We start from the raw sequence: 72089 nt of genomic DNA, 5'->3' as shown, positions 1-72089 counted from the left end.
TGCTAAAAGTGTTATTCCCACTGAAGTTGATTTTATGCATAAATAGATGCGTAAAGAATCTTTATATCAAAAATTAAAATTCTCTTAAATTCTATGTTTAAACAAATGTGATGAGAATAGATGTGATGAGATGTGATGAGAATCATATAGATGTGAATGAATGGATGGATGGATGTGACATGAATATAAGTGATGAGAATATGATGTGGATAGATGTGATGAGATGTGATGTAAATCAGATAGATGGGAATGAATGGATGGATGGATGTGATGTGAATAGAAGTGATGAGAATGTGATATGGATAGATGTGATGAGATGTGATGTAAATCAGATAGATGGGAATGAATGAATGGATGGATGTGATGTGAATAGAGGTGATGTGAATAGAGGTGATGAGAATGTGAGGTGGATAGATGTGATGAGATGTGATGTGAATCAGATAAATGTGACTGAATGGATGAGATGTGATGAATGGATGAGATGTGATGTCATGTGAATCAGAATGTAGATAAATGATATGGGATGTGAGTGAATGTATGTGATGAATGGATGAGATGTGATGTCATGTGAATCAGAATGTAGATGAATGATATGGGATGTGAGTGAATGTATGTGATGAAATGGAATGTGAATGTGTATGTGAGGAATGGATGTGAATGAGTATGTGAAAGAATGCATGTGGATGTATGTGAAAGAACGGATATAGATGTGTATGTGAAAGAATGTGATGTGATGTGACATGAATATATGTGGATGTGAAGTGATAGATATGAATGTATGGATAGATATGAGTAGTCGTACATGTGAACAGTTGGATGGATGTGCATGAATGAGATGAAATGTTTATGAATGAGATATGATGTGGATAGAAGTGATGTGATATAATGGTGATAAGAATGAATGTGATGGATATGAATGAGATGAAATGTTTATGAATGAGATATGATATGGATAGAAGTGATGTGATATAATGGTGATAAGAATGAATGTGATGGATATGAATGATGGATATGAATGAATGGGATGTGATGGGATGTGAATCGGGATAGATGTGAATGAATGATGAGATGTGAGGTAAAATGAATGGATGAGATGTGAGGTAAAATGAATGGATGAGTTGTGAGTGAATGTGATGTGGTCTGAATGGATGAGATATGAATGAATGCGATGTGGTCTGAATGGATGAGATGTGAATGAATGTGATGTGATGAGATGTGGATATGGGTAGATGTGAGTGGATGAGATCTGATGAGGATAAATTGAGGAAAGATGTGATGAGATGAAAATGATGTGATTGGATGAGAATAGGAATACTTGTTAAATTGTTGTGGAATTAAATAATGTGGTTGATGTGGAACAATGTGGAAAGACGAGAGTTCGTTATAGAAACTGTATTTATGACCTGTTTTTTATTTAATGAATGTTTTATGTCAAGAATGCTAGGGAAGCATTTTGATCGTCTTGTGAATGAGGTCGTGGGAGACCTAATCTATTAAGTTGCAAGGAGAGTCAATGGAGGACGTCTCGCGTAGCAAGGTCAACCAAGGTCTTGACCAGCCTCGGTTCGATTAAAATGGTGAGCTTCCGGTACGGTGGATGAGGGAACAAGGAAGCGGCAAAAGTGTGAAGCGCTAGGTCACCTGTGAAGGATCCTAGAGGGTGCTGACCATAAGGTGCTCGGGCTCTGGGTCCCCGACAATACCCACACGTTCGTCGTGGAAGATATTGGAACAAGGAGTAAGTGTTGTTTTTTGAATTCGGGAATGGATCTCATTGATTGACCTTGCTGGTCCTCAACGGATGAGTCCATGGCCCTTTTATATGGATCTGTTGGTTGATCTTGCTTATCTTCAATGGATTTTCCATTTTGATATGTGAATATATTGCCGGTTACTCTGAACTAGGAACTATCGAAAAGGCCCTTGAGTGGACAGGTGGTGAGCGTTCTGGTTGCCAATGATGCCATAGGTACACCGATGAAGGAATGATTAGAAATAAGGACTTAATCAGAGATTTTGAAGATTAGAATCAGTGAGTCAATGGTTTCATTAAATGATTGTTTTTAAAGATAGCTGATTCTGTAAAAAAGGCAATTTCATATTGGGTATGTAAGTGGTGTGACTAGTTTTAAGTTTGCATGAATATTCGGTTAGGGGGCCTGAGAACTCTTTCCCTTGTACTTAGGACAAGACCTAACCAAATTCCTAATTGGATCCCATCACTACAGTGATTGGGCGGTTGGCTAACCCATGGGACTGGGATGGGGTTAGGCTCGACTGATGGATCCCTCAATTGAGACTCAATTCTGTTATGGTACAATAGATGAAGTAAATCCCGGCCAAAAATTGTTCTATGGAAAAGAATCAACGGCTGTGCCTCTCAACAATGAGGAAAAAAGTGTTGGTCCCTATGATCCAAGTGCAATCTTTTCCCTGATCTGACTATGGGACTTACGGGTTCGGTCAGATCAGTTCTATTAGATAAGGCTTTTGACTACGTTAGAGAAAAGTTATCCAAGAGGAATTGCCCATGATTTTCGGGCAAGGGATGTATTTTCGGGCTCGATTTTGGAAGAACCCATGGATTAGTCTCTTGTCCAGATATCCGTGGGCGAGGCCCCAAGTGTGGGACCCTACCCCGTGAACCAAGAAGTGCTACTTTCGTTGTGCTAGCACCCCTGATTTTGTTGCGTGGTGGGGACATGGATTTTATAGCTGGTACTAAAAGCGAATTTGGCTAATGTGGATCAACCAAGAAGCCAAAAATGTCAAAAATTTATGAAGAAGTAGTAAAAGGTTGTAATCGTGTGATAAAATTTATACAAATTATTATTCAAACTGAAATTCATAAATTGATAATTAAGTCTTCAAATGGAAGTACTGTAATTATATGGAATTCCTGACTTGCTTGAGGCCTAGATACGATGGTGTTTACGTCATAGTTCGAAGGACCGTGACTACCCGTATATACCGAGGGTATAACTACAGCTCTTTACTGGCAGTAAATATGAGTAAATCTAAGATCTTGAAATTATAAGCTAAAATGCTATCCAGATGATGAATTCGAATGTGGTTGATATGATTTTAAAATTATGATTGAGAATTGATGAGTTGAATTGGATTCTAATTGAAAAATGATGATTCCTGAATTTGTGGTTGAAAAGCGATAAACTGAGCAAAACCACAATGAGGATGAATGGGACGAGTCCCTGTGTTGATGTTCGTAACTAGAATAACGATAATGACTTCAGTAAATCACTATGAGATTAGTGGATTGTGCTGACAGATTCTTACTGTTAACTCTTGACCCAGTGGATCAAGTAAGAGTTAACCCAGTGGATCAAGTAAAGGGATGACAAATTAAAAATCTATAAAATTGAAATCCCCCATGGAGTACTATTTAGATAGAAATTTTGGTCTAATAGACCATTATTGTGTTAAAGATATGAATTTTATGTTCTGTATGAATTGTTATCTGATAATGCGAATATGTTTATCCCACCATTCTGTGGGGAGCCAACCTATCTAAAGAACCGTAGAATCGGATGAATCAAAAATCGGATTTGAATCATGAATAAAGGGACTTAACAAGATTTTTCATATTGATAGGAACATGGATCGAGGTCATCGTGATAGAAATGATAACCCCAAACTCGATGAGAAAGAGCTTGACTTGGATTTTTGTAAAACTCTTCATAGTTCACAGCCGGGGCCTTTCAAGGGTGAAGCGGAAAGCTTGGGCGAGGCTGTGGAGAAGTGGATCGAAGCAATGGAAGAGTACACAGTACAATGAGAAGAGCAAAATGGCTCTTGCAAGGCTGAAGATATAGTAGAAACAACCACAGTGGCATGGAGAAACCACTGCGAGACAAATCGTCTGGATCGAAATACCCAAACATGGAATGATCTCAAAAGTTACCTAAGAACGAGGTTCTGTCCTCCCGGCTTTTTGGAAACAAAGATGAACGAATTCTTAGAGCTAACTGAGGGGAGCAAAACTTTTGAAGTAAATCACCAAGCGTTTGCTCTCCTCCTCAAATACTCGTCACACCACTGAATGAAGAATAGCTGATGGCCAGGTTCATTCGGGGACTGAACAAACCTTTGAATATTTTCGTGAAGAACGCCAAGCCAGCTTCCATGGCCGAAGTAATCCGGATGGCGAAGGATTTCTCCAAGGCCTTTGATGTCAAGGTCCCACTAAAGCCAGCACCATCACCTTTCAAAAGGTTTGTAGTTCCAGAAGGTGATTCCAACCTTCCACTGCCTAAGAGATATCAGGGTCAAGCCTAGGATATGGGAAGTTTCAGAATGGAAGAAATGTCCTTTTCTCGAAACTCAATCCCATGGAATTCAACTTCAGAAGTTCCACCCTTGAACAAGGGAGTGAAATCCTATAACTGTGAAGGATTTGGACATCGCAATATGGATTGTCCAACTCCTTTTGGATCAAGGTTTTCAAGGCTAGGAAATCAGGGATCAAGATTCCAGACTCCAGCTCCTTCCTTCTAAAGTAATCAGGTTTCTATCCGCCAAAATCAGGGAAATCTCAGAGGTAGTAGACCCTCTAACCAACCCGTAGTTTCAAACCAATGTAATGCAAGACCTCTGCCTCAAAATAGGGGAAGTCAAAGAGAGCTATTCCCAAATCGATCATCCACTTCCAAGGCAGTAACACTGGAAGTGATTGAAGAAGATGAAAGAGATCATACTCTACCTGCGAGATGAGGACATATCACATTTTTTAAGTGGGGTAAGATGTAAGATTCCTCCCCCATCCCCTCAAGATGTCCAGTTTCTCTCCCTGTAATCAATCCTCTTTTCAGAATAATAACAGATCTTATTTCTATCTGTTTTGGCCTAGAGAGAGAAAATGTTCTAGAGAGAGATAATTTAGTTTCTAGATATCTTTGAATGGAAAAATATCCCTTATTATTAAAATGATTTTTCGTGAAACAAAAACTCAAAACCAGTGTGCAATTGAAATGAATTGAAAATAGGTAAAAAGGACCTTAGCTTGAGGGTCCAGATTTTCTAAAAATTTTGGATTAAGGTTCCTATGGACCAATAAGATTAATCCAAATGTAGGGAGGAGGAGATATATTGAAGAATAAAAGAAAAAACCCCCAAAAATGAGTAAATACTTACATAAGATGAAGAGTTGACTAAGGACAAGGTTTATTAGTTAAAAAAGAAGAGATATTTAGAGGAAAAGATGCATTTTTGACACCTCATTGTGGGGAATTCCCCTCATGAAGGAGGCACCTATTTCACATGTTTGGATGAGTTTTAAACTCACAAATAATGAGATATTTTCATCTCTCCTCTTTCAACTAGATCCAAAAAGTAAGCTAAATTGATCTAAAAATGGTCAAAAAGTGACCAAACTGATCTGGAAAACTCTAGAATTAGTTTGCTTGGTTAGAGGCTCACTTTTTCCTATAAATAGAAGCCTTCCCCCTTGTAAAAGGTTAATAGTGTTTATGCACTGTTACTCTACTCCTCCGCAGAGTCAAATACATTGAATTCACTTGATAATTCAATTGTTTTTTACTAAATCCTCTCCAAAAGAACTAGTGGCCACTCTTGCTACAAACAAGAGTAGAACCCTCAATCCCTCAAGCCAAAGGAAAGCTTACAAACTCCATTTAAGCTTAATTCTTACTTATTGTGAATTTTAAATCTATGGTTTTCTTAAATTTTATGCTTTGAAAATGTTTGAATTAAAATGTGCTGCTATGCCTTGATGGAAAGGCCACTCCTTCTCTTCTTTACAATTCAGCGCTTCTTAATCCTAGAAAGTTTAATTAAATGATTGATTAAACTCTTTTCATTGTTTACTCTCTTAATTTTTAGAAAATAGAGTAGATTAGAGATATTAGAATTCAAATTGGATTAATTCAAGTCATAAATTGAATGTTAAAATTGAGAAATGGTCAGCCATACAAAGGAGGCTATGGCAAAATTTTCTTAAATTTTGTGGAACTAAATTTTATCATTAGGTTATTCTAAAAGAGTAATTCCTTACTTTTTTGCATTCTAAAAGAAATATTTTTATTTCAAAAGTGTTATTCCCATTAAACATGAATTCATGCATAGAAAGATGCATGAGAGAATTATTTTTATTTCAAAAGTGTTATTCCCATTAAACATGAATTCATGCATAGAAAGATGCAAGAGAGAGAATTATTTTTTTATTTTAAAAGTGTTATTCTCATTAAAATTGAATTTATGCATAGAAAGATACATAAAAGAATTATTTTTATTTCAAAAGTGTTGTTCCCATTAAAATTGAATATATGCATAGAAAGATACATAAAGGAATTTATTTTTATTTCAAAAGAGTTATTTTCATTAATTTTGATTTTATGTATAGAAAGATGCATAAAGGAATTTATTTTTATTTCAAAAGAGTTATTCTCATTAATTTTCATTTTATGCATAAAATGATGCATAAAGGAATTTATTTTTTATCAAAAGTTTTATTCTCATTAAAATTGAATTTATGCATATAGAAAGATGCATAAAAGATTTTTTTTATTCCAAAAGTGTTATTCTCATCAAATTTGATTTTATGCATAAAAGATTTGTTTTTATTCCAAAAAGTGTTATTTTCATTAAAATTGATTTTATGCATAGAAAGATGCATAAAGGATTTATTTTTATTCCAATAGTGTTTTTTCATTAAAATTGATTTTATGCCTAGAAAGATTCAGAAAGGATTTATTTTTATTACAAAAGTATTAATTTTGTTAAAATTGATTTTATGTATAAAAAGATGCATAAAGGATTTATTTTATTTTAAAAGTGTTATTTTCCTTAAAATTGAATTTATGCATAAATAGATGCATAAAAGGATTTTGTTAAAAGTGTTATTCCTAGTGAAGTTCATTTTATGTATAAATAGATGCGTAAAGAATCTTTATATCAAAAATTAGAATTCTCTTAATTTCTATGTTTAAACAAATGTGATGAGAATAGATGTGATGAGAATCAGATAGATGTGAATGAATGGATGGAAGGATGTCATATGAATAGAAGTGATGAGAATGTGATGTGGATAGATGTGATGAGATGTGCTGTGAATCAGATAGATGGGAATGAATGGATGGATGAATGTGATATGAATAGAAGTAATGAGAATGTGATGTGAATCAGATAGATGGGAATGAATGGATGGATGGATGTGATATGAATAGAAGTAATGAGAATGTGATATGGATAGATGTGATGAGATGTGATGTGAATCAAATAGATGGGAATGAATGGATGGATGGATGTGATGTGAATCAAATAGATGGGAATGAATGGATGGATGTGATGTGAATAGAGGTGATGAGAATGTGAGGTGGATAGATGTGATGAGATGCGATCAGATAAATTTGAATGAATAGATGAGATGTGATGTCATGTGAATCAGAATGTAAATGAATGATATGGGATGTGAGTGAATGGATGTGATGATAATGAATGTGAATAGAGGTGATGAGAATGTGAGGTGGATAGATGTGATGTGATGTGAATAGAGGTGATGAGAATGTGAGGTGGATAGATGTGATGAGATGCGATCAGATAAATTTGAATGAATAGATGAGATGTGATGTCATGTGAATCAGAATGTAAATGTATGATATGGGATGTGAGTAAATGGATGTGATGATAATGAATGTGAATTTGTATGTGAGGAATGGATGATGTGAATGAGTATGTGAAAGAATGGATGTGGATGTATGTGAAAGAACGGATGTGGATGTATGTGAAAGAACGGATATAGATGTGTATGTGAAAGAATGTGATGTGATGTGACATGAATATATGTGGATGTGAAGTGATAGATATGAATGTATGGATAGATATGAGTAGTCATACATGTGAACGATTGGATGGATGTGGATGAATGAGATGAGATGTGTATGAATGAGATAAGATGTGGATGAATGAGATGAGATGTGTACGAATGAGATAAGATGTGGATGAATGAGATGAGATAAGATGTGGATGAATGAGATGAGATGTGTATGAATGAGATATAATGTGGATAGAAGTGATGTGATATAATGGTGATGAGAATGAATGTGATATAATGGTGATGAGAATGAATGTGAATGTGATGGATATGAATGAATGTGATGTGATGGGATGTGAATCGGGATAAATGTGAATGAATGAGATGTGAGGTAAAATGAATGGATGAGTTGTGAGTGAATGTAAAGTGGTCTGAATGGATGAGATGTGGATATGGGTAGATGCGAGTGGATGAGATCTGATGTGAGGATAAATTAAGGAAAGATGTGATCAGATGAAAATGATGTGATTGGATGAGAATATGAATACTTGTGAAATGATTGGATGAGAATATGAATACTTGTGAAATGATTGGATGAGAATATGAATACTTGTGAAATTGTTGTGGAATTAAATAATGTGGTTGATGTGGAAGATTGTGGAAAGAGGAGAGTTTGTTATAGAAATTATATTTATGACCTATTTTTTTTTATGAATGTTTTATGTCAAGAATGCTGGGGAAGCATGACCGTCTTGTGAATGAGGTCGTGGAGACCTAATCTATTAAGTTGCAATAACTGACGGAGAGTCAATGGAGGACGTCTCACGTAGCAAGGTCGGTCCCAGCCTTGGTTTGATTAAAATGGTGAGCTTTCGGTACGGTGGATGAGGGACCAAGGAAGCGGCCTATGAGTGAAGCGCTAGGTCACCTGCGAAAGATCCTACAGGGTGCTGACCATACGGTGCTCGGGATCTCGGTGTCATGAGAATATATTTTAAGTCCTCTATAAAAATATTATTCATCCCCTCTTGAGTAATTTGGGGACGCCTAGATTACTCTTGCGTCATGCCGGCTAGGTTAATATCGTGGGTGACACCACTATAAATATTAATACGTGCGGTATATGACGTATGTTTGAGGCCACCTATGATTATTTCAGTTAGGTTTGTATGGCAGGGTGATTCCTGGGGTACTTACGCCTGGTAGTCATGAGTTGGTGATGATTTGTGCCTGTCTAATATTTGTGGGATTAATTTAATAATTAATTGGGCTTATATTTTCAGGTGATGAAGACTATGGAAATTGAAGAGTTTACTTTGGAAGAAATGTCTTGGATCATCACATTTCATTTTTGGCAAGCATAGTTTTACAATTCTGAAAATTTCTGGCAGAAAAGTGATTTACAGGTTTTAAAAAGCTTGGAAATTGCCTAGAAAAGGCTAGAAAATTCCGAAATCACTTCTGAAAAATTCTGAAAATTTCAGAAAAATATTACAGAGTTTGGGCAAGGTTTACAGGACTGTTTCACAGCAGGTTTCAAAGTGCAGAAAAATTATTTCATCAACAATTCGACTAGCCCAAGACTCTCGAATCACGCGGAATCGTTCGGGATTTGTTTGAGGCGACAAGAATTCAATTCAGCCATTGAACAACGTCTTGTTCAGCTTCAACCAAGATCGAATTGCGGGAGAAAAATAAGATAAGTACTCATTTATTTTTGCTTTATTTATTTACATCAAATAAAGTAAAATTTTATTTATCTACATCATTTGCACAAGCACTATGGCCGATTTGCCTATCTCGCCATCAATTCAAGAGCAACTCCTTTCTTTACAACATCAAATTGTAGAAGGAAGAGAGAAGCGTATTGAATTGGAGAGACAGCTCTCAAATCGTAGATGCAAGCATGACTCTTTGCTATCTTTTGATGACGAAGATGACACTATTCAAAGGGCTGTAAATGCTACATTGCAAGCACAAAGGTCACAAAAAGAATCCAAGATTAGTCGGAAAGCTTTCACATTTCAAAATTATGATGGAAAGAAGGATGCTAGAGTCATTTTAGCTTGGCTTAGTCAACTAGATGACTATTTTTCTGGAGAAAAATTTTCAGAGAAAGATAAGATTAAATGTGCAGTCAATCATATGGTAGACAGTGCAGCTTTATGGTGGAGTGTAGTTAAACAAGGTCGTGACAAGCCAGATTCTTGGAAAAGATTTCAACGGCTGGTTAAAAAGCACTTTTTACCCTCACAATTCAAGTCCAAAGTTAGGCACCAATGGGATACTCTGCATCAATTGGAAAAGGAAACTATGTCACAGTATGTAGAAAAGTTCTGGAATACTTTAGGTGCAGGTTGTGGATAGAGTTAGTGAGAAGGATCAAAAAAGGAAGTTCATATATCGGGCCTTAGATCTATTATTAGGGCCGATGTGAATATGTTTCGACCTCATTCACTATCTTCTGCAATATCCTTGGCAACTAATTCAGAACGTAAAAATGGTTTTCCTAAAGAGATTAAAGCACATGAGGGAACTTCTTCTAAACCATTTACTAAATCTTTTTATGCTTCAAAAAAGATGTATAAACCAGGTTATGACAAATGCAAGGACGAGGCTAAAGGCAACCTGAGTACCAATAAGAAAGTCAATGGTGGCAAACCGAAGACATCGCCTATCAAATGTTTCAAGTGCCACAAAGAAGGTCACATAGCACCGAATTGTCCGGAGCGTACCAAGAATTCAACACCAGCAGCTCGAGTCAACATGATTGAAGAAGACAACAATGAAGAAGAATCATTCGAGCAAGAGGGTAATTTCGATCCAGATTACTCAGAACAAGAAGGTAAACCTCATGTTCATTCTTTGCTTAAAATAAAAGGAACGATAAATGGACATGAAGTTCTTATTTTGCATGATGATGGTAGTACACATGATTTCATTTCTGAAAAGGTACTTAGAGCATTAAATCTTCATTCTTTACCTACGCACTATAAAGTCAAAGCAGCATTTACTGGAACAAAGTACAATTGCATGATGCAAGTAGTGAAAGATTTGGATTTATGCATCAAACCTTTAACAGAAAAGAGGGATTTCTTAGTTGCACCTTTACAAGGGGTAGATATAATTTTGGGTATGCCTTGGAGACACAAATATAATCCTCTAATAGACTATGATACTCATAGTATTTCTCTAAGGAAGGACAATGAAAATATTATCCTCCAGTGTCAAGTCAAAGGAGAAATGAGTCCTTTGTTGAGTCACACTCAAGCAAAGAGAGCTCTAAGAAAAAGAGACAAGACTTATATGGTATGGGTTAACCAGCTTGATGCTAAGTTGGACACATCCAAAAGACCAAAGTTTGATTCTTTTATCTCCAAATTTAGTGACTGTTTCATGGAAGATCTGCCTCCAGGATTACCTAAGTCTAGGCCTGAGGATCATAGCATTGACTTATTGCCTGGAAATTCCCCGCCTTGTAAAGCTCCCTATAGAGTCAACAATTTAGAACAAAGAGAAATCGAAAGCCAAATAGAAGACTTGCTAGAGAGAGGCCTTATTCAACCTAGTAGTTCACCTTTTGGAGCTCCAGTACTTCTTGTTAAGAAGAAGAACGGAACTTACCGAATGTGTGTAGACTATCGTGCATTGAATAAGATTACTGTCAAGAACAGATATCCTATTCCTAGGGTAGATGATCTTCTTGATAAGCTTAGAGGATCAAAGGTCTTTAGCAAGATTGACCTAAAGTCTGGGTATCATCAAGTCCGTATGACTCAATCTGACATTTTCAAGACAGCTTTTAGAACCCAAACTGGTCATTATGAGTTTTTGGTTATGCCATTTGGTTTGACCAATGCTCCAGCTACTTTCAGCCGTATGATGAATCGTATATTCCTTAAGTTTCAAAGTTTTGTTATAGTGTTCTTTGATGACATTCTTGTTTTTAGCAAGGATCGACAAGAGCATGAACAACACTTGGAACAAGTGTTCAATCTTTTGAGAGAAAATGAATTGTATGTCAATCCTGAAAAGAGTTCTTTCTTTCAAGAGGAGATTGAATACTTAGGACATATAGTATCGGCCGAAGGAATTCGTGTAGATCCTAAGAAAATTGAATGTATTGCTTCTTGGCCTACGCCTAGAAACATACATGATCTTAGATCTTTTCTTGGCTTATGTAGTTATTATAGGAAGTTCGTCAAGAATTTCGCTTGTATTGCCAATCCTTTGACTGAACTCCTTAAGAAAGCTACAAATTTCAATTGGACTGATAAGCAAGATAAATCTTTTGTAACACTCAAGAATGCTTTAACACAAGCATCAGTTCTTACACTACCTGATTTCCAAAGACCATTCTTTATAGTAGTGAGTGACTGATGCTAGTGGCAAAGGATTTGGAGCCGTTCTTATGCAAGACAACCATCCTATTGCATATCAAAGTAGAAAGCTTAAGCCTGCAGAGCAAAATTATAGCACTTATGATAAGGAATTAGCAGCAGTAGTGCATGCCTTGAAAATCTGGAAGCATTACCTAATGGGCTCTGAATTTCTTATCAAGACAGACCAACAGAGCATTAGGCATTTGCTTACGCAACCTCTTATTTCAGATAGACATATCAAATGGGCAGCTTTCATTCAAAGTTTCCAACCTATGATTCAATATCAACCTGGAAAAGAAAATGTTGTTGCCGATGCTTTGAGTCGAAGACCAAATATCAACAACATTTCTATAATTGAAAGTGAACCATTTGTCCTCATGAAAGAAACTTACGAAGTTGATCCAGATTTTTCTCAAATATGGATTAAATTGCATGAAAACAATTGGACACCTCAAGGAAGTTATTCTCATAATGATGGCTATCTTTTCTTTGAGAAGAGATTGTGTGTTACTCAACCTTACAGACAGCTTGTCTTGGAAGAGATGCACCAACCACCATTTGTGGGACATAGAGGAGTTTCCGCAACACTTCAAGTAGTTTCTCGAGAATTCTGTTGGCCCCATTTGAAGAATGACGTAGCTAAGTTTGTAGCTAAATGTAACATTTGCCAAACAATCAAAAGCTACAAAGGCAAAGCTTTAGGATTGCTTATGCCTCTACCTATTCCTGATAGACCATGGGAACAAGTGTCTATGGATTTCATTACTGGCTTCCCTACTACTTCTAGTCACCATGATATGATTTGGACAATAGTAGACAGATTTAGTAAGCAAGCCTATTTCATTCCATGTAAAAAGACACTAACTTCTCAGCAAGCCGCGAACATATTTGTTAAGCAAATTTTTGTTCATCATGGTCTACCCAAAGTGATAGTTTCTGATAGAGATTCTAAATTTTGTAGTCACTCTTGGGTTGCTCTTTTCTCAAACTTGGGCACTAAGTTAGATTTTTCTACGGCTTTCCATCCGGAATCGAATGGACAAACCGAAGTTACAAATAGCACTATCTTAGATATGCTTAGAGCCTATGTTTCCTAGCAACCTAGTGCATGGGATAAGTACATACACCTACTCCAATTTGCTTATAATAATACTCTTCATACTGCTACTGGTTGAGCACCATTTGAGATCATCTATGGAAGAGCATTGCCTATTCCGGCTACTAGACTCTCTCATAAGATTGAAGCAGCCGACCAATATGTTAGAGACTTTGATCGCATTCTATCTGAAGTGCGTGATTGTATTCAAAGAGCTCAAGAGAAGTATACATCTCAAGCAAATAGGAATCGCAAAGATTTTTCATTTCAAGAAGGTGATTATGTACTCTTGAGAATTGAAAAGCGTCGATTAAAGAGTGTGGAAAAATTCCCTGCAGTGAAGCTAGCGCCTAGATATTATGGGCCATTTAAAATCCTTCAAAAGATTACTGATGTGGCCTATAGACTAGAGCTTCCATCTAATTGGAATATCCACAATTCTTTTCATATCCATCTCTTGAAACCTTTTCGAGGAACACTTCCTACTCACCCAACATATGAGGAACCACCTCTTATTGAAGGAGAGGAAGAAGTATTAGTTCCTGATGCAATCATTGACCAAGAGATAACAACAACAAGAACAGGTAATCAATACTTTAAGTATCTTTTGACTTTTAAGAATCATCCACAAGAAGATGCTAAATGGATGCCTGAGAAATTTTTCCGACTTTACCCTGAAATTCTTCATTCTTTTCAAACCCAGCAAATCCGCAATTGAGGACAATTGCAAACTCAAGCAAGAGGGATGTCATGAGAATATATTTTAAGTCCTCTATAAAAATATTATTCATCCCCTCTTGAGTAATTTGGGGACGCCTAGATTACTCTTGCGTCATGCCGGCTAGGTTAATATCGTGGGTGACACCACTATAAATATTAATACGTGCGGTATATGACGTATGTTTGAGGCCACCTATGATTATTTCAGTTAGGTTTGTATGGCAGGGTGATTCCTGGGGTACTTACGCCTGGTAGTCATGAGTTGGTGATGATTTGTGCCTGTCTAATATTTGTGGGATTAATTTAATAATTAATTGGGCTTATATTTTCAGGTGATAAAGACTATGGAAATTGAAGAGTTTACTTTGGAAGAAATGTCTTGGATCATCACATTTCATTTTTGGCAAGCATAGTAGCTTGTAATCTTATTAAATGATTTTTCCATTTTGAACATTAGGAAAGATACATTTATTTTTGTGGAATTTATTAAAGCCTATGGCTTTACCCTAGTCCCAATTTGACACTCTATTTTTGTTAAAGAAGAGTGCCGTGCTCTCTAAAAAGCACATCTTGTATTTTGGGGGCTATGGCCTAATTTTGGTGAAAAGGAAAGCTAATAAAGAAATACTCTTGTGTGGGGAGAGGCCACGCACAAGAGGGGGGAAGATTGCACCCAATATGGTCTTTTTGGAGCTAAGTATTTTTGTTTAAGTGTTTAATTTTTCAATTGCTTTGATTTAGTTGAAGCTAACAAGCAATGGTTTTTATGATTGAATTAATTCTCTATCTTTCCACAATCAATTCCTAGAATAAGATTCCGGTTGCACTCGGTCATCGAGACAATACCCACACTGCATCGTGGAAGATATTAGAACAAGGAGTAAGAGTTGTTTTCTGAATTCGGGCATGGATCTCGTTGATTGACCTTGTTGGTCCTCAATGCTGATGAGTCCATGGGGGTGGCCCTTTTATATGGATCGGTTGGTTGATCTTGCTGATTTTCAATGGAGTTTCCATTTTGATATGTGAATATATTGCCAGTTACTATGAGCTAGGAACTATCAAAAAGGCCCCTGAGTGGACAGGTGGTGAGCGTTCTGGTTGCCAATGATGCCATAGGTACACCGATGAAGGAATGATTGGAAATAAGGATTTACCCAGAGATTTTGAGGATTAGGATCAGTGACTTAATGGTTTCATTACATGATTGTTTTTAAAGATAGCTGATTCTGTGAAAAAGGCAATTTCATATTGGGTGTGTAAGTGGATTAGGATCAGTGACTTAATGGTTTCATTACATGATTGTTTTTAAAGATAGCTGATTCTGTGAAAAAGGCAATTTCATATTGGGTGTGTAAGTGGAGTGACTAGTTTTAAGTTTGCATGAATATCTGGTTAGGGGGCCTGGGAACTCTTTTCCTTGGTACCCGGGAGGACAAGACCTAACCAAATTCCTAATTGGATCCCATCACTACCATGGTTGAGACGGTTTGCTAACCCATGGGACTGGATGGGGTTAGGCTCGACTGATGGATCCATAAATTGAGACTCAATTCTGTTATGGTACGATAGATGAAGTAAATCCCGGACAAAAGTTGTTCTATAGAAAAGAATCAATGGCTTTGCCTCTCAATGAGGAAAAAAGCGTTGGTCTCTATGATCTAAGTGCAATCTTTTCCCTGATCTGACTATGGGATTTACGGGTTTGGTTAGATCATTTCTATTAGATAAGGCTTTTGACTACGTTAGAGAAAAGTTATCCAGGAGGAATTGCCCGTGCTTTCCGGGCAAGGGAAGTTTTTTCGGGTTTGGTTTTGGAAGAACCGATGGATTAGTCTCTTGTCCGGATATCCGTGGGCAAGGCCCAGAGTGTGGGACCTTGCCCCACGGCGCAAGAAATGCTACTTCTGTTGCTAGCACCCCTAAATTTGTTGCGCGATGGGGACATGGATCTTACAACTACTATCATACCAAATTTGGCTAATGTGGATCAACCAAGAAGCCAAAAATGTCAAAAATTTATAAAGAAGTAGTAAAAGGTTGTAATGGTGTGAAAAAATTCATACAAATGGTTATTCAGACGACTAAAATTCATAAATTGATAATTAGGTCTTCAGATAGAAGTACTGCAATTATATGGAATTCCTGACTTGCTTGAGGCCTAGATAATATGTATTTACCTTATAATTCCAAGGACTGTGACTACGCGTATATACTGAGGATATAATTGCAGCTCTTTACTGGTAGTATATACGAGTAAATCTAAGACCTTGAAATTATATGCTAAAATGCTATCGAGATGATGATTTCGAATGTGGTTGATATGATTTTAAAATTCTGATTTAGAACTAATGAGTTGAATTGGATTCTGATTGAAAAATGATGATTCCTGAATTTTTGATTGAAAAGCGATAAACTGAGCAAAACCACAATGAGGATGAATTGGACGAGTCCCTATGTTGATGTTTGTAACTAGAATAACGATAATGACTTTAGCAAATCACTATAAGATTAGTGGATTGTGCTGACAGATTGCTACTGTTATCTCTTGACCCATTGGATCAAGTTAAGGGATGATAGATTAAAAATCTATAAAATTAAAACCCCCATGGAGAACTGTTCAGATGGAAATTTCGGTCTAATAGACCATTATTGTGTTAAAGATATGAATGTTATGTTCTGAATGAATTGTTATCTGATAATGCGGGTATCTTTATCCCACCATTCTGTGGGGAGCGGACCTATCTAAAGAACCCTAGAATCAGATGAATAAAAAATTGGATTTGAATCATAAATAAAGAGACTTAACAAGATTTTTTGAATTGATAGGAACATAGATCGAGGTCGTCGTGGTAGAAATGATAACCCCCAACTCCATGAGGAAGAGCTCGACTTGGATGTTCATAAAACTCTTCATAGTTTGCAGCCTGGGCCTTTCAAGGGTGAAGGGAAAAACTTGGGCGAGGCTGTGGAGAAGTGGATCGAAGCAATGGCAGAGTACTTTGATGTCACCAGGTACAATGAGAAGAGCAAAATGGCCCTTGCAAGGCTGAAGATAGTAGAAATAGCCAGAGTGGCATGGAGAAACCACTGCAAGACAAACGGTCTGGATCAAAATACCCAAACATGGAATGATCTCAAAATTTACCTAAGGACGAGGTTCTGTCCTCTCGGCTTTTTGGAAACAAAGATGAACGAATTCTTAGAGCTAACCCAAGGGAGCATAACTATTAAAGTATATCACCAAGCGTTTGCTCTCCTCCTCATATACTTGCCACCGTTGAATGAAGAACATCTGATGGCCAAGTTCATTCGGGGACTGAACGAGCCTTTGAATATTTTGGTGAAGAACGCCAAGCCAGCTTCCATGGCCAAAGCAGTGTGAATGGCGAAGGATTTCTCCAAGGCCTTTGATGTCAAGGTCCCACCAAAGCCAGCACCATCACCTTTCAAAAGGTTTTTAGTTCCAAAAGGTGATTCCAACCTTCCACCGCCGAAGAGATATCAGGGTCAAAGCCCAGGATATGGGAAGTTTCAGAATGGAAGAAATGTCCTTTTCCCAAAACTCAAATCCCTCAAATTCAACTTCCGAAGTTCCATCCTTGAACAACGGAGTGAAATGCTATAACTGTCAAGGATTTGGGAAGTTTCAAAATGGAAGAAATGTCCTTTTCCCGAAACTCAATCCCTTGGAATTCAACTTCAGAAGTTCCACCCTTGAACAAGGGAGAGAAATGCTATAACTATCAAGGATTTTGACATCGTAGTATGGATTGTCCAACTCCTTTTGGATCAAGGTTTTCAGGGCACGAAAATCAGGGATCAAGATTCCAGACTCCAACTCCTTCCTTCCGGAGTAATCAGGTTTCTATTCGCCAAAAAGAGGGAAATCCCAGAGATAGACCCTCTAACCAACCCACAGTTTCAAACCAAAGTAATGCAAGACCTTTGCCTTAGAAATAGGGGAAGTCAAAGAGAGTTATTGCCAAATCGATCGTCCACTTCCAAGGCAATAACGCTGGAAGTGATTGAAGAAGAAGAAGAAAAAGATGAAAGAGATCATACTCCACCTCCTGCGAGGTGCGGATATCTCGCGTTTTTTAAGTGGGGTAGGATGTAAGATTCCTCCCCCAACCCCTCAAGATGTCCAATTTCTCTCCCTGTAAATCAATCCCCTTTTCACAATAATAACAAATCTTGTTTCTATCTGTTTTGACCTAGAGAGAGAAAATATTCTAGAGAGAGGTAATTCAATTTCTAGATATCTTTGGATGGAAAAATATCCCTTCTTATTAAAATGATTTTCCCTGAAACAGAAATTCAAAAAGAACTTTCCAATGTGCAATTGGAATAAATTGAAAATAGGTAAAAAGGACCTTAGCCTGAGGGTCCAGATTTTCTGAAAATTTTGGATTAAGATTCCTATGGATCAATAAAAATAATCCAAATGTAGGGAGGAGATAAATTGAATAATAAAAGAAAAATCTCCCAAAAATGAGTAAATACTCACATAAGATGAAGAGTTGACTAAGGACAAGGTTTATTAGTTAAAAAAGAAGAGATATTTAAAGGAAACGATGCATTTTTAACACCTCAGTGTGGGGAATTCCCTTTATGAAGGAGGCACCTATTTCACATGCGTGGATGAGTTTTAAACTCACAAATAATGAGATACTTTCATCTCTCCTCTCTCCTATTTGAACTAGATCCAAAAAGTAAGGTAAACTGACCAAAAAATTGTCAAAACGTGACCAAACTGATCTGGAAAATTCTAGAATCGGTTTGCTTCATTAAAGGCTCACTTTTTCCTATAAATAGAAGCCTCCCTCCTTGTAAAAGGTTAACAGTGTTTATGCACTGTTACTCTACTCCTCCCTAGAGTCAAATACATTGAATTCACTAATTCAATTGTTTTTGACTAAATCCTCTCCAAAAGAACTGGTGGCCACTCTTGCTGCAAACAAGAGTAGAACCCTCAATCCCTCAAGCTAAAGGAAATCTTACAAACTCCATCTAAGCTTAATTCTTACTTATTGTGAGTTTTAAATCTATGGTTTTCTTAAATTTTATGCTTTGAAAATGTTTGAATTAAAATCTGATACTATGCCTTGATGGAAAGGCCACCCCCTTCTCTTCTTTACAATTCAGCCCTTCTTAAAGCTAGAAAGTTTAATTAAATGATTGATTAAACTCTTTTCATTGTTTACTCTCTTAAATTCTAGAAAATAGAGTAGATTAGAGATATTAGAATTCAAATTGGATTAATTCAAGTCATAAAGGATTTATTTTATTTTAAAAGTGTTATTTTTCTTAAAATGCATTTTATGCATAAATAGATGCATAAAAGGATTTTGTTAAAAGTGTTATTCCCACTGAAGTTGATTTTAAGCATAAATAGATGCGTAAAGAATCTTTATATCAAAAATTAGAATTCTCTTAAATTCTTTGTTTAAACGAATGTGATGAGAATAGATGTGATGAGATGTGATGAGAATCAGATAGATGTGAATGAAGGGATGGATGGATGGATGTGATGAGAATCAGATAGATGTGAATGAAGGGATGGATGGATGTGATATGAATAAAAGTGATGAGAATTTGATGTGGATAGATGTGATGAGATGTGATGTGAATCAGATAGATGGGAATGAATGGATGGATGGATGTGAAATGAATAGAAATTATGAGAATGTGATGTGGATAGATGTGATAAGATGTGATGTGAATCAAATAGAGGCGAATGAATGGATGGATGGATGCTCATTGAAAGATAGCTGATAATTGGGGACAATATCTCCAAAGTGTCATGTGGTGTATTCCGCAACCTCATGACGTCGCCCAAGTTTATGAAGTAGCAGTAAAAGGTTAGAACTGTGTGATGAAACTCATACAAATTGATATTCAAAATGAAATTCCTAAATTGATAATTGGGTCTTCACATGGAAGTACTGCAATTATATGGAATCCCTAACTTGCTTGAGGCCTAGACATGATTGTATTTATCTTATAGTTCCAAGGATCGTGACTACTCGTATATACCGAGGGTATAACTGCAGCTCTTTATTGCAGCTCTTTACTGGCAGTATATATGAGTAAATCTAAGATAAATTATAAGCTAAAATGCTATCCAAATGATGAATTCGAATGTGGTTGAATGATTTTAAAATTTTGATTGAGAACTGATGAGTTGAATTGGATTTTGATTGAAAAATGATGATTCTTGAATTTCTGGATGAAAAGCGATGAACTGAGCAAAACCACAATGAGGAGGATCTATGAATGAGGATGTGAATATGGATGTATGTATATAGATGTGGATGTATGGATGTGAATGTGAATAGAGGTGATGAGAATGTGAGGTGGATAGATGTGATGAGATGTGATGTGAATCAGATAAATGTAAAAATGGATGAGATCTGATGTCATGTGAATCAGAATGTAAATGAATGATATGGGATGTGAGTGAATGTATGTGATGATAATGAATGTGAATGTGTATGTGAGGAATGGATGTGAATGAGTATGGGATGTGAGTGAATGTATGTGATGATAATGAATGTGAATGTGTATGTGAGGAATGGATGTGAATGAGTATGTGAAAGACAGGATGTGGATGTATGTGAAAGAACGGATATAGATGTGTATGTGAAAGAATGTGATGTGATGTGACATGAATATATGTGGATGTGAAGTGATAGATATGAATGTATGAATAGATATGAGTAGTCGTACATGTGAACAATTGGATGGATGTGAAGTGTGATAGATATGAATGTATGAATAGATATGAGTAGTCGTACATGTGAACGATTGGATGGATGTGGATGAATGAGATGATGTGTATGAATGAGATATGATGTGGATAGAAGTGATGTGATATAATGGTGATGATGAGAATGAATGTGATGGATATGAATGAATGTGAATGTGATGGATATGAATGAATGTGAATGTGATGGATATAAATGAATGTGATGTGATGGGATGTGAATCAGGATAGATGTGAATGAATGAGATGTGAGGTAAAATGAATGGATGAGTTGTGAGTGAATGTGATGTGGTCTAAATGTGATGGATATGAATGGATGTGATGTGATGGGATGGGATGTGAATCGGGATAGATGTGATTGAATGAGAGGTAAAATGAATGGATGAGTTGTGAGTGAATGTGATGTGGTCTGAATGGATGAGATGTGAATGAATGTGATGTGGTCTGAATGGATGAGATGTGAATGAATGTGATGTGATGAGATGTGGATATGGGTAGATGTGGATATGGGTAGATGCGAGTGGATGAGATCTGATGAGGATAAATTGAGGAAAGATGTGATGAGATGAAAATGATGTGATTGGATGAGAATAGGAATACTTCTGAAATGGTTGTGGAATTAAATAATGTGGTTGATGTGGAACAATGTGGAAAGATGGGAGTTTGTTATAGAAATTTATTTATGTCTTGTTTTTTTTAATGAATCTTTTATGTCAACAATGCTAGGGAAGCATTTTGATCGTCTTGCGAATGAGGTCGTGGAGACCTAATCTATTAAGTTGCAACAGTTGTTTGACGGAGAGTCAATGGAGGATGTCTCGCGTAGCAAGGTTGGTCGAGGTCTTGATCAGCCTCGGTTCGATTAAAATGGTGAGCTTCTGGTACGGTGGATGAGGGACCAAGGAAGCGGCCTATAAGTCAAGTGCTAGGTCACCTGCAAAGGATCCTAGAAGGTGCTGACCATAGGGTGCTCAGGCTCTGGGTCATCGACGATACCCACACGTGCGTTGTGGAAGATATTGGAACAAGGAGTAAGAGTTGTTTTCTTAATTCGGGCATGGATATGGTTCATTGACCTTGTTGGTCCTCAACGCTGATGAGTCCATGCACGGGACAGGGATCTTACAACTAGTATGAGAGCAAATTTGGCTAATGTGGATGAACCAAGAAGCCAAAAATGTCAAAAATTTATGAAGAAGTAGTAAAAGGTTGTAATTGTGTGATAAAATTCATACAAATTGTTATTCAGACTGAAATTCATAAATTGATAATTGGGTCTTCAGATGGAAGTACTGCAATTATATGGAATCCCTGACTTGCTTGAGACCTAGATATAATGGTATTTAACTTATAGTTCCAAGGACCATCACTACCCGTATATACCGAGGGTATAACTGTAGCTCTTTACTGGCAGTATATACGAGTAAATCTAAGATCTTGAAATTATAAGCTAAAATGCTATGCTGATAATTCAAATGTAGTTGATATGATTTTAAAATTTTGATTCAGAACTAATGAGTTGAATTGGATTCTCATTGAAAAATGATGATTCTTGAATTTTTGGTTGAAAAGTGATAAATTGAGAAAAACCACAATGAGGATGAATGGGACGAGTCCCTGTGTTGATGTTCGTAACTAGAAAAACCACAATGAGGATGAATGGGACGAGTCCCTGTGTTGATGTTCGTAACTAGAATAACGATAATGACTTCAGCAAATCACTATGAGATTAGTGGATTATGCTGACAGATTGCTACTGTTAACTCTTGACCCAGTAGATCAAGTTAAGGGATGACAAATTAAAAATCTATAAAATTGAAATCCCCCATGGAGTACTGTTCAGATGGAAATTTTGGTCTAATAGACCATTATTGTGTTAAAGATATGAATGTTATGTTCTGAATGAATTGTTATCTGATAGTAAGAGTATCTTTATCCCACCATTCTATGGGGATCCGACCTATCTAAAGAACCCCAGAATCAGATGAATCGAAAATCGGATTTGAATCATGAATCAAGGGACTTAACAAGATTTTTCGTATTGATAGGAACATGGATCGAGGTCGTCATAGTAGAAATGATCACCCCCAACTCGATGAGGAAGAGCTCGACTTGGATGTTTGTAAACCTTTCAAGGGTGAAGGGGAAAACTTGGGCGAGGCTGTGGAGAAGTGGATCAAAGCAATGGAAGAGTACTTTGATGTCACCGGGTACAATGAGAAGAGCAAAATGGCTCTTGCAAGGCTGAAGATAGTAGAAACAGCCAGAGTGGCATGGAGAAACCACTGCAAGACAAACCATCTGGATCAGAATACCGAGACATGGAATGATCTCAAAATTTACCTAAGGATGAGGTTCTATCCTCTCGGCCTTTTGGAAACAAAGATGAACGAATTCTTAGAGCTAACCCAAGGGAGCAAAACTATTAAAGTATATCACCAAGCGTTCGCTCTCCTCCTCAAATACTCACCACCGCTGAATGAAGAACAGCTGATGGCCAGGTTCATTCGGGGACTGAACAAACCTTTAAATCTTTTGGTGAGTGAAGAACGCCAAGCCAGCTTCCATGGCCGAAGCAGTGCGGATGGCGAAGGATTTCTCCAAGGTCTTTGATGTCAAGATCCCACCAAAGCCAGCACCATCACCTTTCAAAAGGTTTTCAATTCGAAAAGGTGATTCTGACCTTCCACCGCCTAAGAGATATCAGGGTCAAGCCATTAGGAATTTTTTGAGGTCATTTTTGGGCCTTGTAAGGAAGTTTGACCGGAATATTCCCTCCAAAAAGTGACACCGGATAAAAAATTTTGCAAACGAGCTCCAAATTTGTCAGACCTCACATATTTAGATTCTACTCTTTAAAAGCTATCCATTGATATATAACACGATAGGGTTCGGAGAAGGGACAAGAGAGATACCTAGAATATTCCTTTTTGCCTAGGGAAGATGAAGTTATAAAACTTATTTCACAAAATTTAAGAAAATTTTGCCATAACCTCCCTTGTATCGTTGACCATCTTTTAAGTTTTCCTAACCTTAAATTACTTAAAAATTATCCCCAAATGGTTTAAAGCATTCTAAACTAATCAAATTCCACTTTTAAAAGAGAAACAATATGAAAAGTTTAATTCTAACAATTTGATTACTTAACTAGGATAAAGAAAGGCTGAATTAAAGAATGAAGAGAGGGGGAAAGCCTTTCCAACAAGGCATAGCATCAATTTATCATTTTAAAGATAACAAAAATTAGAAAACCATTAAAAGAATAAAGAAAAAGAAGGATTTCTAACAATCTTTCCTAGGCAAAAAGGAATATTCTAGGTATCTATCTTGTCCCTTCTCTGAACCCTATCGTGTTATATATCAATGGATAGCTTTTGAAGAGTAAAATCTAAATATGTGAGGTCCGACAAATTTGGAGTTCGTTTGCAAAAATTTTTATCCGATGCCCCTTTTTGGAGGGAATATTTCGATCAAACTTCCTTACAAGGCCCAAAAATGACCTCAAAAAATTCCTGATGACAAGATATGGGAAGTTTCAGAATGGAAGAAATGTCCTTTTCCCGAAACTCAATCCCCTAGAATTCAACTTCAGAAGTTCCACCCTTGAAAAAGGGAGTGAAATGCTATAAATGTCAAGGATTTGGACATCACAGTATGGATTCTCCAACTCCTTTTGGATCATGGTTTTCAGGACACGGAAATGAAGGATCAAGATTCCACACTCCAGCTCCTTCCCAGAGTAATCAGGTTTCTATCCGCCAAAATCAGGGAAATCCCAAAGGTAGACCCTCTAACCAACCCGCAGTTTCAAACCAAAGTAATGCAAGACCTCTGCCTCTCAGAGTAGGGGAAGTCAAAGAGAGTTGTTCCCAAATCGATTGTCCACTTCCAGGGCAGTAATGCTGGAAGTGATTGAAGAAGAAGAAGATGAAAGAGATCATACTCCACCTGCAACAACAAGATGAGGACATCTCGCATTTTTTAAGTGGGGTAGGATGTAAGATTCCTCCCCCAACCCCTCAAGATGTCCAGTTTCTCTCCCTATAATAATCAATCCCTTTTCAGAATAATAACAGATCTTGTTTCTATCTGTTTTGGCCTAGAGAGAGAAAATATTCTAGAGAGAGATAATTTGGTTTCTAGATATCTTTGGATGGAAAAATATCCCTTCTTATTAAAATGATTTTCCCTGAAACAAAAATTCAAAAAGAACTTTCGAGTGTGCAATTGGAATAAATTGAAAATAGGTAAAAAGGACCTTAGCCTGAGGGTCCAGATTTTTTGAAAATTTAGGATTAAGGTTCCTATGGACCAATAAAATTAATCCAAATGTAGGGAGGGGATAAATTGAAGAATAAAATAAAAACCTCCCAAAAATGAGTAAATACTCACATAAGATGAAGAGTTGACTAAGGACAAGGTTTAGTTAAAAAAGAAGAGATATTTAGAGAAAATGACGCATTTTTGATACCTTAGTGTGGGGAATTCCCCTCATGAAGGAGGCGCCTAGTTCACATGTGTGGATGAGTTTTAAATTCACAAAAAGTGAGATATTTTCATCTCTCCTCTCTCTTGTTTCAACTAGATCCAAAAAGTAAGCTAAACTGGCCTAAACATGGTCAAAAAGTGACCAAACTAATCTGGAAAATTCTAGAATCAGTTTGCTTGGTTAGAGACTCACTTTTTCCTATAAATAGAAGCCTCCCCCATTGTAAAAGAATAATATTATTTACGCACTATTACTCTACTCCTCCCCAGAGTCAAATACATTGAATTCACTTGATAATTCAATTGTTTTTGACTAAATCCTCTCCAAAAGAACTAGTGGCCACTCTTGTTGCAAACAAGAGTAGAACCCTCAATCCCTCAAGCCAAAGGAAAGCTTACAAACTCCATGTAAGCTTAATTCTTACTTATTGTGAATTTTAAATCTATGGTTTTCTTAAATTTTATGCTTTGAAAATGTTTGAATTAAAATCTGATGCTATGCCTTGATGGAAAGGCCACCCCCTTCTCTTCTTTACAATTTAGCCCTTCTTAATCCTAGAAAGTTTAATTAAATGATTGATTAAACTCTTTTCATTGTTTACTCCCTTAATTTTTAGAAAATGGAGTAGATTAGAGATATTAGAATTCAAATTGGATTAATTCCAGTCATAAATTGAATGTTAAAATTGAGAAATGGTCAACCATACAAAGGAGGTTATGGCAAACTTTTCTTAAATTTTGTGGAACTAAAGCTTATCATTAGGTTATTCTAAAAGAGTAATTCATTCCGTTTGTGCATTCTAAAAGAATTATTTTTATTTCAAAAGTGTTATTCCCATTGAAATTGAATTTTTGCATAGAAAGATGCATTAAAGAATTATTTTTTTATTTCAAAAGTTTTATTTCCATTAAAATTGAATTTATGCATTAAAAAATGCATAAAAGAATTATTTTTATTTCAAAAGTGTTATTCCCATTAAAATTGAATTTATGCATAGAAAGATGCATAAAGGAATTTATTTTTATTTCAAAAGAGTTATTCTCATTAATTTTGATTTTATGCACAGAAAGATGCATAAAGGAATTTTTTTTATTTCAAAAGAGTTATTCTCATTAATTTTGATTTTATGCATAGAAAGATGCATAAAAGAATTTATTTTTATTTCAAAAAAGTTATTCTCATTAATTTTGATTTTATGCATAGAAAGATGCATAAAGGAATTTATTTTGATATCAAAAGTTTTATTCTCATTAATATAAAAATTTAATTTTATGCATAAAAGATTTATTTTTATTCCAAAAGTGTTATTTTCATTAAAATTGATTTTATGCATAGAAGGATGCATAAAGGATTTATTTTTATTCCAAAAGTGTTATTTCCATAAAATTGATTTTATGCATAAAAAGATGCATAAAGGATTTTTTTTAATTCCAATAGTGTTAATTTCATTAAAATTGATTTTATCCATAGAAAGATGCATAAAGGATTTATTTTATTTTGAAAGTGTTATTTTCCTTAAAATTGAATTTATGCATAAATAGATGCATAAAAGGATTTTGTTGAAAGTGTTATTCCCACTGAAGTTGATTTTATGCATAAATAGATGCGTAAAGAATCTTTATATCAAAAATTAGAATTCTCTTAATGAAGAACAACTGATGGCCAGGTTCATTCGGGGACTGAACGAACCTTTGAATATTTTGGTGAAGAACGCCAAGCCATCTTCCATGGCCGAAGCAATGCGGATGGCGAAGGATTTCTTCAAGGCCTTTGATGTCAAGGTCCCACCAAAGCCAGCACCATCGCCTTTCAAAAAAATTTAAGTTCCAGAAGGTGATTCCAGCCTTCCACCGCCTAAGAGATATCAGGGTCAAGCCCAAGATATGGGAAGTTTCAGAATGGAAGAAATGTCCTTTTCTCGAAACTCAATCCCTTGGAATTAAACTTTAGAAGTTCCACCCTTGAACAAGGGAGTGAAATGCTATAACTATCAAGGATTTGGACATCGCAGTATAGATTGTCCAACTCCTTTTGGATCAAGGTTTAGGGCATGAAAATCAGGGATCAAGATTCCAAACTCCAACTCCTTCCTTCTAGAGGAATCAGGTTTCTATCCCGCCAAAATCAGGGAAATCCTAGAGGTAGACCCTCTAACCAACCCGCAGTTTCAAACCAAAGTAATGCAAGACCTCTGCCTCAGAATAGGGGAAGTGAAAGAGAGTTGTTCCCAAATCGATCGTCCACTTCCAAGGCAGTAACGCTGGAAGTGATTGAAGAAGAAGAAGAAGATGAAAGAGATCATACTCCACCTGCGAGATGAGGACATCTCGCATTTTTTAAGTGGGGTAGGATGTACGATTCCTCCCTCCAGCTTTTGAGGTGTACAGGTGTAAGAACCTCCCCTTCTGATCTTGTAATTATTCCCCTTTTTGAAATAAAAGAAAGATTCTGTTTTACCCTGTTTTAGCCTCGAGAGAGGTAATCCAAATTTGAGATATTTTTAGATATAAAAATCCTCCTAGTGTGTAAAATGGTTTCCCTTGAAATAGAAATTCAAAAAAAACTTTCCAATGTGTATTTGGAATTAATTGAAAAGAAGTATAAAGGACCTTAGCCTAAGGGTCTAGATTTTTAGAAATTTTTGGATTATGGTCCAATTAAGGTTCCTATGGGCCAATAGGATCAATCCAAGTGTGGGGAGGAGATAAATCCATTTTATAAAAGAAAAACCCCCAAAAATGAGTAAATGCTCACATAAGATGACGAGTTGACTAAGAACAAGGTTTTTTAGTAAAAAACTATGAGTATTACTAAAAAAATGAGATATTTTGTGTATAATGATTCAATTTTGACACCTTGGTAAGGAGAAGGGAGCTCTTCAAAAAGGCGTCTATTTCACTTGTATGGGGGAGTTTTAAACCCAAAAATATTGTGATATTTTTATCTCTCCTCTCTCCTAGATCAAACCAAATCAAAAGGGAGCCAAACTAGGTCCAAATCTTGTCCAAATTCAGCCAAACTGAACCTGGAAAATTTTAGAAACTAGTTGGACTTGGCTAGAGGCCTCCCTCACCTATAAATAGATCCTTAGCCCTTTGTAAAAAAATATGAGAACTATACCATGCCAGTATTATACTGACATAATGATATTTTCTATTATCCTCTACTAAAAATCCTCTACAAATTGAAGGGATTGGAGCTTTTCTCTCTCTTCAATCTTCCTTGGTGACTCCAACAACATACCAAACCAATTGATTGGTTGGGGGCCTCTACTGTGATCAAAAGAATCAAGTAATTTAGAAGATAAAGTGTGGATTATTGTCTTCTTTTTCTTAAATCTCCAAATGTTTCTCTTCTCAACCCCTCTCAAGCTTGAGAAGCATTAATTTGAATGGCTTTTGAATACTATTGAAGTTCTTTAATGTATTGTAATGAAGAAATACATAAATTTCCATTTATGCTTAATTTATAATGGTTTTTAAGCATTTCTCTCTCTCCCCCAAAGAATGGTCATTCCTATGACCTATTCTCAATTCAAATGAACCTTCTCATGAAGCATTTCTCTAATCTAAAAGTAGTTTCTATGCTTGTCTAATTGGAGGCCAAAATAATAGCTTTTGATACTTTTATGCTATTTAATTTATGGTAAAATTAAGAATCAATCCATAATTGGATAATGATCCAATTAGTGGTTATTTTAGTCACATGAAAAATACTAAACTTTATTCTTTCAAATTTATTGAGAATTATCAGTATAGCAGTAGAGCTATGGCAAAAATTTTGAAAAATAAACACATAAATCATTTTCATTTATATTATGAAAAGAGGACTTTCTACCATATTCTAGGATTAATCATCCTAGATTAATTGAATGATTCTCATTATAATCATGGAAATTTTGATTTTTATGTTTATGCATAAATAGTAATTAGCAAAAGAGGAAATTCTAGCAATTCATTTTAAATGTTAAAAGAGGAATTCCTATGACATTTGGAATTCCATCATTTAGATGGGAGAAGAGAAATTCCTAGCATATTGAATTTATGGGTATTTTATTTTAGATGAAATTACTTTATGAATAAAAGAGGAATACCCATGACATTGGAATGCAATTAGTTAAATGCAAAAAGAGAAATTCCCATGGTATTTAAGATCCAAGAAATTAAATGGGAAGAAGAGGAAATTTTAGTATAATTCAATTTTTTTGATTACTTATCAAAAGTGGAAATATGGGTAGAATTTATTTCTGTAAATCCCATGAATTCTTCTATTCCAAAAGAGGAATATTGAATATAGTTCATTTGAGAAATTGAGAATGAATATGGAACTAATCGTCGAGAAAAAGAACCTTTAATTAGGCCAAGCAATTGGCAAAAATTTAGAAAAAGTCCCATTATCGGGATCAACCTAGAAAAAGCTATTAAATGGGAATAGCATGTGATAGGATGTGATAAGATAAAAATAGGATATGATAAGATGTGATGTAATGAGAATGGATGTGGATGTGTATGTATGGATGTGGATGTGTATGTGGAAGATTGAATGTAGATGTGTATGTGTGGAAGAATGGATGTGGATGTGTATGTATGGATGTGGACGTGTATGTGAAAGAATCAATGTGGATGTGTATGTGGAAGTATGAATGGGGATGTGAATGTGGAAGAATGGATGTGGATGTGTATGTGGAAGAATGGATGTGGATGTGTATGTGTATGTGGAAGATTGGATGTGGATGTGTATGTGGAAGAATGGATGTGGATGTGTATATGGAAGTATGAATGCGGATGTGTATGTGGACGTATGAATGTGGATGTGTATGTGGAAGAATGGATGTGGATGTGTATGTATGGATGTGGATGTGTATGTGGAAGATTGAATGTGGATGTGTATGTGGAAGTATGAATGTGGATGTGTATGTGTATGTGAAAGAATGGATGTGGATGTGTATGTATGGATGTGGATGTGTATGTGGAAGAATGAATGTGGATGTGTATGTGGAAGAATGAATGTGGATGTGTATGTGGAAGTATGAATGTGGATGTGTATGTATATGTGTATGTGTATGTGGAAGTATGAATGTGAATATGTATGTGGAAGAATGGATGTGGATGTGTATGTATGGATGTGGATGTGTATGTGGAAGAATGGATGTGGATGTGTATGTATGGATGTGGATGTGTATGTGGAAGAATGAATGTGGATGTGTATGTGAAAGTATGAATGTGAATATGTATGTGGAAGAATGGATGTGGATGTGTATGTATGGATGTGGATGTGTATGTGTATGTGGAAGAATGGATATGGATGTGTATGTATGGATGTGTATGTGAAAGAATGGATGTGGATGTGTATGTGAAAGGATGTGATATCGATGTGAGTAAGTGAATGAGATGTGATGTGATGTGAATCGGGATGTGAATGAATGAGATGTGATGTCATGCGAATCGGATGTAAATGTATGATATGGGATGTGAATGGATGAGATGTGGTGATGTGAATCGGGATAAGAATGAATGAGATGAGATGTGATGTAAATTGAGACAGATGTAAAATAAGATAGAAAAATGAATGAGGTGTGATGGGATGTGAATATGGGTTGATGCGAGTGGATGAGATGTGATGAGAATGAGGAAAGATGTGATGAGATGGAAAATGATGTGGTTGGATGAGAATGGGTATACATATGAATTGGATATGGATTAAGTAATGTGATGAATGTGAAACAATGGGTATACAAATGAATTGGATATGGATTAAGTAATGTGGACGGATATGAAACAATGGGTATACATATAAATTGGATATAGATTAAGTATGGACGGATGTGAAACAATGTGAAAGACGAGAGTTCATTATAGGAACTGTATTTATGACCTGTTTTTTAATGATTGTTTTATGTCAAAAATGCTGGGAAGCATTTTAACCGTCTTGTGAATGAGGTCGTGGGTGGTGACCTAACTGATAAAGCTACAATAGCTGACGGAGAGTCAGCGGCGGCGGAGGACATGTCGCGTAGCAAGGTTGACCAGCCTTGGTTCGATTTAAATGGTGAGCTTCCGGTATAGTGGATGAGGGACCAAGGAAGCGGCCTATGAGTGAAGTGCTAGGTCACCTGCGAAGGATCCTAGAGGGTGCTGACCATACGGTGCTCGGGCTCTGGGTCGCCGAAGATACCCACACGTGCATCGGGAAAAGTTATTGGAACAAGGAGTAAGAGTTGTTTTTTGAAACCGGGCATGGATCTGGTTGATTGACCTTGCTGGTCCTCAACGGATGAGTCCATGGCTCTTTTATATGGATTTGTTGGTTGATCTTGCTAATCTTCAACGGAGATTCCATCTTGATTTTTATAAGTGATTATATTGTCGGGTACTATGAGCTAGGAACTATCGAAAAGGCCCCTGAGGGACAAGGCGTTGTGGTTGCCAATGATGCCATAGGTACACCGATGAAGGAATGATTGGAAATTAGGATTCAACCGGATATTTGGAGAATTATGATCAGTGACACTATGGTTTCATTAAATGATTATTTTAAAGATAACTGAATCTGTGAAAAAGGTAATTTCATATTAGGTGTGTAAGTGGTACGACTGGCGTTAAATTTGCATGAATATCCGGCTAGGGGGCCTGTGAACTCTTTTCCCTGGTACCCAGGACAAAACCTAACCAAATTCCTAATTCAATCCCATCACTACAGTGGTTGGGCGGTTGGCTAACCCATGGGACTGGATGGGGTTAGGCTGGACTGATGGATTCGTAAAATGAGACTCAATTCTGTTATAGTACAATAGATGAAGTAAATCCCGGATAGTAATTATTCTATGGAAAAAGAATCAACGGCTGTGCCTCTCGATGGGGAAAAAATCGTTGGTTTCTATGATTCAAGTGCAAGTTTCTTCCTTGATCTGACCAAGAGACTCACATGTTCGGTGGGATCAGGTTGGTGAGTAATGACCCTGACTGCGTTAGAGTAAAAATATCATGGAGGAATCGCCCGTGCTTTCTGGGCGAGGGAAGTTTTTTTGGGTTCAGTTTTTGAAGAACCAAGGGATTAGTCTCTTGTCCGGATATTCGTGAGCGAGGCCCCGAGTGAGGGTCCTGCCCCGTACAAGGAGTGCTACTTCCGCTGCTAGCACCCCCAAATCCGTTGTGCGGAGCGGGTAAGGATCTTTCATGCTGGATCAAAGGATGCGATTAGTTATGTTAGTTAGATTAAGTCCTGAAGACCTTGTTTTGTGGGAGGGGATTAGCGGCTCTGCCTCATTAAAGGAGGAAAAAAGCGGTGATTCTATGGACCAAGTGCAAGTCTCTTCTTGATCTGACCAACGTGACTTCAGGCTCGGTCAGATCAGTTTAAATAGTGATGACTTTGACTCGTTAGGATAATCCCCCCGTTTAGAAGATTTTCCCTGGAGGAATCGCCCGTGCCTTCCGAGCGAACATCCACGGGCGAGGCCCCCAGGGCGGATCCTCGCCCCGCCGCGCAGGAGGCTGACGCTGCTTCTGCCACCAACACCCTTGGAGGGGGCACCACGGAGGGGGCGGGGGGATCTCACAAGTACCCACGAACCAAAATAAATGGACCATCTTCAACTTTTTGATCCAACAAATCCGCTTTAAATCGGTGGTCAAGTTTCCAATTCGGTCTCCTCGGATGAAAAAGTACCTCGCCCACGATTCCAAACGTGATCCCTACCCCACCCTCTTTGGATATGAGAGGGATGAGGGAGGGACAACATCTCTAGTGTCTGCACCATCGTATCACGAAATTCATAATTTGAGAAGTGACAAGCCGTTTGGAAGATGCACTGAAAGACTAGGAATCTTGAGTAAGTGTATCTCTCTTCCTACACTCATTCAATCACTAATTTAAATTGTTCTAGTAAGGTATTTTATCAATCAGCATTATGTTAGGTAGAATAACCTCATATAACAAGTTCTATGAACTAAGATTGGCTCTGGTTTCCCCCTTCCTAAATAGGGGAAACCGTAAGATAGTCTACTAAGTCTAACTAGAGAGACATTTCCTACTCGTCAACACCTTGACCATGTAAAGATACAAGGATACGATTTGTAGGGAAGACCTAGTTCTATCTTGCAAGGGGAGCGTGGTCTTCTGAATGTCTCTAAAAATCACATCACTCATAGAGTGACTCACCTTAACTCGGGCAATCTCTATTCTGATTCTTAGAAACAACACTTTTTTCCTCATCTATGCAAGGTACAGCCGCTAGCCTAGTCCCCTAGAGTTGCCCAAGAACCTACATACCTAACGTAGAACTTCCAATTATTTTGTTGGAAAGCTACCTGACTAATCGGGTGCACCCATCCATGGAATGGTGCCATCAAGGCATTCCATCCTCCCACTTTCCATTCAACTCACGTATCAATTTTGTTTTCTAATTAGTCCATATAGACAAGTTCTTTAATTAATAACCTTACACATTTTTCATTTAAACAACCTTTAATAATGATACAACAATGCTTACAAACAAAAGATTTAATTAAAAAATAGATACAATGTTGAAAATTATCCATAGCCAAATCTACTCTCTCTTATTTCTTTACTTTATTCTGCCGATAATCTAGAATTCGGCCTTCCGACCTCTATAGACTGGGCAATCCCTACCATACACCTCATCGTCTCGAGACAGCTAGCATGTCGCCCTCTCAGGCTCCATCGTTTGATCCTCCCGCTCCTCAGAGGGATGTCTACGCAACACTAGGGAGGCCTTATTCATCGCACTAGCCTCAGCCCGTAGAATTATGCAACATCATATTACTCGCCTAAACCGGCGAACGTCATCTTCCTAATGGTAGGAAGGATCCCTCAGGCCAACTCCAAGCCTTGCTAATGTCGTTGCCCGGCTACACAAGCACAGAAACCAAGTGGAAATAGCTTGATTATTAAAATTGATTATTTTTACACCAAAAAAAGACCATAACTTCATCTATCAAATGGGCATATACTAATATATTATTGAAGATGGGCATGTTACAATGTGTGTGTGTGTGTGTGTGTGCGCGTGCAAGTTCTGCTTATGTAAACTAACCTCTATGTCTGTAGTACCTACATATGCATTTAGGTCATGGTAGGCATCGCACGCAATGTCAGACACTCTGCATGCATTTAGGTTCTGGCAAACAACATAGTGTAGTTCATGTTCTAGCAAAAGACAACACAGGTAGGCAACTAACCTCTCTTCTTGCTTTTTACGCATGTATATAGGCTCACAGCTTGCTTCTTACTTGTTATGCTCACTAGATCACACTCAGAGGTGCTCTTCATGCTCGCTCATCCACAGAGGTGTTGCCATGTGGCTAAGGTAGTAGGTGCCACATGGTAGGTCCTCCATAAGAAATTAATATAAGCTTAGTAATTCCATTTAGTAATGAGAGTCAGCCATTTACAATGCATACATGTCATCTAAGGCAGATGGATCTAAACTTTTTTAAAGGCAGATGAAAGCCCTTGTTTAGGTTTCTCTCCTTGTATTGGTGCTATGATGACAAGATGTAGATAGCATCAATGAAATTATTAAGGATCCACTTTCCATGTAGTATTTGTGAGTGGAGGATTCTTTCAAAATCTTAGTGATGTGACAAGCATAGTTGGATATGCAAGAGTGTAATGTTCTAGGTTAATATTTTTGTATTTACTTTTTCTATTTATTCAAGGCTAAAAATTCTCTTGAAACATACATCATATAACTTGGCTTTCTTTATAGCACCACTTTGGTGTGCACCTTTACCTCATACGTATATTGCTGCATCATGATTGACAACTATACATATGGGTAAGCAAACTTTAAATAAATCATTGGATTATATAAATGTTTTGCTACACATATTCATCATTTTCTATTTTATTTTGGGATTTTAACATTGGTTGATACCTATATGGTGAAAGTCATTGACTAGACCATTCAATTGTATGGGGTCATTTCTCCTAAGTTTGAGTATGATATCTACTTATTTAAAAAGGAGTTCATAGGACTATTGGTGAGTGATGACCATGAGACCTATGTCACCTCTTTTAGGGGGTACTTGATTCCAGATGGATCCTCCATAGTGTTGAGAGCTTTGATAGCCCAAGCTCATCTACATCTTCATCTATGGCAGTATATCATGAGCTTGAGAGGGGCTCTTGAGATTCAGGCTCCGATGTCAGCTTGTGCCAGTTGCACTATGTGCTAGCATGTTAGGTAGTAACATGTGTGAGACATAAATGACCGCGTCCAGCTGGTCATAGTGAGTGGACATTAGCTAGGGTTAGCTGTGTGTGGACACAACACATGTAGTGTGTTGTAGATTATGGATTATGGCTTTATGCATTGTGTGAGAAGGGAGATAGCTTCCCTATATGGTTAGGGTTTGCATAATACATTAGGGTTTGCTCCTCTGTGTGTGTCTCCTCTCCCTCTACCTATTTTTCATCATGGTATCAGAGCCTGGTGCTCTTTATTAGGTTTTATGTGAGTGAGAGAAGAGGGAGAAGAAGCTGTGAAGCTTGCCATTGATGCTATGAAGCTTGGAGCACATCAATTTACATCAAATCTGAGAGCTTGGCCTACCAGGTAAGTACTACTAAACATCCTTGAGTGGATTGCAGGTGCAAAAACACAAACAACACCAGATTTGAGCAAAGAGAAATTTCTGTTTTGCAAGCTCCACATTGAAGCTTGAGTGTGGTGAATGTATGAGGCAAATAGTTGCAAATTTGACAAAGAATCATGTATCTAGCAAATGGGAATGTATTGGCAACTCATGTGCAATCCCTACATTGAATTTGGAGCAAAGTTGATGCACATTAGTGAGTGGAAATTCACTGGTTTGAAGCCCTCACAAAAATAGAGAAGTGATGTCCATTGTGGATGAAATTAAAGCTTTTTTTTTGCAAAAATCACTACATTGATGGATTAGGCACATGCCTAGGTGTGTTGGGCATCTAATTATACCTTCAATTACCATTATAAACTTGTCAAATCACCTCAGGCGCAGGCCGCACAGCCTGTAGGGAAGAAACAGAGCAGTTTTCTCATCTTTTTGAAAAGTGGAGGCCAAATTCTACTTGGTTGATTGATTAAATTCAGAATTTGCTTAGCAATTATGTGATACACATACTTGAGGAGGTTGCTATATGATTTGTTGGAGAAATTATGCATTATGGAGCTGATTAAACAGGCTGTCTACAATGATTAGTGAAATAGAGGGTGATTAATCGGCTAATTACTCTCTCAACTTAAACAATTAGTCTAATTCCTTTTACATGGAGTTAGTAGACATCATTGCTAAGCTAATGAATGCTTGGTCTCTCAATTTAAACAATTAGTCTAATTCCTTTTACATGGAGTTAGTAGACATCATTGCTAAGCTAATGAATGCTTGGTCTCTCAATTTAGACATGGAATGATCTCAAAATTTACCTAAGGAAGAGATTCTATCCTCCTGGTTTTTTGGAAACCAAGATGAATGAATTCTTAGAGTTAACCCAGGGGAGCAGAACTATTGAAGAGTATCACCAAGCGTTCGCTCTCCTCCTCAAATACTCACCACCGCTGGATGAAGAACAGCTGATGGCCAAGTTCATTCGGGGACTGAACTAAGCTTTGAATATCCTAGTGAAGCATGCCAAGCCATTTTCCATGGCCAAAGCAGTGCGGATGGCAAAGGATTTTGCCAAGGCCTTTGATGTCAAGGTCCCGCCGAAGCCAGCACCATCATCTTTCAAAAGATTTCTAGCTCCGAAAGGTGATTCCAAGCTTCCACCGCCTAAGAGACAACAAAGTCAAGCTCAGTATATGGAAAGTTTCAGAATGGAAGAAAGGTCCTTTACCCGGAACTCAATTCCTTGGAATTCAACTTCAGACGATCCACCCTTGAACAAGGAAATGAAATGCTATAACTGTCAAGGATTTGGACATCGCAGTATGGATTGCCAAACTCCTTTTGGATCAAGGTTTTCAAGGCAAGGAAATCAAGGACCGAGATTCTAGACTCCAGCTCCTTCCTTCCAAAATAATCAAGTTCCTTTCTGTCTAAATCAGGGAAATCCCACAGGTACACCCTCTAAAACCAACCCGCAGTTTCAATCCAAAGTAACGCAAGACCTCTGCCTCAGAATAAGGGAAGTCAAAGAGAGATGTTTCCAAATGGGCCATCCACTTCCAAGGTAGTAACACTGGAAGCAATTGAAGAAGAAGAAGAAGATGAAAGAGATCATTCTCCACCTGCGAGATGAGGACATCTCACGTTTTTTAAGTGGGGTAGGATGTAAGATTCATCCTTCTTGCTTTTGAGGTGTAAAGGTGTAAGAACCTCCCCTTCTGTTCTTATAATTATTCCCCTCTGAAATAGAAGAAAGATCTTGTTTTACCCTGTTTTGGTTTGGAGAGAGAAAATATCTAGAGAGAGGTAATCCAAAATTGAGATATTTTGGATATTAAAATCCTCCTAGAATGGATTCCCCTGATATAGAAATTCAAAAAGAACTTTCCAATATGCAATTAGAATTAATTGAAAATGTGTATAAAGGACCTTAGCCGCCTAAGGGTCTAGATTTTTAAAAAAAAATTAGATTATGGTTCAATTAAGGTTCTTATGGAGACCAATAGGATAAATCCAAGTGTGGGGATGAGATAAATCTAAAGAATAAAAGAAAATACCCAAAAATGAGTAAATGCTCACATAAGATGAAGAGTTGATTGAGTACAAGGTTTATTAGTTAAAAAATGAGTAAATGTTCACATAAGATGAAGAGTTGATTGAGTACAAGGTTTATTAGTTAAAAACTATGAGATATTACTAAAAAAATGAGATATTTTGAAATAATGATACATTTTTGACACCTTAGTAAGGAGGGGGGAGACTTTGAGGTAGGCGCCTATTTCACACATGTGGTTGAGTTTTTAATTCAATAAAATTGTGATATTTTTATCTCTCCTAGATCAAACCAAATCAAAAGGGAGCCAAACCAGGTCCAAATCTTGTCCAAATTCAGTCGAACTAAACCTGGAAAATTCTAGAACCCAGTTAGACTTGGTTAGAGGCCTCCCTCACCTATAAATAGATCCTTAGTATTTTGTAAAAAAATATGTGAACTATACCATGCCAGTATTACATTAAAATAATGATATTTTCTATTATCCCTTAAAAATCCTCTACATTTTGGAGAGATTGGAGCTTCTCTCTCTCTTCAACCTTCCTTGGATCTTTCTTCTTAGCATACTAACCAATTGATTGGTTGGGGGCTTCTTCTAAGATAGAGAAGCAAGCAAAAACAAGAGGTAAACTGTAATTTTATGGTTTTTCTCTACTATTCTCAATGTTTTCACTTCTCAACCCCTCTCAAGGTTGAGAAGTTTCTAAATTAAGTGTTTATAATGCAAATTAATCTTTTCTTAAGTGTTGTAATGAATAATTAAGAAATGTTTACATTTATGCTTAATTAGGATTCTTTTTATGTTTATCTCTCTCCTCCAAAAGAATGGTCATTCCTATGACCAATTCTCTTAGATTCAAATGATGCTTCTCATTGATAAATTCTCAATTCACAAATCAAACTCTAGGCTTGTGAAGCTAGAGGTTAAGAAAGTGGCTTTTTATACTTTTATGCTTCTAAAATTATGATAATCTTATAATTTAAATCCATAAATTGGATTTAAGTTTAGAAGATAGTTATACTATCATAATTGTATTACTAAGTTTATTCTTTTCAAAAATATTAAAAATTATCAATAATAGCAGCGGAGCTATGGCAAAATTTTTAAGACATTGATACATAATTCATTCTTATGCATAACATGAAAAGAGGACTTCCTACCATATTCTAGGATTGAATATCCTAGGATAAAAGAATGATTTTCATCACATTCAATGGAAAACTAATTTTTAAGGTTTATGCATAATTAAATAATTAAGAAAAGAGAAAATTATGGTAATTTTCAAAGGTAACTTAGTCTCCTCAATCATGTTGATCTCACTCTTTGCATATGCCATTGCCTCATTCATAAGTGTGATACTCATTCGTTCTAACCTCTTGCCTTTCACAATTTAACACTCACAAAACTTACCTTGTCACCTTGCATGACAAACAAAAGTAGATAAGTTTTAGTACTTGAAAGATTTTTTTTTTAGCTTACAAAGAATGTAAAAAATTTACTTACATTATTTAGGCAGTCCGTAGAATAAGATCATATCTCTCTAAAGACGTTGTAGATCAACAAATGTATTGTTGAACTCATTGTAGGGATACATAATCTTACCATTTGTGCTTTGCTTTTTCTCCCAATCTCCAGTGGTTAATGTATCATTGATGTAGTAGTACTCTCCAATTTTGCGTTGCACATCATTATTGCATGTCCTCTTTGCTAATCTTATCTTTCTGGGGACAGGAAAAATATTCCTTGTGATGCCTTATTTGCGGAGTGTATCTTTTAGCAATTGATGGAGAGCTTGATATCCTTTTGTGCTAATGCCCACCTCATCGCATGAATTCTAAACCTCATCAATTCTTAGAAGATTAGTAATGTCATCCATTATCTCATTTGCGAGTACCTAACATATCTTCTTGTGGCATGGGTCTTGAACACTAGAAAGAATGTCACGCCTCCTCGCACAACTACGTAATATTTCTCTAAAATCTTGAGAACCATTATCACGACATGCTTTTTTCAAAAAGTTCCTATCACAAACCAATAAAGATTACCAAAAAAACCTTAATCTATTGCTTATAACAACCACAACAACCAAAAATACCTTAATCAAAATTACTTGTAAACAATAACAGCCAAAGAACAAAAAATAAACCTTGCTGCATGGATTCTTTGCTTGCCAACACCACCACCAACTACAAGTTTTTGAATGTTATTGATTGTCCTCTTTTGCTCTCTTGCTTCCACAATGGTGATCTTCATGCAAGAGATTGTGTCTTGCAGCTTCATAACACGAGCCTCTTTCTCTTTGTCTCTTTTCTCTAGCTCTACAATATTATTTTGTGCATCTTGTAGTGCATGTTGCGCACTACTCAAAGTGCTTTTAAAGCTCTCGGGGGGTCCACCTTAAAAAATCACGTGTATCACGTGCGTTCAAAGGCATATTTTAAAACCCCTCTGTAACCTCTTTTTCCCTATTTTATGCATACCTCCTGTTACTTTTGTGGTATATTATTATAACCCTCCTGTTTTTTTAAAATTTTAAGCTTATACATTTTTCTCCTCCATCCTGTAGATTTAAGATCTTCAAAACATAAAGATTGGTATTATGGACTGCGTCATAGGAAAAATTGATGACTTTGGTATCTTGCATAGGCCATTGCATTTCAAAGAATGCCCTCATGTTACGTGCATTCCAAAAAGTTTAGAGTTTGCTTATCTTGACCCTCTCATGCAGCGTACGGCTGCATGTTGGGTACGGCTGCGTACCCAACATTAGTGCATTCTAAGAGATATCTCCCTAAGAAGAGATATCATGCCTTTGAAAGAGTACCACACTTGGCATACATGTCCATGAGCAATGGGTTTATGTCCCCTTGTTTGCAGCTCCAATAGCCACATAGGCATTTCAGATGCAGATATACACATCATCACAGAAAGATGCGTTCAAAGCAGTTCCGTTCTTGCTTAACTTGACCATATCTCCAAAGTGCACTCTAGGAGACAACATCCCGAGAACGGAGCTTATCGAGTACACGTCAGAGCTAGCAGGACTCTGCTCCATTGCTGTTGACTTTCCTAAAATGGGAGTCGCTGCTGATTTACCAATGTATCTCAGACCATCTAAGTATCTGTTACATCCTAAGAATGGAGCTTATCAAGCATGTCTCGTGCCTTTGAAAGAGCACCACAACTGGCATACATGTCACCGAAGTTGGCTCGTCATCCCAAGTGTCTAGAACTAGCAAGACTCTGCTCCAATGTGCATGTTGTCTTTGCTGACATGTCACCGAAGATGGCTTGTCATTCCAATCTGCATGTCGTCTTTGCTGACATGTCACCAACGATGGGTATCATCCCAAGTGTCTAGAGCTTGCAAGATTTTGCTCCATTGCTGTTGACTTTCCTAAAACGGGAGTCGCTGCTGATTTACCGACGTATCTCAGACCATCTAAGTATCCAGATTTTATGGAAAAAACTGATACATCCTGAGAATGGAGCTTGTCAAGCATGTCTTGTGCCTTTGAAAGAGCACCACAGCTAGCATACTTGTGACCGAAGATGGCTAGTCATCCCAAGTGTCTAGAGCTAGCAAGACTCTGCTCCAATGTGCATGTCGTCTTTGCTGACATGTCACCGAAGATGGCTCGGCATAGGCAATCGACACCCAAGCCCCAACATAGAAAACACAACATTGTCCTCACACAAAGTTTTAGATAAAACTAGAAATTCATGCACATGCCAAAAAGCAATTAAGCAGCAAAGATTACGACAGAGGTGGTATGCATGCAAAAACTTGTAGGTTATCCATGACAAGAGACCGACAAAAGACGACATTTTTGAATCTTTGAAAATAGAGCTCATTACAATAATTATGTGCACATCTTGCATAATGTCTCTGATCAAGACCATTCTTTTGAGGAAAAGACAATGGCTGGAAATTACATGTTCTTCAGAAGATCTTGCTAGCGTTTGTCCTCCTGCATACTACACTTGCATATGGCGAGTTCGTACATAGTCTCCGTATACAGGCGGATGTAGCATTTGTCTTCCTGCATACTACACTTGCATATAGCGAGTTCATACGTAGTCTTTGCATAAGTTGTAGCCACCAAGTCTTGGAATCTCGACCAAAAAAACTTCAACCTTGCAAAAATTCAGCCCATGTCATTCAACTCCCAGCCTCTCTACAAGATCGAGGATGTGTTGCCTGCAAGTAGATCATAACCAAAAGACTTGTAGGTTATCCATGACAAGAGAGACAAAAGAAGACATTTTTGAGTTTTTGAAAATTGAGTTGATTACAATAATTATGATTACATCTTACATAATGTTTTTGATCAAAACCATTCTTCCAGGAAGAGACAATGGCTGGAAATTACTTGTCATCCGGATACTCTTGCTAGCATTTGTCTTCCTGCATACTACATTCGCATATAGCGAGTTCGTACATAGTCTTCGTATATAGGTGGATGTAGTATGGGTGCAAAAAGCATGAGCATGCATAAGTCGTAGCCACAAAGGCTTGGAATCTGGTCCAAAAAAACTGCAGCCTTGCAAAAATTCAGCCCATGTCACTCAACTCCCTGCCTCTCTCCAAGGTGGAGGATGTGTTGCCTGTAAGTAGATGACAACAAAACAAATGAGGCCACAAGTGTTATAACATGACAAATAAACAACCAAATAGTTCCCGAGATAGTTCCACACTTACATGAAGTATATGAACAACTAATCAGCAGACTTCACAAAATCGTTAAAAAGCCGGTAGTCATTTTGATCTAGTACATATCTATCACTAGCTTCATTGTATGTTAAATGTGCCAATACGATAACCGACTCAATACCAATCATGTTTAAGTCTGTCACATCATAAGAGTATGTCTGGCGCCCTTTCACCTTTTGATACCAACCGAGTTGAACCTCCACCCCTTGTGGGCGATCTACCAAGTCAAAACCCCGCTTGTAATCTACATATTTGCCACCCACCTTCTTTCGCATCTTCTGGACTCTTCCAAGGTACCAAGTGCTATGAAGAGTTTGCATCTTCTTCAACGTTGTGTCTTTTCCAATTCTCTTTGAAATTGTGCCTCCTTCTTCATGTGTTTCATCATGGAAGTAAACCGCACAATCTGACCCTATTCCAAAGAAATTCCCATTACTTCTTAATGTTGACTTTGTTTCGTTGTTGAAATACACTCCTTGTCTTACCCTAGTCAACCTATCCTTTGACAGTGTTGAGTTTCCATTGAGTTGACTCTCCAATGTAGACTTGAAGATGAATTTCTTATCAACCTCCACCACGGGTGAGATAGTCTTCTTCCCGGCCTCACTACTTGCCTCGTCTAGTATCCCATCCACCTCATGTCGAATCTCACTCAAAGCGATAATCTCGTCATCTCCATCGCTGACCTCACCAATGGGCCCGTCTTCGCCGCAAGGCTCCACAAAGTCATCATGTTCATCTGCCGCACCCATCTCAGCATCTATCCTTGACCACGTTGATTTTGTATCTATCCAAGGCTCTGTCCACCATTTAAGGCCTTCAATTGTGCTAGGTTTGAGGCCCAATGACTCACAAAGATCTTGTGCCTGCTTTAATCCCTCTTTTAATGCATCTATTACCTTTTCATCAGAGGAGACACTCTCATAGTTCCCAAGATCTATTTCCAAAACGCCTTCACGCTTGTTCAACTCCTTCCATATGTGTTCCTGTTTCTTATGTGCCCTTGAAAAAGTCACCCCATTTGAGTTACATTCATGCACGGCAATCTTGTTTAGACTTCCAACACAATGCAAAATATCTCCAAAATCAAATGCTCTTTCTTGCCCAACCATACCTCCGATCTTGCTGAAATAGATCTCTGCTGCATCAGATCCTGTGAGATGTAAAGGGCACTTGAGACTTGGGTAAAATTCTCGGAACATCTTTATAAGTAGAACCACAAAATGACAAGAAAGCTGGATATCTGTGTACGCCTCTTTGCTGATGAAGTTTTTCTTGAGAGTGTATGTAGGATGGTGATGAATCCACAATCTCCACAACTTGAAGAAGAAGACCACTTTAGCAGCAAGCACCACACGCTCTCCCAAGTCTAAATGTGGAGATAAAAAAATGTCTATGTAATCAGCAACAACCTGCAAATATGCCCCTGTCCCGTGCATGCTCCTCTCTTTCTTTTGCATTTCCCTCATACATTTTTGTACTTGTCTAGAGACAATCATTTGGGCCGCTCTCCAGTTCTGACGATCATTTCGTTGTATATCCCCTTCTCGTAACTTGTGTTGATCAACAGAGAAGGTATTATACACCATAGCAACATGATTGAGCGTAATCCATACTTGCCCAATTGCTAGTTGCCGAGTAGGACTATCAAGAGGGCTCACAAGCTTCTTTCCACAATGCACAAAATCTTGATCATGCAACCCATACACCTCGCCTCCTACCATTCTCCCTTTGAGCTTCCATCCACCCCATTTGATGTCAAATTGTCTATCACTCTTTTTTAGGTAGTCTTCAAGCATAAGCTTGCGACGTCTACTATCACCATCTGAAGCATGTCCAATTATTGGCCCTAGGCTGTCCTTCCACTTTGCATTCCACATTTGCTCCACAAGAGTCCATTGAGTTCTGATGAAATCACTATCAAAGCGGTTACAAGTGCAATGCACAACTATAGCCAACCGCGGAAGACTCTCGTGAAGAGGGTTGACAATGAGGAGTCTTGCATAGTGCCCCACCACGTGGTTTTGGAAGGCATCCACTATGGTATCATATCCTTGAGCTCCATCGCCAACGATGATAGCATCATTTGAGGAGCATTCATGATCCTCTCCCTTTCTTCCACAAAACCCAATCAAAGTGTCATCCTTTGCGTTCCACCTACATAACCATGAAGCTCCATTTTAACGTCTTTATTTCAACATAAATAAATTTCAGATTTGACACTAAAACAAAGAGAGAGAAAATCAACCCAGCTTTTACCTGATGCGGCGCTTGATGGTCGTTTCATCTTCAGCAATAATGAATGGCACCCGTGATGCTATTCCATGTTTGAACTTCGCATCTTTGTATATTTTACCGATCGCATCAACAATATACTCATGCTCCCCCGATTGAAATTGAGTTGCCTTTCTTCCGTGCCTCCTTGTGGTTGACATGGATGGCCCTCCAATGTTTACACTCAGGAAATCATGTAAGCGCGGCCCGCCCCATAGCTTTGCAACCTCAAAAATGGTCTTTGTGGATTCTGTAAATCTTTGCCCCTTTTTGGATCTTAATGCATTATTTGCAATGTCTTGAAGAAAATCCCATATAGCTGGCTTGCCTCCAAACTTTCCTTGCTTGTGAGCCTCAATAATGTTATTGCAAAAACGCCGCACATCCCTCCTATTAATAGCTTCATAGTTTGCTTCTTTTAAGGACCTGATTCTCACTGAAAGCACCACAATCTTTGCCTTCAACCACCATACCTTTCTCCCTACCTCTCGCATGTTTTTCTTTGTCTCAACTGCGACACTTTTTAGCTCCTCACCGGAAAGGAAATCCAATCGCCTTCCTTGACCTGTTTGTCTCTCTCCCCTCTTCTCAATTGCAATACTCTCTCGATACACCCTCATGCGAAAATCATTGCAAGTTGGAATTTTCTTGCAATACTCGCATGTGAAACTTTCAAAAGGCATTCCAATTCTCACGATACGAAGACAACACACATGCCTAAAGCACCCATCTATCGTGTATTCTTTTTTTCCATCATACAAAGTAGCTTTTGTATGCGGCTCACAAAACCACTCTTTTCCCATCTTTAGGTCTTGTAGAAGAGGTTTTATATAAACCGAACTACCATTAACATCAAGTGTACATTGCCATAAGCCCCAGCACAACAGATTTAGACTTGATGAAGGCAAGCTTGAATCACCTGTGGGGACGGAAGCCTCCGTACGCATGGTTGATGTGAGGAATGCACCCAAAGTTTGTTGACGTGGATCCTTTTCAAAATGCTTTTTAGGCCGCCCACTAGCTCCTGTCAAGAGGGGAGATGCTTGATTTGGTGTGGTCTTGCTCCATGCATTGATGTGAGATTTTGCGTTGATATGTTCTGTTAGGATGGTATGCAAATCTGAACCTCGAGGGCATAGGTGCAACCACTTTCCATCATACTTACACACCACTCTGACAACATTTTTATCTTTGTAATCATGCAAGGTTGCTTCAATCAGCTGAAAATCAGCCCCTACAGGAGGACAAAAAGAGCGTAAAAAATTAGCTGAAATTAAATCTAATATGCATAGGCAAAAGCCCTTAAAATAAGAACCAAAACAAGGGGCTGAAAATTCTGTCTTGCATGAATCTATCATAAAAGGAGAGAATGGTTTAATTGTAAAGCACGAAGCAAGAAGTTGATGCTTACGTTCATGAGTGCTATTGAACTTAGTCATCTCCTCGATAGCCGCCAAGATCGTCACTGCATGATCATAATCATCCTCGTTGCCTTTTGTACTACTTCCACGAGTACCATGAGTAGGAAATGCATCAAACTTCAACCCTCGGTTGGATAGGTATCGTTTTTGATGTGCTTGACCATCTAGAATGTGAAATCTCATGAAGTTTGACAAGCATGAGTATGCTGATTGCTTGCCACCAATCACTCCCGATCCATAAGCACTTCCACATTCGTTGCACCACACTCGAATCAAAGGATGGTCATTGACATCTTCCGTGATAAGTTGAAACTTATCATCTCTTGGTGGCTTTCTCTCACTCAACTTCTTGCGAGTCTTCTCACATTGGAGCTCCCAAAGGTCGAGAGCTACTTTTGATACGAAAACACTCTTGAGCATGTTGACTTTCCCACCTTCAAGATTATATATCCTTTTATCACCCTCTTCCCTCGTTTCATCACCCTCTCCCCTTGCATCCATATCACTAGCTTCTATTGCAACATTCGAGCTTCTACAAACACGCTTCAAGGGCCCACCACCATCGACCGCAGCTGATATCCTTTTTATGCCAACACTTTTATTGTTCTCAACTTGCCAACGCTCTTCTTGTAATGCATTCAATATGCAAACTTCATCATCTTCTTCATCTTCAAGAACAAACTCGAATGCTTCACTTATAATGCCATCTTGCATGATCTCTTTGCGTATAGCACTATAAAAGCAATCTCCCATCACTCTAACATAACCCAACAGCTTCTTCTCACTACTCCCATGATCGAGCACCTTGATACGAGCCTTAGATGCCATCAATGATCAACTCTCTATGAGCTCTCTATTCAAAATAAGCATACAAGAAAAAATATTACACGAATGTACATAACAAAACATGCATACAAATAGAAAAGTAAATGTGCAGAAGTAAATTATTCAATCAAAGGCTCAATAATATGGATGCTTAAGCAATGTGAAAATTCTTTTCTCTTAATCATATCAAATTTGGTTTGATTTCAGAGGCAGAAGAAGTCTTTGGCAAGATGCTGATTCGGGATGCTGTGTCATGGACTGCATTGATTGCTGGCTATTGCTTGCGGCCTTATTAACACACCCGAGAGGACCACTGTTCGGGTTGCTAAAAATCTCCGTGTTTGTGACTATTGCCACAGCATGGCAGCACTTATATCCAAGGCAGAGCAACGATGGGTCACTGTCTATGGTGATATGAGTTGGTGGTTTCTTACTTGCATGCATTTCTGCACAGTTAAGACTTCTAAACCAACCCATCTGGTCACAGATTACCATGAACATCAAGATTTTCTTCAAACATGCTATCTTCTATGCACAATTCTCAACAGCGTCAAGCCGGGATAACATCATTGATGAGGGCCATTGCTCACGCACAACTCTACCAGATGGTTTATGGGGAGAGGATCGTTTTGCTTACAAATCCTCAGCAGGTCTCTCATCCCTGTCAGGATTGAGCAGGATCAAGCAGCAGTATAGCGCTTATCCATGCGAAATGGTTGCACGCCGCCAAGTGCAGATCCTGCGATAGAGCTCTCAACTCTGCCAGGGGAGCTAGGAAAGGACGGAGCACGCCCGTAGGCAATATGAAGGACTGGATGTCTACCAACTCAACTACGAAGCCACGGACGATTGGGCGTATCACTTGTTCTTGAGAGATGAACGCATGTAGCCCATCTATGCCAGATGGGTACATCCATCTAAATATCTGCCGCAGCAAGTGTATAAACACCCATACACTCTCACAAGGGACCAGGAAAGACACTCCCGAACAACCCATGAGTCGGAAGGAAGAGGAGTTTTAAACTGTGTGCGTTTGACACCACCCACAAGCCTGTGAAAGAGAGAAATCAACAATCAGCTGTCTCTGTCCAGCACTGCCAATCCTCCCTGTTTCTCCTGCAACCTGTCACCCTCCACGAGAGAGAGAGAGAGAGAAACATAGTCGTGTTAGCCTGCAATCTTGGTCATGCGTAGTCCAAAACTGTCTTCTCTGTAGCCCAACCAGTCGCCTAGAGAGACAAGGAAAACGTGTAGCTAAAGCCCCTGTGCGCTGGCCTGTTGCAAGGAGGAAAAACACCTGCTGTGCAGACCCTATGCACCACCTGCCTAACCAATGTATAGGCCAGCCCTGTTCTCTGTCCACTGTGCGTTTTTGCTGCAGCCGCCTGTGCACAAGTAAAGACCCAGCAATCGTTGTTGCCCGACTGTGTGCTTAGAGAGAGAAAAACTAGCCAGCGTTGCTGCTCGACTAGCCCCCCTGCTTTTCCACAATCTCTAGCACCTGCAATGTCAGGAACAAGAATGCAAATCGTGGTATGACATCTACATCCATTGGAGATCTGAGCGACCTATGGAAGACAAAACAGTTCGATGAGGCTCTTGTGGTTGCCTGTTGCATGGACCAACAAGGCATTCCCATACCCAGGGACGCTATTTACAGGCTTCTGCAAGGGTGTGCCAACAAGGACTTGAGAACTGCCAAGCAAATCCATACTCTTATGGTGAGCAATAAACTTGATAGAATCTCTGCACTGGCTGACCATCTCATCCGATTCTTTGTTTCATGTGGTAGCCTGGTAGACGCAGACCACGCATTTCTCAGAGTTTTGAAACCAAGTTTATACACATGGAATGCAATTCTCACAGCACATTCCAAGCTCGGAAATGGAGAGAGCGCTTTTGAGCTGTTCCTCCAAATGCAGCAGCGTGGCTTGAAGCCAGACAGGATCACAATTTTGTGTATGCTGAAAGCATGTAGCAGCATTGGAGCCATAGAGAAGGGCAGACTGATACATAATGAGATTTTTAGAGGTGCTCTTGGATTAGATATGATTCTTGGGAGTGCCCTCATTGACATGTATGCTAAATGTGGTAACCTCGAAGATGCACAGAGGATTTTTGATGAGTTGCCATGTCGAGATGTCGTGGCATGGGGTGCCATGATCGCAGGCTATGCCCATCATGGCAATGGATTTACTGCAATCCGATTATTTGAGGCAATGCAAGATGAGGGCATACCATCAAATGATGTAATATATTCATCCGTCTTGAAAGCATGTGGCAGCATAGAAGCCATAGAAGAGGGACGGCTTTTGCATGGCCAGATAATTGAATGCAGACTTGACTCAGACCTCGTTATCAGTAGCTCCCTTGTTCACATGTATTCAAAATGTAGAAGCCCAGAGGTTTGCACTGAGACTCACTTTCATCTTGTCAGTGCAGGGTATGATCAGATTTGCTCTATGGCAGCCACTCTAATTCATACATATGGGAGTTGAGCAAGCATGGTAGAAGCTGATGTGGTATTGAATGGACTTCCCAAGCCTGATATCGTGTCATTGACTGCATGCATATCTGGTCACGCGGGTGAAGGAAGCCACATAGCAAGTGAGCATGTGTTTGAAAAATAGGGACTGGACAAGCCGCCTTGAAACAAGCTTCTCCCATTGAAATGTCAGTCTTAAAGCGGATGTGCCAACTGAATGAAAAGGAGTTTGAGCCGGAGATAAAGGCAGCTGATAACAGAATACTTCAAGAGCAATTGCAAACAAAGTTATTGTGGAGATTAAGAAGCTCCAAGACACAATTTCATCAATGGGGTATCAGCATAACAACCTGCTATCTGAGGACTCAACTAACCAAAAAAGTTTCAGTGTCCAGCCATGGATCTTTTCCAAGAGGAACACTGTACTAGATGTTTCTCAGCTTAATGGAGGCCTGTTGAACTGTGCTGGTTCAATAGGTGACCTCAAGGGTAGAGGAACTGAAACTGACTTCTCAGATTCAGGCTACAGCTCAAAAGGGAGCTCTCGGAATGTCAGTCGTAATGCCAGCATGCACAGTCAGATGGTTGTACAGGGATCGGAAATTGAAAACCCCTAAGTTTTGATAATGCAGGGGAATTTCTTATGGATTTCATGAGGTTTTCCAATATGTGAATGCATCACACAAATAAGAATACACTGGGGATGGATATATATATATATATAAAAGGAGAAAACATATCAATTCGGGGGAAAACCTGAAGACCCAATACCAAAGGCATTGGTGGGCCAATACTATGCCACATGTGGATTGGCTGCACATTCCATGAGCGATTGCCACCTAAGTATTTTCATGCCTCTATATTGGGTCTTCCCGTGTTGAGAAAAGGGGGGCTATGGACACTTTAAAGGCACATGCCTATTCACTTGTAGAAGATCTTTGATGGAAATAATATTGATATGAGAGTTTTAGAAATTCTAAGCAACTCCCACCCTGTAGAAGTTTGAGAACCAAAAGATAAGGTCTCTGTGAATAACACCCTCTTGGCTCATTTGAAGATGTTGACTGCGAAAAAGTAGTAGAGCTAAACTACCCTTTAAGCTCCTACAGCACGTTCTTTCTGCTCACTGAAATACTACAGCACGTTCTTTCTGCTCACTGAAATACTAAATGGAGGCACCAGACTTCCTACAAACCTTGGAAGTCACTTTCTCTTACCAGCTCAAAGCAAAACACATCACCTAAGTCTAAACCTACTCAGATTCATGGGAGCAGCATAGGAAGACCCTGAGGCTGTGTGTGTGTGTGTGTGAGTGAGAGAGAGAGAGAGAGAGAGAGAGAGAAATTAAAGCACTGTTGTGAGTGGGTATGAGGGGAGGAGAAAATAAAATAAAACAAAGGAGATGTATCTTACCCTGTATGAGAACTTGCATTTGACAAAGAAGGAACCTTTTCCTAGCTTGCTTGTGACGCTTATGCCCTCCTTTGGGAGCTCCAATCATCTACATACGAAATAGAAAAGAGCTGCAATCGTCTGCACAAGAGCAAGAAAGAGAGAGAGAGAGAGAGAGAGAGAGAGAGATGCGCGGGCTTTTTCTCCTAGCTTTGAAAAAGGAGCGTGCTCGGAGCGTGACGATCTAAGGAGTGCGAAAAGGGGGGATTTGAACGCTCCACCTATAGCTAAATAAAAAGAAACGTTACCACTACAACAATAGCTAATTCTGAAATATTTTGAATAAAAACATCCCTTATTTTAGTTTCTCCCGGTGGAATAATAAGCCCCCTCCTTTCTTTTTAAAACTGTAGGTCAATTTGAAATTGGATCCCCTCCTGTTGAACGCACGTGCTACACCTACAGGTCTGTAAGGTGGACTCCCCGGGTTAAAGCTTTGTGTTTGTGAGTGGAGAAATTGGACTGTCCATGCATCGCTCATGCTTAACCTTCTACAATACCCAAGCATCCCATTCTCACCCTCTCTGAAAGATCCCTGCCCCCTCTCCGTAAACAAATTCCTGGGTGCTAGCCACGGAAGTATCACTTCTTGTTGAGATATCGAGCTCATCTAGTGAAGAGGTGGACACTGATGACCCCGCCTGGGGGATGGGCCCCACACTTATACGACATGGTTGGTGAGATCGTGGGTGATATGCGACCAGTGGGATGACTGGCATAGTTATAGCGCCAGCTCATTTAGTTGGGTTCACACTATAGAGAACCCTAGTATCTATTTGGTTAAGTATCTTTTCATATTGTGTATTCTCTTTTAGAGTTTTGTGAGTGTGTGTGTGCTTGCAAGAGCTCAAGCTCTCTTCTCCCCTCTGTCTTTTCATGGTATCAGAGCCTCGTTCATGCTAAGGACTGAGCTGCAAGCAAGATAAGCACAGGAAGCAGTACAAGGGTAAGAGCTTCATCTTTGTGTTGGCGACTACACCCTTGTTGGGAGCTCTACGGGAGGCACCGGCAAACGATCTCTGATTAAGGAGCTTTCTTTGCATGAGTAAAGCTATAGGGCAACTATATCGTCCTATCAAACAGGATTTTTTGGGCTGAAAATTCATTTCGGGCGCGTTAGGACCTTCGTTTTTCGGAAAGCATGCGATTTTGAGCACTGCGGGTAAGTCATCTATTCTATGCAGAACTCTGTTTTAAGAACTGCAGGAAGACAGATTGGTTGTGCAGACATTGTGTGTACTACAAGGAGGTCAAAAATTTACCATTGGGTGTATGTATGCACATTGAGATCACTGGTTGTGACATTTGAGCGTAGTACAGTACCGTTGTAGAAAATACAGCAGTTTGTGCAGGACAAACTAGAGTGCTGTTTCTGGTAAATTTGTGTGTCTGGAAAGATGTCAAATGATGGCATAAACCAGATTGTTGCACTGAGAAGCTTGACAAGAACAACTTCCATGCTTGGAGGTTCAGGTTGACAAATTTTGTGATGGGAAAGGGTTACTGGGACTACATAGAAGGTGAGCATGAAGAGGCACCGGAGATACCGGAGATCAATCCAACTACTGCAGATGTGAAAGAGTTCAAGGATTGGAACCAAGGAGAGCCAGAAAATTTATGTATTGGCTCTCTATCAATATACAAGACACCATGATTGGGCACATACAGGATTCCAAGTCCTCCAAGGAGGTGTGGGACACCTTGATAAAACTCTATGAAATTAATACCAAGGCACAAAAGATACAATTGAAGAACGAACTTCATACTGTGGAGAAAAAGAGTATGTCTATGAATGACTATGCATTGAAGATCAAAGGTATTGTGGAATCCCTTGCATCTATTGGTGTTTTAATAAATGATGATGATAAGGTGGAAGTCTATCTACATGGTCTCTGGCCACAATACAAGGCGTTCAAGACGTCTATTCAGACTCGAGAAAACATTCCCAATTTCTTAGATTTGGTGTCTATGTTGATTATAGAAGAGAAGAGCTTGGGTGAAGACCAAAAGTCTTCACAAAACAAAAACAGCTCAGAGTAATAGGCGGTTCTAATGAAAACCCAGACAATCAGGCGAGCAATAGGGAGAGGGTTTGCAAGTTAAGTTTTCCCTCTTTTAGTGTCCAATCTGAGAGAGAGATATGGTGGCTTGAGGTGTTTGAAGTACCTAAGGAGACACATGAAGTTATGGCTTGGATGTTTGATAGGATACCATGGATTACCAATGTCATTAAAGCACATATTCAGGGGGGAAAATTAGAAGTGGAGGGTAAGGGCACTTATATAATAGATTGGCATTTAGGAGGTGACTTGAAGACAATGAAGTGCCTTCTTGGTGGGTGTCCAAAAGGTGCTAACACCCCAAATCCTTATCCATGGTGCATGAGAATGGTGAGAGAAAAGAAACAAAAAAAGGCAGGAAGGAAGAGGAAGCTAAAGAATCAATATGATGAGAATCACACAGTGGATGATAATGCTAGCAATTGGGTTGGTGGTGTCTTGTCTGCTAACATGCTAGCTGAGCTAACATGCTAGCAATTGGGTTGGTGATGTCTTGTCTGCTAACATGCTAGCTGAGCTAAACAGGCATTTGAGAGACCCTGAATGGAATCTTGTAATTCCATTCGAACTCAAGAATGTCCACTTTTGTACTTTGCATGCATTCATGCGTGTGTTTGATCGTCTGCTCAAGTGTCACGTTGATTATGCATTTACTATGCAAGACAAGGAAAGACAACATGAAGCTCTTCAAAAAGTAAAGGAACTACTGAACTCAATTGGGTGCCATGGTGGCAGGCAAGACATTTTCTAAAAAAAAGTAAAGAACTCAAAGTCCCGAGACTTGTGAAAGGATCAACATTACGCATTACATGGTAAACGAGTTTCTTTCTACTCATCAATTTGAAATGATTATAGATATAAAGTATAACTTCTGAATTGGTCCTGTTTTCTTTTGCAGCACATTTTGTATGCACATGGTGCATACTTCATCAATGAATATGGTTCTCTTGACATGTGGAGTACCCAAGGAATGGAAAAATATCACTACTGAGCTAGAAGAGTATATTTCAAAAACATCCGACATGGAGGAGGAAAGACTCGTACAAATTACCTCAAAGAAATGTTCAATTGGTTCTACAGATATACTTTTGGGTGAAAACTATCAATGGAAAAGGCTCGTACGAGTGATTTAGCAAAGGCAGCACAAAATCGAGCCAAAATGAGGAGATCACTGAAAAGTGGAAAGCTGGCAAAGGACCAATACGTCATGCGGCATGGAGATCATCAAGAAGATGAGAAGGAAGAATTTGGATTTATTGTAATGAAATTTTGTATGCAAAATTTATAACATTTTGAACTGTTGTAAACATTTTTGCTTAATAGAGACTTGTAATTAAAACTTATTCGTATCATTTCATTACATAAAAGATATAACAAAATATTTACAATGACAAGATAATTAACTGCTCTTGAGTCTCTTCTCTACTTGCTTTTCCTCTTCACTAGGCATTTTTTCTCTATAACACAAAAACTTCTTGCGAGACGACGACTATAACCCTTGAGTGCATTTACATCTTCTAGTCCAGCACCTAGAGCATAGCTAGCATAACATAGGAAGTATCCGCTTCTGGAAGGCCAAAATCATGTGCCCTATCCAAAGATATGAATAGCAACACACTTCTCCCTCAACATGACCTTATGTGTATTGTAAGGGATAAAGGAATAGCACGTATATCTAGATAGGCCTTGAGTGTGTGAATTGGAATTTCAGCATCACTAGAATATTTGTTGTGGTAGACAATAAATATTTCTTTATCAATAGATGGGATGTAGTGTGCAAGAGCAGCATCTTGGCCAACTCTTGCACGAGCAGCACCTCCACATCCAAGGAAACCATCAGCATCATCAAGCTCGATTGCATTAAACAAAGAATTTAGCTTTCACACATAAATTCAGTCAATACCATAAATCACATAGATTCACTCACTCAAGAATAGATAAATTACCTTTTGGTTCTCATCCTCTTCCAACTTGGATGCATCCCAAAGGTTGTTGATGGAGCCTTCTTCATTTCCTTGATCAAGGATGGGTCCTCTTGAAGACTTTGGAAGAGAAGATTCAGTCTCCTTAGCTTTTTCAAAGCATAATGACATGGCTCTAGGGGCTTCAATGAAGTTCTCTGTCACCTCAATCCAACTCTAGAAACTCCTCTTTATGTTCATTTTCCACATCGAGTATACCCCTCGTAGCTTCACAACCATCTACTATAATTGTAAGGCAATAATCCTCCCTTGAATTATAAAGCTTTTGTATGTGGGAGAGAAGATAAAATTCTTGCCATTAATAAGAAAGGAGGGCAACCCCAAGAGGACGAAGTTTGATTTCAATTGTTCTCCATGCACAGATGATCCCTCATCAATAACAGTGGAGGCCTTAAACTCTGCCACATCAAAACCTGTGCTTAGAAGGCTCTCCTCATCACCAGAAACTAGGTCCATAACCTCATCATCAGATTCAATCTCTGTGATAAATGAAGCTTGTGAAACCTTTTGACCCTTCTGAACTTCCAATTCATTCTTTGTGTAGTCCTCTTTGTCTGCATGAAGAAATAGATAAGTCATAAATCCAAAGTAGTTTGCACTTTTTCTTGTGCAAAGGGCAGTGTTCAAGACAAATCTTTATCCTCTTATCTTCCCACCTGCCTAACATGCTCTTCTTTTCAGATGAGGATAGGGTAAAGCTAGACATGTGAACATATTGTGGTGATCCCTCATTTATAATTTCTGTACTAACAAATTTACTATATGCCTCCCACTCTTTCCCTAACATAGAGCTTGCCATGTCCTTAACAATTTGTTCTAAATTAAAGGGCACATTGAATACAGGCTCAACATCTGGAAGACGTTCATCGTGCACCCAGCTCTCCTTAAGAAATCAAATAGGTTTTTATTAGCACTAGGCTCATTTGTTACCTCTTCAAGTGTCTCTACATCTTCCAAAGGATCATAGGAGTGAACCACCTACTCCATGCTGGCCACAGCGTGAGGATGAACAGCTAACAAGAAGTGGAATTGCATATGGCACGGTGAATTGCACGCGCAAGTGAAGGGGGAAGGAAGCCAATCCACGACACAAGGATGAAGAAAGGACTAGAAACAAATTCTCTTATCGCACGGTGAACTGAACGTTGAGCTGAAAGAGCTTGTAGTGGAGGATGGGGCAAAGAGGAGGACCGAAATTAAAAAATTAAAATTTAAACAAGGCACAACTATATATAGATATTATTAGGGCTAATGTCATACATGTATGACAAAAGTGAAGGGCTGACGTCACTGAAAGGGGGACATGGAGACAAAGGCGGCCACAAAACCACAGAGAAGACAAAGGGGGACATGGAGACAAAACCAGAGGAGATGGAGAAAAAATAGAAAGCTTCATTCTCCTTCCTATTTATCATTGTAAATATTTGTAAATTTTCTTCTAATTTTATAATCTTGTTGTAAAGATTGAGAAATTCTCTTCTCATGTTGTGATGGTTTTTTACTCAACACACATTTGTACTTGAGTTTGTAATGGTTTTGAGATATTGTGCCATAATTGTCATCTTGTGACTTGAGTACATCTCTAAAAGGAAAATATTAAAACTCTTAAAGGGCTTCATAAAAAGAGTTCTAAATATTGTAATTCTAAAAGAACAACATAAAAAATTACAAAGGCACAACAATTACAAGACAAAACTTTTCATTGATGAATTACATACGTAAATTTATAAAATCCCAAGAGTCTAAATATACTTCATAAAAAAACCCCAAGGCTTTCTTATTAAGCCATGCTTATACAATCATATTCCCAATCAGCATCTACCAAGGTCTTCAACTCCATTTGCATCATTCGAACCTTTTTATTCTTCACCTTGTGAACTGTCCCCACTTATATCCTCACTTCCCATGATATTGAGGTTCTCCCTAATATTTAGTAGGCTCCAATGCCTGCTTGCACTTACAATTTCCACCACACAATTGGGCAACCTAACGCATATGTCAAGAGGAAAAACAACTTATTCATCCGCTTGCAATAATGGGTCCCAACTACTATTTTTCTTCATCCACCGTTCATAATCAAAGCAAATGTATAAGCTAGCACGAGCTTTAAGATACCGAAATGGAACACTGGACTCTACTATTTTGCACTTGAATGTATCATCCTTATGCTGCCCCTCTACAATGTTCCACTGCTCTCCAAGCAAGGAAACCATGTCACCACCTAGTACTTTCTTGCACATAAACATGGTAAGTGTTTGTGAGAAAGTAAATTGATTGAACATCTTAGCAAAAAGATGAATTGGACATACCCAACTGAGACCCACAGATCGAGATGGCTTTGCAAACTTCAAAGATCCTTGTATGTCACTTGAATGTATCATCCTTATGCTGCCCCTCTACAATGTTCCACTGCTGTCCAAGCAAGGAAACCATGTCATCACCTGGTACTTTCTTGCACATAAACATGGTAAGTGTTTGTGAGAAAGTAAATTGATTGAACATATTAGCAAAAAGATGAATTGGACATACCCAACTGAGACCCACAGATCGAGATGGCTTTGCAAACTTCAAAGATCCTTGTATGTCACAAAGCATCTTTGATTTCATGACCATAAGCATCCAAGCATCAAGAGTTGGCCATTCAACAAAAGAGAGGAGAGGAGATGTGATGATCTCTAGCTTACCAAACCCACCATTATGCATTGGCACCACATAGGAGTGCCAATAAAAGAAGATCTTTTCCTTAAGAAGATCTGCATTGGTTTTACAAGAAAACAATGCCTCACCAATGTCTACATGGAGTGCTTGAAATGTTTTGGTAAGGCTTCGTAATAGTTGCTCCTCTTCCAAGTTGGAAGGAAAATTATCTACAATCCAAAAAAAAGATCATTAAACATGAAAGATATAGTTATCGTAATATCACAAGCCTCCTTCCTTCCCTATAATACTTACAGTTGCATGGGAATCGAATTTGTTTAGGAAGATGTATGTCTCGTGCCATGTACACATGTTGTACAATGGCCACCAGGTCTCCATTGCTCAATTTTTTGAATCCCTCTAAATGACCCTTCCAATGAAGCTCCATCACATCTCGTCGTTGAACTCGGTGCGGACCAATAGTAGTAGACTGTAGGAAACCCCAAGCACCCTTGCGAAATGCCTCTCTCACACCCAAGCACCATCATCATCCCTCTTATTGTATAGTGAGCTCTCCTTAATCTCATCTTTTGGTCTTCTTTGTGGTGCAGCCATATCAATTGTGAAGCTATAGTAGTAAGATTAGGATGGACCTAAAAAGTTTAATTTGGACATTCAAGAGGGAAAGCAGACTTGAAAATGAAATTTTTGACTACAATGAAATTCGAGATGGGTTTTGGGGGGAAAAGTAAGTTTTGGCGGAATCTTGAAAATTTTAAAATTTTAAGGATTTTTTGAGCCACGAAAAATGGTGGGACCATACCTACCCTAAACCCCCTACTTTTTTAAAGAGACAAGTGTAATTATTAGTAGTGAAAGCCTAGTCCCCCTCCCTATAGCCTAGTCTCCCTCCCTATATTCAAAGGAGACCAAATGTGCACAATCCTCTATTACTACAAAAGGCCCAAAATATGTTCAAATGTCCCCTAATGTATGATGGAAAAGTTATGGGGCTTGAAGAGGTAGTTATTGACTGAAAGTGAGCTTGAAAAGGTACTTTTGGAGGTTACATATGATTGAGGGACCCTTTTTTGACTAAAAAATGTTAAATTTTAAAAAGTTCAAAAAATCCTAATTTTAGGGTCTCTTTATCTGCGTTTTTCAAATTTGGGGAAGAGAGAAGTGTGTGACCACATAAAAAAGGCAAGTGGTCCAAGGAATCTCACACATAAAAAATTCAAAAATGAGAATGGACTCTAGAAATAGTGGTAACTTTTCTAAAAAGTGAGTGGACCCTAGAGTAAGAAAAGGAGAGGATCTAGGAGTTACTAGTCTAAAAAGGGACCCAAAAGTAGGGTATTCATTAGCTTGTCCCCTACTATGGAGCCAAGTTTAGCATTCTAAACCCAAAAAATTAACAACTTAAGCTAATCATTACAGGGCTCTTTTTGTAGTCCATATTTCCCCTAATGACATACTTATTGAAAGATGTAAGCCAACTAAATTGTAGAGGACTTTGGGTAATTGGATCGGGTGGATAAATATACCCCTCAACCCAAAGATCGACATGTTTTTTCCCTGCATTTCTCTCTTGTTGCATTAGCTCTAGTTGCTTTTCACTTGTTGTTGTTCTCTTGTATAGTAGTGCATACTCGGGCTCCAATTGGAAGTGAATGTCTCTCTTCCTGTTTCGGCCTACATCCTAAAATTAGCATTTGAACAAACCGCAATTATTAACCAAAAAGTAGCTTTGGACAAAATATAACTATTAACAGAAAATTAGCTTTTATACATTTGTATAACTCAAAAATTTAACAAAGAACACAACTTTAACCAGAAATAATATTATTGAGCACAACGTTAACCAAATATAACTTCAATATAGATGTTCAGAATAGGAAATCAAACATTATTAAACACAACTATTAATCCCAAATTAGCTTTTATACATTTGTATAACTCAAAAATTAATAAATAACACAACTTAAATGAGAAATAACACACTCAAAAAATCACTAATGAACAATCCAAATAACACATAAATAACATCATTAAACTCAACTGTTATCTTCAATTTCACACATGACTAAATCACAACATTGGTCAAAATAGAAAAGAAAACATATTAACTCAGACAAAATTAAACCATAACAAAATAACATAACAGATAACAAGATGGACATGCCTCCATTGCTCTCTTTTTCTTTGATTCTTTTGCAGAGATTAATGAACATAAAGATAATTTAAGGGGAAGATGAATATGTGGTTCCAACTAAATGGAACCAAATAATCAACATACCCTTCAATTTCTCTATTTTTACAGAAGAGAACAAACCTCATTATTGTGAGAAGATCTAAAGTCATTAATGTGGTTTAGGAGGGAAAGAAAGCTTTTAAGCATAGCTATACTAAAGAAAATAAACACTGATTTGGATTTTCTTTGTGTAAAGGAGGGAAAGTGAAAAACCTAAAGCCATATCTCATCAAAGCATACTAAAATCGCCCTACACTAAAAACCCTATTTTTCTTATTCTAAAAATATAAAAAAGTCTCTAAATGAAGAAAAAAATTCATAAACCCCTGTATACTTAATGAAAAATGACAAAACTTAACAACCACACTCCTAGAGCATAGAGGTAGGCATGGATAAAAAGAAATTCAAAAATGTGATATCTACATCAAGTTATTCCCTTTTTTAACTTCTCCCATTTTGAAAAACATGAATGCAATCTATATTGAAGAATTAGAAGTTGAAAAGTCATGTGGGTATTTAAGAGTGTCACATATTAGATGCTTCACACTTTTAGATCAAATAGAATATTATTATTTCAGATTTGAGAATTTTGAGAAAAAGTGGTCCTAACTTTGGACATGGGACAGTAATACAATAAAATAATAGGTGAATCTCTTATAAAAATAATGTAAAGAAATCTCCTTGATTCTAAAAGAGGAGAGAGAATGGCAATATTATAACATTTTTTCACCACTTTTCCTTAATTCATGGAAGAGAGGGAAAGCCCTTAAAGGAAAAAATGGAGGGTCCATATTTCTTCTAATGCCAAGTGTGAGAAATGGTGTGATTCACATGGTTCCACTCAATGTAATAACAAGGGTGCAAGCAAAGAATAAGGGTTCCAAATAAAGGAAAATTAACAAAAGCCGGTGCTCAACCCAATAACAAAAACAACAAAACCTCTACCCCCATAACCAAACCCAAAACCACCAGGCACACTTGAAAGCGTGTACCTAGAACCTTAGGTGAAGGCTAGGAAGAGGTCTCACAGTTAAAAGCGGCTCAAAAGACTCTGATGTTGCATCTCTAGCTTCTTAAGAAAAATCCAAAGACTTGCCTCATCAATAAACATCCCCAAACAAGCTCAAAGGAAAACTTGATTATCCTAATCCCATTATGGAAAAAGAGCGTATTGAACAAGACCAAGAACTTGTCCATCAACTCCAACAAGAGATGGAACTAGTGCTTGAGAAAGTTCAAGATTACCCTACTTTCATACCCTCGCCAACCCCGCCTAATCAAACCTTGACTCACGAGCCAAAAATTACCACTCCTCTTGAGTCTTCTAGTGAGGAAGCTCTTCTCCAAAATTTATTCCAAGCACCATTAGAACCACCACCAAATGTTATCAATGCAAAAACTAAGGACAAAGCAAAAGAGAATGATGAGTTATCAATGAACCAACACACCCTATTTTCACAAGTAAGTTTCTAGATGATATAGAAATGCAAGAAATTGTAAAATTTCCCCCAAGGAGAGAGCATACTTAGATGACATACACCATTGCTGGCCTTAGTCCCCCATCAAGTGAACACAATTATAGAACCACGGACATAACAGGCCTAACAACTTTTCTATCCAAGTCCCGATCGGAACCTTATTGGCAAGGAAACACTCACTTGTGGGAGGATCTTAGAGACTGGATGGAAGGAAGATTGAGAGCCTATGTAGCCGAGCAGGAGGAGTTTGATAATGACTCAAGTTCACAAGCATCTACATCACCTAAAAAAAGAAGCTTATAACAAATTTAGCACCAACAAAATCTTGTGTGCTATATTGACTAAGATAGTAAATGCCAAAAGGAATGATTGGGAACAAAAATTACCAGCCACACTTTGGGCTTACAGAACAATATACAAAGTGGCCACACTAACAACACACCCTTCTGGCTCACTTATGGTGTTGAGGCAATCATGCCAATGGAATACCTTATCCAAGTCTTTGAATCATAATAAGTCACAAATTGCCTAGCCACCCTCTAGTTAATTTACCAGAGTGACACATTGACCTTGAAAAACTAGAGGAACAATGAGCCAATGCAGTTTATAGCATGATGGTAGAAAAACTACGATGTAAGCAGAGGTTTGACAATAATCTTTGGGATAAAGACATATCCGTAAATGTTAGCCCTCTTTTATAGTGTAAAAAATAGTAAAAGAAAATTGAAATACAGAGGACTGGGACCATTTAGAGTTGTTGATATCACACCATAGGGATTGGTAAGGCTCGCCACCCTTGACGGAGTTGAAATGCAAGAGCATGTGAATGGTAGCAAATTCAAACACTACTATGGACCCCTAATGCAAAATGAATTAATGCAATTGCACAAACAAAAAAAAGCTAAAAAAGAAACTGAACTTGGGAAACAAAAAGCCAAGCTAAAGGCCTTAGCACGATTTAAAAAACATCAAAATCAAAACCCCTAAAAAGAACAAAGATTTATGTTCACATGGTTAATCTTACATGTGAGATGGAAATCGAACCTGTTATCAAACCAGATCGAATTGAGTTGGAATTTCCACAAAAGGATCACCTTGCTATGTGGCCCACTCTTATTGATACTACAGGGGATAGTCACAACTTGATGTCATGGGAAACATGGGTATCCCTTGGTCATCCACAACTGACACAAGAAAATGCCTACATTAAAGGAGTGAATAACAAGAAAATGATTGCCATTGGGAGTCTAAAAGCAAACATAATTGTTGGTTCTAAACCTTTGGTATCTAAATTTTTCATCACACCAACAAGCACTATGCAAGAGTCTCTGATCCTTGGAAGGGGATGGAGGGATACTCATAAATTTGCCAAATCAAGTGGCCTCTGAACCAAGTGACCTTAGAGTTACCCATGGGAAAGTCACCCTACCTCTTTTGGATGGAAACAATGAAAACGATACCCCATCGGAGCTAATAGATCCTAGTCTACCCTCCTCATCAAAAACTAAGCCTCCATCACTCAATTTTAAGATCAAGGAGGTTGCTGCAAATATCTCCCCCAACATCAATGTAGGATGGGTCCAAACAACAAACACAATTCCTGCACAAGGAACAATGCGGTGGCCCTCCCAACAACAAGGAGTTATTAAACACTCAACAAAGCTGTACCATTACCACTAAGAAAGGGAATATTCTTGGGGTAGAAAAGTAAAAGAAAAGCCAAAAGAAAGCCTATCGATACAAGGCACCAACCTCAAGTACAATCCACAAAATATGGGTGCCAAAGAAACTCTTAGAATCCCAGAGATACTATAAGGGAAATGACCGTGTATGGATTCCAAGTGACCTTAGAGTTACCCATGGGAAAAGTCACCCTACCTCTTTCGGATGGAAACAATGAAAATGATACCCCATCGGAGCTAATAGATCATAGTCTACCCTCCTCATCAAAAACTAAGCCTCCATCACTCAATTTTAAGATCAAGGAGGTTGTTGCAAATATCTCCCCCAATATCAATGTAGGATGGTTAAGAGTACCGACGTTATGTTACAAACATGAAGCCAATCATCGTGGGGCAAGCAAACAAGATACAAATCATCAAGTTCAACAATCTGTTGTTGCAGCTACAAAAGTTGCACATGATTGGAGGTTTATAAAATCTTGTTCACCTAACACACATGCATCAATGACCCTCTCCTCACAATTTTCTCAATGGTTAACTCGACGCTACCACACACTGGTTTGGTAGCAAATTTTGTTTTCAAACTTTTTCCTTGTACATACCATCAACTTAAATTGTACAGATACATTAGAGGGGAGAGAAATTTATTAAAAACAAAAAAATACCCCAAAAAGATAATAATCATTTAAAAAACCATTTAAAAAAATAAATATACAATGTGTGCATCAACATAACGGCCAAAAAAATAGTCAATAAGCCTTTAAAAGGTAACTTGAATGCAAGTCATGGATTTCACTTGGATTGACACAAGCATACCCTGATAGCATGAAATGGTAATATCAAGGGGAGTTAATTATCCCACCTTTCTAGACCCACTCACGTTATTTCTATGCAATATTAGGACAGAAATACTACAAGAGTGCATTTGTTAACTTTTTTTTGCTTGCAATTCCATCCCATTGCACCATGCCCTGCTTATAAACTTCACATGCTATCTGCAACATCCCATTTATGCTGGCATTTCGGCACGTATTTTTGATGCTATGGGACAAGACTACTTCAATAATCTATAGTAGGAGAAACCCCACAAAGACATGATGACATTAGTGTGTCGTACCCTATTAGTGGTCCCTATCAAGTAAGAAATCAACATGGAGAACTTTTAGAGAAATGGCAAAGGGAAAGGTGTTATGCACTCACACCATCATTCTATGACATAATGTTACCATCTATTTGTGCCTTTTGGGAGACAGTAACTGATTTCAAAGATAGATTCCATGGACAAATTTGCCTTAGTCATTTACCAATCATACCCATGCCTTTCCTTAGTCAAGAGGCACTTACACCATTGCCATGTGCCACCGTGAGACCAAATCTCTTAGAACCACCCAATCACAAGGAAGATGACCCTAGTGACACGGAATCACCACATGCTTACTAGCTATGGTTGTTTAATGAGAGGAGCTCTTACACTAAACACCTGGCCAGGAAATTTTAAGCAGTTTTAATTTTCATAATTTATCTAACATTTCATTTTAATGTGTAGAGTTTACCAGGTTTTGTCACTCTAAGCTTCATAAAATAAATAATTGCAAACGACACAATCTTCTATTACTTAATCGTACTCACTCACTTTGTGCTATTTCTTTCTTGATTATTTGTTGATGAGTGTGTAAATTAGTTAGCAACAATAAACTGGTCTAAGTTTTATATAGTTTGCTACATTATGATTATTTAGTAGGATGCTTCACTTGAATAGTATTGTCTTATCAATCCGAGACATAATTAACATATGCTGAAGGAGTATGTTGAGTTCTTTGACTTACTTCTAGTATAGCCGCTCTAATTTATATTCTAGCTTTATAGGTGGGTTGTAAGTGGGAGGGTTGTAGTTTACTTAAACATTCTTATGATATTATAAACTTAAAAAATAAAAATAAAAATAAAATACAAAATACAAAATACCAAGAAGATAACCATCACCATGTAGATGCTTTGTCGGCCCTTTCCAAGGACACTTGTGATAGTGCCTTGGGACCTAAGCCTAGGTCTTCATGGGGTGGGACCTTATGTATAAATAATGCTAAAAGGGATAGAAAAGCCAAAGAAAAACAAACAAACAAAAAGAAAAAATAAGAAAATGACATTTCCCTACCACATAACAGCTTTACATATATGCTAGATATGATTAGGTTGGTTGAACTAGAAAATAATACAGAGACTAAGGTCATAACCATAGGCGTGCTCTTAAATCTTATCAAAACTTAAATCTTATTTAAGTTTTGATAGATTAGTCCTATTCCATAACCTAGCCCGAGCAACAATGATTCATTTTAGTAACAAACTTAAGAGATGAAGACCAATTGTATTTGTTTGCGATATGTGCATGTGTGCAATTATAACTGCAATGTTGATGTTCATGTTTATGTGTCTACTTTAATAACATTAAACTATTGGTCTTCTTGTCTTTCAGATCTAATGAAGACTAGTCAACACACAACTTCCTCCATACAATATCAACTTAACCAACAGATTCCAAGGACAGAATCTACAATAGGAAGGGGGTATGTTATCCACCTTGGTTAACATGGTTTCAAACACCACTTGGCAAACGAAAAACATGCATTATGCTCATCTATATGAAGTTTGATGATCCAATGTGATGGTGCCACCGATGCCTATCCATGGCCGTAAGTGACGTGTTCACAAGAGGCAATACCTTTCTGCACAGATAAAGAATGAAGAATGTATTATGATGAGAAGTATATTTGTGTATTGTATAAGGTAAAATTATGACCTGAGCATTGCATATTGCATTGGGCATCTTGAGTGGACACACTTTGAGTGAGTGTGAACACTATTGCCTCATATACATATCAAATTTCTATCATAATTTAGGACTCTCCCCATTTTACTCTATTACTTGTGTTGAAGAGCCTCTTGTGATTATCTAATTAGTGAGTATGAGAGGTGAGGGAGAGTGAATCCCTATGTAAATTTCTATAAAATTTGAGCTCATTGGAAGTCAACACCCAATATCGATTAAAATATACTATCACTTTTCACCCCGATAATAACTTTCCCTAGTTTTTTTTTGGCGAACAAAAACTCTTTAGAAGGGGAGGTAATGTCACATAGTCTATTAAACAGCATGCATGAGTCACCCGCAGTAGTGGGGCGATAGATCTTCACCGGACATGGAGTCCACATGCTGGAGCGCATGTGGTGAGTGTGTCCGAGGTTCAAGGGTAAGGCACCTGGGTTGGAGAACCGTGTGCAACCAGGCTAGTGTGGGCAGGCAGGCTACTATATAAGCCCGACAATGTGGACACTTATCCACATTCTTCTATGGGGTTGGGGGGTGACTAGAGCTCCTTGCCCCTCTTTGGCTATAGTGGTGGCTAGATCAACGATGTAACAATTTTGGAGGTAATGTCTTCAAAGCTTTTATCCACTTTGTAAGATTCCTCCCCAGCCTCTCAAGAAGTCCAGTATCTTCCCCTGTAATCAAATCCCTCTTCAGAAATATAAAAGATCTTGTTTCTACCTGTTTTGGCAAGAGAGAGAAAATCTTCTAGAGAGAGGTCATTCAATTTTTAAAATTTTTTGGATGGAAAAATATCTCATCTTATTAAAATATCTCATCTTATTAAAATAAATTTCCCCAAAACAGAAGTTCAAAAAGAATTTCAGAAGGTGCATTAGAAACAAATTATAATATGTTCAAAAGGCCTTATTCTAGGGGTCCAAATTTTTTGAAAATTTTAAATTAAGGTTCCTATGGACCAATAAGATTAATCCAAATTTAAGGAGGAGATAAATTGAAAAATAAAAGAAAAACCCCCCAAAAATGAGTTAATGTTCACATAAGATAAAGAGTGGACTAAGGACCAAGGAAAATAGTTTAAAAACTGATTTTTGATACCTCAGAGTGGGGATTCCCCCTCATGAAGTAGGTGCCTTTTTCCCATCATTGGTTTTTAATTTTAAATCAATAAAATTAGATATTTCATCTCTCCTCTCTCCTAATTCAAAAACTGGATCCAAAAAGTGAACTAAATTGACCCAAAAATGGTCAAAAATTGACCAAACTGATGTGGAAAATTCTAGAATCAGTTTGCTTGGTTAGAAGCTCACTTTTTTCTATAAATAGAAGCCTCCCCTTTGTAGAAGTTTAATAGTGTTTTATGCACTGTTACTCTACTCGTCCCCAGAGCCAAAAATAGTGAATTTATTGATAATTCATTGATTTTTGACCATTTCCTTTTCAAAAGAATTGGTGGCCACTCTTGTTACAAACAAGAGTAGATCTCTCAAACCATCAAGCCAAATGAAAGCTCACAAAAATTCATGTAAGCTAGAAATCCTACTTTTTCTTTATTCCATTTAATGGTTTTCTTTTTTTTTCTTTAAAATGAAAAATGATGTTATGCCTTGTTGGAAAGGCTTTCCCCCTCTCTTCATTCTTGAATTCAGCCTTTCTTTATCCTAGATATGTAGTCAAATTGTTAAAATTAAACTTTTCATATTGTTTCTCTTTAAAAAGTGAAATTTGATTAGTTTAGAATGCTTTAAACCATTTGGGATAGTTTCTAAGTAACTTGAGAATGAAAAAATTTGAAAAATGGTCAGCCATACAAAGGAGGTTATGGCAAAATTTTCTTAAATTTTGTTAAATAAGTTTTATCTTTTATTATTCAAAAAGAGTAATCCCCACCGTTTGTGTATTCTAAAAGTGTTATTTTCATTCTATGCATAGAAAAATGCATATTAGAAATATTTTTATTATAAAAGTGTTATTTCTATTAGAATTATTTTCGATGTATAGAAAGATGCATATTGAAGAATTTTTTAATTTTAAAAGTATTACTTTCATCAAAATTAATTTTTATGCATAAATAAATGCATAAAAGAATTTTTTTGTATAAAAGTGTTACTTTCATCAAAATAGATTTTTATGCATAAAAGATTTTTTTTCAAAATTATAAAAGTGTTACTTTCATCAAAATTGATTTTTATGCATAAAAGAATTTTTTTAATTATAAAAGTGTTACTTTCATCAAAATTGATTTTTATGCATAAATAGATACATAAAAGAAATTTTTATTTTAATAGTGTTACTTTCATCAAAATTAATTTTTATGCATAAAGAGATGCATAAAAGATTTTTTTTAATTATAAAAAAGTTACTGTAAATACTCTGTGAGAGAAAATTCTACCGTTTCATATTCTCTAGGATGGTAATGAGAAAACTCAAAAAAAACTATCGAAGTCAGAATTTTAGATAAATGATTAATTTATTCCTCATAGGAATTCGTGATTAGTTTTGAATTTAGTTTTTGAATTTAGTTAAGCAAATACTCAATGAATGAAATTCAGTAAAGTAGTATTTGAAATATTACCCTTCGAGAAAGATAGTTCACGGAGAACCTTTCCAGACTCAAACCCTAAATCAGATGATAGTTAAGAATAAGTATCCTATAGGATCCTCAGAATTGATGAGCTTCTGGACAGGCTAACTGGAGCCCAGATCTTCACAAAGATAGATCTCAGATCAGGATTAATGAGCAAGATATCCCGAAGATAACCATCAATACTCGGTATGGGCATTATGAATTCACTGTCATGCCGTTCGGATTGACAAATACCCTAGCTACATTTAATCGCCTAATGAAAGACATTCTCAGAGAATACTTGGATGATTTTGTTCTTGTTTTCTTTGATGATATTCTGATTTACTCAAAGAATGCAACTGACCATGAAGCTCAAGTCAGAAAAGTTCTTGAGATTCTAAGGAAGCACTAACTCTTTGCAAAAAGGAGCAAATGCAATTTCTCAACCTTTGCAAAAAGGAGCAAATGCAATTTCTCTGCTGACCATGTTGGATACATGGGCTTTCTGGTATCCAAAGATGGAATTTCTCTAGATTCTGCAAAAGTCCAAGCAGTCATAGATTGGCCTGAACCAAAAACAGTGAAAGAAGTCAGGGGATTCTTGGGATTGACTGGCTGGTATAGAATTTTTATACCAAAGTATGCTCTCATAGCTTCCCCCCTGACTAATCTTCTCAAGAAGAATACCCCGTTTCAATGGTCTGCCAGGTGCTAGAGTGCTTTTGATAAGCTGAAGACCGCCTTGGTAACCAATCCCGTTTGAATGGTTTGCCAGGTGCTAGAGTGCTTTTGATAAGCTGAAGACTACCTTGGTAACCAATCCCGTTCTAAAGTTGCTAGATTTCTCTCTACCCTTTGAGGTAGTAAAAGTGATGCCAGTGGTTTTGTCGTGAGAGGTGCACTCATGCAGTAAGGTCATGCAGTGGCCTATGAATCCCAAAAACTCAGAACGCATGAGAGGAATTATGATGTCCCCCCATGACCTGGAACTACTTTCAGTAGTATATGCCCTGAAGTTGTGGAGACATTACCTCCCGGGTGAAAGATTCACTTTGATGATAGATCATCAGAGCTTAAAGTGGATCTTCACTCAGAAGGATCTCAACATGCACCAAAGAAGGTGTATAAATCAAGTACCGCCCATGCAAAGAAAATGTGGTAGCATATGCCCTTAGCAGTTGCTTGCAATTACTGTAGTGTCAAATCCTTTGATTATTGAAGCAAGAGAGAAGATTGCGCAGGATAAATTCTTTGGCCCTATTGCTACCCTACTTATGCAGGAGAGCAAAACTCCACAAGAGTTGAACCGAGTTAAAGGGTACAACCTGGATGATGGAATTATGTATTATAATCACAGGCTATGCATTTCCAATAATGAGGGAACTAAGGGTCAAATTCTGAATGAAGCCAATGATAGCCTTATGTAGGACACCCAGGATTCATCAAAACCTACATGTCTGTGAAGAAAAGCTTCTTTTGGCCTGGACTAAAAAAGGATGTACTTAATCATGTACGTCAATGTCTGACATGTCAAAAAGTCAAGGCCGAGAGAGTAAAATTTCCTGGGAAGTTACATCCATTAGATGAAGTGGAAATGTATCAGTATGGATTTTATTACTAGATTACCTTCAGTGGTTACAACTTTATCTTCGTGGTAGTTGATAGACTAACCAAAGTTGCCCATCTGATTCCAATAAAAGAAACCTACACTGTAGTGGATGTGGCCAGAGTGTTCCTCAAGGAAATCTTCAGATTGCATGGCCTACCCAGAAGAATAGTAAGTGATTGAGACCCCAAGTTCACGTCAAGATTCTGGACTGCATTTTTCGAAACAATAGGAACTTTCTTGGATCTCAGCACAGCTTACCACCCCGAGACCGACGATCAAACAGAAAGAGTAAACCAAGTAATCGAAGATATACTTCGGTCATGCTATGGCAAGGAACCCAAGAAGTGGCTAAGTTATCTGCACCTAGTCGAGTTCGCCTACAATGCTTCTTATCACCAAAGTATTGGGATGAGCCCTTTCAAAGCTCTGTATGGACAAGATTGCTTAACTCCATTAACTTGGTCCGACCCATTGATTAGGGTCAAGATATCCAGATAGATGCTTGTTGACGAAAAGGAGTAGCAGATGCAGTCAATTTGTAAAGATATAAAAGCTGCCCAAAATAGACAGAAATAGTATGCAGATAAGAAGAGGACAGACAAAAAACTCGAAGAAGCAGATATGGTCTTCATTCGAGTACGCCCTACAAGAAGTTCTCTATCTCTTGGGAAGTACAAGAAGTTATCTCCCACATATTGTGGGCCATATCTGATTACAAAGAAAGTAGGTGACTTAGCCTACGAGCTTCTTCTGCCTCCTCATCTCAAAGTATGAGCTTCTTCTGCCTCCTCATCTCAAAGTATCATGTGCTTGATAATGAAATCTTAACTTCTTCAACCCAAGGAGGGCAGATGAAACTCCAACCTGAAGAAATTATTGATATTCGAGAGAAGGTTCTCAGGAATAGAATTCTGAGTCAATTATTGGTTAAATGGAAGTTCTATCCTTTTGAAGATGCCACCTGGGAGAAAGAAGCCGAACTGTTGCAGGATTACCCCCAATTTGTGAGATGAGGACATCTCACGTTTTTTAAGTGGGAGAGAATGTAAGATTCCTCCCCAACCTCTCAAGAAGTTCAGTATATTCCCCTATAATCAAATCCCTCTTCAGAAATATAAAAGATCTTATTTTTACCTGTTTTAGCCTAGAGAGAGAAAATCTTCTAGAGAGGGGTGATTGAGTTTTTAAATATTTTTGGATCGAAAAATATCTCACGTTTTTTAAGTGGGAGAGAATGTAAGATTCCTCCCCAACCTCTCAAGAAGTCCAGTATATTCCCCTGTAATCAAATCCCTCTTCAGAAATATAAAAGATCTTATTTTTACTTGTTTTAGCCTAGAGAGAGAAAATCTTCTAGAGAGAGATGATTGAGTTTTTAAATATTTTTGGATCGAAAAATATCTCATCTTATTAAAATACATTCCCCTGAAACAAAAGTTCAAAAAGAATTTCAGAAGGTGCATTAGAAACAAATTATAATCTGTTCAAAAGGCCTTATCCTAAGGGTCCAAATTTTCTAAAAATTTTAAATTAAGGTTCCTATAGACCAATAAGATTAATCCAAATTTAGGGAGGAGATAAATTGAAAAAAAAAATAAAAACCCCCCAAAAATGAGTTAATATTCACATAAGATGAAGAGTGTACTAAGGACCAAGGAAAATAGTTAAAAAACTGATTTTTAACACCTCAGAGTGGGGATTCCCCCTCATGAAGTAGGCACCTTTTTTCCATCATTGCTTTTGAATTTTAAATCAATAAAGTTAGATATTTCATCTCTCCTCTCTTCTAATAAAAATTAGATCCAAAAAGTGAACTAAACTGATCCAAAAATGGTCAAAAATTGACCAAACTGATCTGGAAAATTCTAGAATCAGTTTTCTTGGTTAGAATCTCACTTTTTTCTATAAATAGAAGCC

General features: G+C 37.8%; 1 protein-coding gene and 1 long non-coding RNA gene across 2 annotated transcripts; one reads left to right on the top strand and one right to left on the bottom strand.

Annotated features, from left to right (window-relative positions):
* Positions 1 to 41797: 41797 nt before the first annotated feature.
* LOC147630668 (uncharacterized) lies at positions 41798 to 46095 on the bottom strand. The gene is made up of 3 exons (XR_015267617.1): positions 45814 to 46095; positions 42280 to 42514; positions 41798 to 42107 (listed from the first exon to the last, which is right to left on the bottom strand). It is a non-coding gene; the product is annotated as an uncharacterized LOC147630668 (long non-coding RNA).
* Positions 46096 to 48858: 2763 nt separating this feature from the next.
* Positions 48859 to 49638, top strand: LOC147630667 (pentatricopeptide repeat-containing protein At4g25270, chloroplastic-like). Its single transcript, XM_086810836.1, has one exon. It carries the CDS (start codon positions 48859 to 48861, stop codon positions 49636 to 49638), a length of 780 nt encoding a protein of 259 aa, XP_086666962.1.
* The last annotated feature ends 22451 nt before the right edge of the window (positions 49639 to 72089 follow it).

Source organism: Cibotium barometz, chromosome 16, assembly GCF_041138505.1.
Source record: "Cibotium barometz isolate CiBa-2024 chromosome 16, ASM4113850v1, whole genome shotgun sequence".
NCBI classification, from domain to species: domain Eukaryota; kingdom Viridiplantae; phylum Streptophyta; class Polypodiopsida; order Cyatheales; family Cibotiaceae; genus Cibotium; species Cibotium barometz.
This window is presented reverse-complemented; position numbering and strand designations above follow the sequence as displayed.

What these genes read in the sequence shown, in the direction of transcription:
- LOC147630667 (XM_086810836.1), top strand. Translation starts at nt 48,859, where the DNA reads ATGGTGAGCAATAAACTTGATAGAATCTCTGCACTGGCTGACCATCTC.